General features: G+C 32.0%; 3 protein-coding genes and 3 pseudogenes across 15 annotated transcripts; 3 read left to right on the top strand and 3 right to left on the bottom strand.

Annotated features, from left to right (window-relative positions):
• Nucleotides 1-12,688: 12,688 nt before the first annotated feature.
• LOC114181676 (uncharacterized) lies at nucleotides 12,689-22,720 on the bottom strand. 13 transcript variants are annotated; one of them, XM_085672755.1, is made up of 18 exons: nucleotides 22,495-22,720; nucleotides 20,496-20,519; nucleotides 20,312-20,414; nucleotides 19,103-19,186; nucleotides 18,497-18,580; nucleotides 16,809-17,007; nucleotides 16,571-16,668; nucleotides 15,977-16,063; nucleotides 15,751-15,889; nucleotides 15,273-15,551; nucleotides 14,753-14,892; nucleotides 14,457-14,654; nucleotides 14,210-14,300; nucleotides 13,966-14,113; nucleotides 13,482-13,589; nucleotides 13,288-13,387; nucleotides 13,024-13,084; nucleotides 12,689-12,931 (listed from the first exon to the last, which is right to left on the bottom strand). In XM_085672755.1, exons 5-17 carry the CDS (start codon nucleotides 18,550-18,552, stop codon nucleotides 13,048-13,050), a joined length of 1,680 nt encoding a protein of 559 aa, XP_085528881.1. In that variant the 5' UTR covers nucleotides 18,553-18,580; nucleotides 19,103-19,186; nucleotides 20,312-20,414; nucleotides 20,496-20,519; nucleotides 22,495-22,720; the 3' UTR covers nucleotides 12,689-12,931; nucleotides 13,024-13,047. The 13 variants fall into 13 exon arrangements, with proteins under 13 accessions (XP_085528881.1, XP_027923994.1, XP_085528879.1 ...); XM_028068193.2 differs by adding an exon at nucleotides 18,745-18,821 and having other exon boundaries at nucleotides 19,920-22,720; XM_085672753.1 differs by adding an exon at nucleotides 18,745-18,821 and having other exon boundaries at nucleotides 20,312-22,720.
• Nucleotides 22,721-32,683: 9,963 nt separating this feature from the next.
• LOC114182262 (somatic embryogenesis receptor kinase 2-like) lies at nucleotides 32,684-41,134 on the top strand. Its single transcript, XM_028069091.2, has 12 exons — nucleotides 32,684-32,699; nucleotides 32,791-33,072; nucleotides 33,741-33,873; nucleotides 33,992-34,063; nucleotides 35,476-35,619; nucleotides 37,049-37,120; nucleotides 37,216-37,287; nucleotides 37,370-37,482; nucleotides 38,003-38,134; nucleotides 38,217-38,558; nucleotides 39,502-39,896; nucleotides 40,536-41,134. Exons 2-12 carry the CDS (start codon nucleotides 32,988-32,990, stop codon nucleotides 40,848-40,850), a joined length of 1,875 nt encoding a protein of 624 aa, XP_027924892.1. The 5' UTR covers nucleotides 32,684-32,699; nucleotides 32,791-32,987; the 3' UTR covers nucleotides 40,851-41,134.
• A 4,534-nt stretch (nucleotides 41,135-45,668) lies between these two features.
• AAK6 (P-loop containing nucleoside triphosphate hydrolases superfamily protein) lies at nucleotides 45,669-48,405 on the bottom strand. The gene is made up of 4 exons (XM_028067558.2): nucleotides 48,253-48,405; nucleotides 47,229-47,438; nucleotides 46,191-46,336; nucleotides 45,669-46,105 (listed from the first exon to the last, which is right to left on the bottom strand). The coding sequence occupies exons 2-4, from the start codon at nucleotides 47,427-47,429 to the stop codon at nucleotides 45,913-45,915; spliced, it is 540 nt and encodes a 179-aa protein (XP_027923359.1). The 5' UTR covers nucleotides 47,430-47,438; nucleotides 48,253-48,405; the 3' UTR covers nucleotides 45,669-45,912.
• Nucleotides 48,406-49,754: 1,349 nt separating this feature from the next.
• On the bottom strand, nucleotides 49,755-51,352 carry LOC114180729 (uncharacterized; annotated as a pseudogene).
• A 5,632-nt stretch (nucleotides 51,353-56,984) lies between these two features.
• Nucleotides 56,985-58,661, top strand: LOC114180728 (serine/threonine-protein phosphatase 7 long form homolog; annotated as a pseudogene).
• A 5,698-nt stretch (nucleotides 58,662-64,359) lies between these two features.
• Nucleotides 64,360-65,905, top strand: LOC146887114 (uncharacterized; annotated as a pseudogene).
• Nucleotides 65,906-72,089: the final 6,184 nt, after the last annotated feature.

Genomic DNA, 72,089 nt, shown 5'->3' with positions numbered 1-72,089 from the left:
GCAATATTTGATTATCCTAGTTGCACAATAAGGTTTGCATTTACATCTAATGGACGATGTTACAGCTTATTTGTACGGTTCTCTTGAGAATCTTATTTATATAAAAATACCTAAAGGATTTTATTTACCCAACAAAGAAAATTCTAAAGAGGGTATTCAATAAAATTGAACAAGACCTTTTATTGATTAAAACAATCAGGACGTGTGTGGTATAACCGTTTTATTGAGTACTTGTTAAAAGAAGGATTTAGAAATGATTTTTTTGTCCTTGTATTTATATGAAAATATTAGAAAATCAATTTGCCATAATTATTGTTTGTGTAGATGACATAAACATCGTTGGAACTCTTGATGAGCTCACAAGGCAATTGATTGCTCAAAGAAAGAATTTGAGATGAATGATCTTTGAAGGGCAAAGTCTTGTTTGAAATTAGAAATTGAGTATTTAAATAAAATTGTTTTTATACATCAAGAGGCTTATATGATTAAGGTGCTTAAAATGTTCTAAATGGACAAGACATGTCCATTATGCACTCCAATAGTTGTGAGGTCGTTAGATGTTGATAAATACTCTTTTTAGACCTCAATAAAATGATGAAGATCTTTTTGGTCCAGAAGTACTATATCTTAGTGTCATAGAAACACTAATGTATCTTGCTAATTATACTCGACCTGATATTGCATTTGCTGTAAATTTGTTAAACAAGATATAGTTCTTCAACTACAAGAAGAAAATGATTTGGAGTAAAACATATGTTTTGTTACCTTAAAGGTACTACGAATATAAGATTATTTCATCCAAATGATTCAGAATCAGACCTAATGGGTTATGTATATGCATGTTATTTTACATATTCTCACAATGGTTGATCACAAACAAGATGTTTGTTCACATGTGGCAGCACAATGGTTTCATGATGGTATATGAAACAAACCATAGTAACAATATCGTCTAATCATATAGAATTATGAGGAAAGTTGTGAATATGTTTGGTTAAGATCTATTATTCAACATGTGCAAGAAACTTGTGGCTATCCCCAACAAAAATGACTATATATGAAGACAATAGTATATTGAAAGGATGATATAAATATCCAAAAGATTCATTCATGTGAAAATCTGGCAGGTTTAATTATAAAGTTTTTGCCAAGAAGAATTGTTGAGCAATTGGTCCACAAGATTAGACTTCGTCATCTTAATGATGTAAGTTTACATGAGGGGGAGAAATAGAAGATGTAAAGAACATTATTATGTAGAATGATGTACTTCTTTTCCTTCACTGGGTTTTTATCCCAAAGGATTTTTTCTAGAAAGGTTTTAACGAGGCACATTCTCTTATCAATGGACACCTAAGGGGTGTATTATGAATTAATGGTCGTCCATTGATTTAATACAATTACTCATATGATTGATATGATTGATACTCATATGATTCATTACTCTTTATGTAAATATTTATATTAATTATTTGATTTGTGTCCTTTATGGGTCACCATGTTATATCTATAAATATGACTCTTCCTATCAATAACATGACACACAGAAATTGCTCCCTATTCTCTCATTCTCTATTCTTCATTCTATTGTTTATTCTTCTCTATTCTCTCTATTATGCTTTATTTTATAACAGTTATATATATATTAGCAAATCCCATTTATATTATTCGTTGTTGTCTTAGAACTAATACAATAAAAACATATTTAGAACATGATGGGATTACATCGTTAAACTCTCAAAATATTTTAATTATGAATTAGGTTTAACTCTTACAAATATAAAAGTGAATGGTTAAACCATAAAAAAATAATACTCTAATTGACTTTACAAATTTAAATTACATACATTATTATATGAAAAAAATTTATGAACATATTTATTCACATATTTTATCCAAATGTTGCTCATGTCCAAAACAATACTTAGTAACACTACTTTAAAATCATAAAAATATAAGATAAAATTTAATAAATTTACCCAATTAAAAAAATTGTGAATAAAAAATTATAAAATTAATATATTTTTTATAAATATTAAATATTTGCGCCACACAAGCAATGCATGTTAAAGTATAAAATTTTGACACATGTTATCATAAATTTCTTTAAAATATCATGCTCACACTTACTATCACAAAATATATATATATATATATATATATATATATATATATATGATACATATTCATGTGAACAACTATAAAAAACATAAAAACAAAAACATCCATTCAAACAAGTCAAATTCACTTTCAAATAAAAATCATCATTAATTAAAGATAAAAAATATAATAATTGAAGAATCAAACATCGAAAAAGTGACAACACACTAACACACTAAAATGAAAGGTTTACCAAGTTCATAACAAAAAAATGTAGACTCTACTTATTTATTCTGTAGCAATCAAGATAAAGCAAGTAATTGAAAATTTTTATATATTTGAAGATATAAACACATTTATATTCTATGAATATTGTCTATAAAATGTAAGTAAAGAAAAATTACCGCATGCAGAAATAGAATAACTTTGAAATTTTTTCTTGAACCAAAACCGTGATGAAATGAACCATTTCTTCACGGTTTTCAGACATGAGAGAAATTTTTTTTGACATGGATATGCATGAAAGAAATTGCACTTTATGTGGATATAAATGACAGAGAGCATATAAAAAAGTTGTAAAAAGTAAATGAATACAGTGAGAGATGTCATGCATCAAAGCAAAACTATTTTTCTATCAAACTTTCTTCCACTTGACACTATGCTTTATCAAATTTTCTCAAAGAAAAAGGATGCAAAAAAGAAAAATGAAGAAATAAAGAGAAAAAGAAGACTGAAACATATTATGCAAGTACTAATTAATAAGATAAGTTACCTCTTGAAGAAGAACACAAGCGCTACAACTTCTACTTTTCCTTTCTAACGAGGTTAGAAAATTCTTTTTCTTCCTCTAAAGAAATGAGTTAGTTATCTCAAAGGAAAGAAACAAGACATACTCTCTGAAGAAGAAATGAAATGAGTTAGGTCTTTTACAAGGAACGAAACATTAATTGATTTGGAAGAAAACACAAAGCATCGTTGCCATTACTAATACAAATTCCTGGCTTGGGACTACAAGCTTTAGAAACCAATCTCACGTGAATTATTTTTGTTTTATTTATTATTTTTTATATTGCTTATGTGTTAGGAATCCAAGTGTGAGTCTAAGTCCCACATTGGCTAGAAATGAGAAAGTAGAGCACTATATAAGGATAAAGACCCATAAACCCATTGCCTTACCTTGTGTTTGGATGAAGCATTTCAACAATGCTGAGAAACTGAAATGCATTGTATTCAAATTCCCTTCATTTTCTAAATAACTTGTTTGGATAAAGAAATTAAAATATCTTACATTTCAATTTCTTGTTTAAACAAAATAATTGAATTTCTTGTGTGATAAAGTTTTATTTTATCAATATTTATTTTAGGCTTAATTATGTTTTGAGTTCATGATAAATTTGGAAACAGGTCGGTCATGCTTGTCGGGTCAACGAGTCGATCGGGTCATTGGGCCTGCCCGACACATTTGGGTCGTCAGGCCCGCCCGACACATTTGGGTCGTTAGGCCCGCCCGACACCTCTAGGTCGTTTGGCTCACCAAACCCGTATGGGTCACCAGGCTCGCCCGTCTTGCTTGAGCCATCGAACTCACTAACCCGTCTTGGTTATGGGTTGTCAGGTTTGACCAACCTATTTGAGTTGTCAAACCCGCCCTACCCATATGTGTCATCAAGTCATCCCGTCCGTCTGGGTCGTTAGGCCTGTCTGACCCGTTTGGGTCGTTGGGTCTGCCTAACCCGTCTGGGTCGTCGAGCCCGCCTAATCTGTCTGGGTCGTCAGGCCCGCCTGATCCGTCTGGGTCGTCGGGCATGCTCGACCCGTTTGTGTCATCAGGTCGATCTAATCCGTCTGGATCATCTGGCCAGCCTAACCTGTCATGGTTGTCGCGTTTGTCGGGTCTGTTTGGGTTGAGTCCAGAGTGTGAGGTTGAGTGAGAAGAATTTCAAACTCCACATTTTTTTAGGGTATTTGAATTTCTTCTAATTTAACTAATTGAAATACTTTAAAAAAATACATGCCTTTTAAATGCTTTTTAATTTCTCTATCCAAACAAAGCATTTCATTGCAAAGAATTTCAAATTCTCCAAATAAATGAATCACCCACCTAAATTTCCTCATCCAAACACAACATTAAGGTTTTGGGTTAAGAGTGGTCTCAATCCCTTATATGTGGGTTAGGCTCATGCTCATTGGTGTTGTATCTCCCCGGTGATCCTTTCTCGAAAGACCCAACAAGTGGGATTAGAGCCGATGGTTAAAATCGACTCAGACGAGTGCAGTGTGGTCCCCTCACAAAAACAAAAATATTCCCCTCAGGATGAGAATCATACTTTTGAATTGGTGAAGTTGCCTCAAGGTAAAAGACACTGAAAAGGTTTTGCAGCCAAAGGAAAAGAAAATTTTGTTTGAAAAGGTTTTGGAGTCAAAGGAAAAGAAAATTTTGTTTGCAGATTGAGAAAGAGCTTGTATGGGCTTAAACAAGCTCTAAGGCAATGGTATAGAAAATTTGATTCCTTCATGATGGATCACGGGTATGATAAAACTTCTTTTGATCATTATGTTTTTGTAAAGAAATTTCCTAATGAAAAATATATTATTCTCTTGCTCTATATGTTGATGACATGTTGATTGTTGGTCATGATAAAAATGACATTCAAAGTCTTAAAAGAGAGTTGTGAAAGTCCTTTGCAATGAAGGATTTGGGTCCTACAAAACAAATCTTTGGCATGAAAATTGTTCGTGACAGGAAGAATGGAAAATTGTGGTTATCCCAACAAAAATATATTTAAAAGGTATTAGAGAGATTTAATGTGAAAATTCAAAGCCTGTTAGCACTCTACTCGCAGGTCACTTTAAGTTGAGCTCAAAGGATTGTCCTACAAATGAGTATCAGAAAGAAGAAATGTAGAAGATTACATATTCATCTGCAGTTGGTAGCATGATGCATGCCATGGTGTGTACAAGGCCAGACATTGCTCATGTTGTTGGTGTTGTGAGTCATTTCCCTGCTAGTCCTGGAAAAGAGCATTGGCAAGTTGTGAAATGGATACTTAGGTATCTCAAAGGTACTTCTAGAGTTTGTTTATGCTTTGGAAGTGGTAAGCCTGTGTTGAATAGTTACACAGATGCAGACATGGCTGGTGATGTGGATTTTAGAAATCTACCTCTAGCTCTTTGATGACTTTTGCAGGGGGAGCAGTGTCATGGCAAATCAGGTTACAAAAATGAGTTGCTCTATCTTCTATAAAGGCGAAATATATTGTTGTTACATAAGTTGTTAAAGAGCTCTTGTGGATGCAGAAATTCCTACAAGAGTTAGGATTATCACAAGAAAAATATGTTTTATATTGTGATAGTCAAAGTGCAATTCATCTTAGCAAGAACTCAACTTTTCATTCAGGGTCAAAGCAAGTCTGATATCACTGGATACAAGATGCATTAGAGATGAAGTAATTGTCATTAGAGAAAATCCATACTGATGAGAATGGGTAAGATATGATGACAAAGATCTTACCTACAGGAAAATATGTTATATGCAAGGAGAAAGTCAGTTTGGTTGATTATGGCCCCAATTAATTGTTGAGGGGGAGATTTGTCAGGTGGGTCACCAATTTATTGGGTCCACATTGATTTAATTAAGAAAAATAAAAGGAGGTTTTTTTTATGGGCTCCCGACCCATTATGCAATTTAAATATGCAACACTTACAACAAGATTGATATGAGAGAAAAAATAGAGTGAGACAGAGAGAAAGAAGTTATGAGTGCCTCTAGTGAGAAGCCATCAAAGAGAGTGAAGGAGAAGAAAAGAGCAACCAGTTTATCTTGTGCAAGTATGTGTAGAGAAACTACCTTGGAGAAAAGGTTTTATTCCTCTTCTCATATTTTGGGGTTCACTCTATTGTTTATTTAAAGTACACATTGGGGGTTTGTTATCCACCTTGTTGGTAAAGAAAATAATGTTTTATTGATCCTTGGGATCTCGAAGAGAACTTGTGGTGTATTCATCATTAATTTTTATTAGTGAAAGTTTTTACTGGAAAGGTCCAATGAATTTTTCCTCCATATTGAGGTTGTCCCAGGTTAAAAGTTGTGGTGTTTGTTGGTTTTTTCGTTTTCTATTTTATGCATTTTTTTATTTTGCATATTATTTATTTAGAGAAGATTTGATTTGGATTTTGCTTCCGCGCTTGGTTATATGTTATTTTTGACATCTTCCCAACATTACGTTATCATTGAATTTTAAAATTAAGATTTTTTTTTAGAAAATTATTCTTTGACTCTTATCCTTTATTTTATGAACTTAGTGTTCACCATTAATTTTTCTAAAAGAAAAAAAGATAATAATACATTAATCAATAATCAATCCTAAATCATGTCAAAATAAATAAAGGATAATAAAGGATAGAAGTCGACAAATAAGAATTATGGTATCAGTCTTGTTTTTCATCATATCATTTTTTTTTCATTCTTTACTGAATCATTAGTTTACTACTTCTAGGTACCCAGTAAAGTATAAAAAAATTGTATGTTTTAATTTGTTTTAGTTTTTTTTATATATATTTTACTGTTTGTAGAAAAAGTTTATGAACAAATATCTTATATTTTATTTTCTTCTACAATTAATTAATTTATTTTATTTTATTTTTATCTAGCTAATAAATTGAATTTAATTTCTTTCTAATGTTTTAGATTTTCTTTTTAAAAGTCACTACTAAAAGAATTCATATATCTTGTCAATTTTGTTTTGAATTTTTTGTGTGAAATACTTATAAATTGTTATAAAAAAAAATTCAGGAAATTGCTGCAATTTTTCTATAAAATATTTTGTATAAAACACTTTTCGCAACAAATTTCGTAAGAAATACTTGAGAATTTTATAATTTTGTAGAAAATAATTACCCACGAAGGAATTACCTGCTAATTAAAATTCTTAGAAAAAATAGCAGGAAAAGATCTTTTCTTGCAAATTTTTTTAACAAATTTGCAAGAAAATTCTCATATAATATGAGAATTTTTAGTAGTGAGTCATGTAATAGATAAATTCTAATATAATTAAAAATACAATATATATTATAAGACTTTATTTTTAAAATCCTTCAAATATCAAAATTTGCTAACTATGAACATTTTACTAAAAACAATATATGAGTCTTATAGTGTAATTTTTCTAATTTATAATAATATGTCCAAATATAATATTGAAAATAAATATAAATGGATAGAGAGTAAAACTTGTAATTTTTACTATTTTGAAAACATTTAAGTTAAATTTTAAATATGAATTTTCTAAATGTGAAATCATACAACACGATATTTTGTTTTTGTTACATTTTTTATCATCTTTGTATACAAGAGAGTCTGAATGAAATTTATGAATTTGTGATCTTAAAATGATACTCCCTAAAAAAACTAAATATTGAACTGCATCAAAGACCATTTTTGTTTCAAAACTGCAAAAATATTATAACTAGGAAAACTAAAACAAATATATATATATATATATATATATATATATATATATATATATATATATATATATTATGTTAAGAGTATTTTTAATTAAAAAATAAATTTACTTAATTTTTATGTCTTATTATATGTAACATTTTTTTAATACACGATAATATTATTAAAATTACCTGAGTTAAATATTTTTATTTTAGTTCTTTATATATACAAATTTTGTAACCCTATAGCTATTAATTTGTTGAAGACATAATGACTATATTAAATAACAGTAAAGATGAAATGTAAATAAACATTTTTATAGAGATGAAAATAGTAAAAGTTATAATCCAGTATTAATTTAAAATAAAAAGATTTCATATTAGAAGGATGTATTGAATTATAAAATTTTGTAATGACCGATCTTTAAATGGCAAGTGAATCCTTCTATTAATGAATTTAATTAAGAAGTGTTATGAGAGGAATTTTCATTTGTAACAAATGTTTGTTTTGACCTAAAAAGAAACAGACAAATTTGAAAGGATTTAGATGAGTTTATTAAAAAAAATTCTTTTTTAATTTGAATGGATTTAGATGAGTTTAGATTAACATATCGATAATTTACCCATGTCCATGTACTTCTCTCCAATATTATATTTTGGAGGTGTGCAAGAGAGGATTAAGATCATACTGCATATGATTGTAGACATCATTTCAAATTATGGTTGTTATTATCATAATAAGAGGGTTAACATGGATATTAGCACATTCTAATCATTCTCTTACTAAGCCTAGCCTACTTGGCATAAGCACATTCAAGTAAAAGTCCAAAAATAAAATGGACACTATTGATACAAGTTGAAATGGATCGTAAGCTATCAAATATGATTCAAAATTACATTGTTCAATTCGATTAAGACTCTCAAGTGAACTAGATATACATAAATTAAAAACAATGCACTGTTATTACTGTTCATACAAATGTTTGCATCACAGGTTTTAAAGACGCTCACGTGAATTACTTTTGTTTTATTTATTATTTTTTTATATTTTATGTTACTGTTGAATTTTAAAATTCTGTTTTTCTTTTCTCATTATTTTATTTTCATTCTTTTCTAAATTGCATGTTTTAGTTTTGTTTTATATTTTACTGATTGTAGAGAAAGTTTATGAACAAATATCTTATATTTTATTTTCTTATATAATCAATTAATTTAATTTAAATTATTTTTATCTAGCTGTTAAATTTAATTTAATTTCTTTCTAATGTTGTTGGAAGGTTATTTGGGTCGATGGGAGTATTAATGGTTTTCGTGGATTCCTAGGAGTATTAGGATAGTACAGTTGAAACAGTGTATTTGGTCGATAAGTTATACCTTAACCGGGTATCAACACTAATTTAAACAAATCATTATTATCATACCATGTTCTGAACTGAATTTCTCGGTTTCTCCTAATTTCTACATTTCTTTTTACCAAAATTTAAATTTCACTTTACATATCACTACTCTCCAAAATGCAACATGAAAGAAAAGTTACGAATTAAAAAAAAAATATTTGCTGGCATAATATTTTCCCTAATTTGAATTCTATATATAGGAATTTGAAAGATTTTATTTCATGTCACCTATTACAAGTTCTTCTGTGTTTTAATCTAGATCACAAGATAATCCAACATCTATGTTGAATTAAGAGATTGTTACAAGAATAAAGTATAATTAAGGATTAAAAACACATACAAACACCACATACTTTTTGGTTGATTTAAATTAACCTTTTTTTCTCATGCAACGATGAGGTTTGTAGTAAAAAAAAAAAATTGCAAAAATAATTTAATATTTTATAGTTTGATATATGGCTAATGGACTCGCATACCTATGATAATAATATATTAAATATTTTTAACAATCTCTGAATACATTCGATCTAAATTTAGATTTTTAATCAATGTTACTTCAAAAATTGTAGTAGTGCAAAAAGTTATTGACAAAATATTTTTTCTAAAAAATATTCGAATCTAATTTACTGAATATTAAAGACAATTACAGAAGACCTAAAAAATGTACTATATCGTATTTTAATTAAGGAGGTGAAATCAAAACAAATTAATTATATCTTATTCTTTTAATCTCTAAGACGTTTTCTACAAAATACCAAATTTCAAACTTGGACAATATCTATTTTATGATTCTTTAAATGAATTAAACTATGTAGTATAAATAATTTTTAGAAATGACTTTACATATTACTAATAATGGAATTATATGCTTAAACAGTATGTGCAAAAATATATGTGCATCGACACATATCTTTTATAAATGTAATGAGTAAATTTTATAAAAATACAAAAATTAGAATACGTGCAAAAACATAGAATATGTGTATATCTAGATTTGTCTAATTAGTGCATCATTGTCTAATTAATATACAGACATACTCATCTAATGTGTATTGTTAAACTTGTCCAATCATTATGTTGAGAGACTCATTTAATGTGTATCACAAGACTCATCTAATTAGATCATGGATAGTGTAGTCTAATGTATATTAATAGACTCGTCCAATATATATATAAATAGACTTGTTTAATGTATATTGTTACACTCATCTAATTAGTGACAAACTCATATAATATATTTTGTTATACTCATTTATTCAGTGTATTCTTAGACTCGTGTAATCAACGTATGAAATGACTTGTCTAATATTTTTTTTTGAAATTTACGGTAAATATAAAATAATTTTACTTAAACCCTTGTTAAATCAATAAAGAATTTATTAAAAAAGCTTAGAAACATACCTTGAAATATATTTTAAAAATGATTTATTTATATTCGTTTATAAATATTATGGATAACAATAATAAGATATAATCAAGGTGACGCATATGAAATGTAAAAAAATACTTTTTATTACTAAAACAATAGTATTTATAGTAGAAATGAAGGCATTTCTTTGTTTGTGATGTAATTTGTGATGAATAGATAAGATGCTATTAAGTTAAGGTTCAAAAACTATGCATTTCTTCCTCTCTTTTACATTGGAGAAGAAGGAAACAATTTTAATGTGCACATTCAATTATTTACTATAAACAGTTAGATACAAAGACAGTACACGGTTTTCAGCAGGTTTGTCCTATACATTCACGTGAATGATGACTAATTTGTTTATAGAAGAATCTGCGCATTCAATTTTTGCTATGACAGAGCACAGACTAATGTTTGGTTGTTTCACAGTTGAGATCATTGGTTGAGAGAAGCGGCAAAAGAAAAGGGTTTTCGATCAAAACAACATTCATTGAAAAACTAAACCTGCTGCGTCATTTCTATGGTTCAGAAAAGAGGCAAAGAAAAACGTTTTTCAAAGAAAACGATGTTCATTGAAAACCTAATCCTGCTGCATCAGAGACCTTAGAAGATATGGCAGAGATCTTTGTTTCTTCTTCTCTACTTTGTTTCTTCTTTCTAAATCAAATTTGTCTTCCTAGATCTTTATTATTCTTTCATGATAAGTTTTCTAAAACATATAATAAAAGTAACGTAAATAGATTAATATGAACGTCTTAATTTTTTGTTTTTGTTTTAAACTGATACAGATTAAATTTGAACGTAAGTATATAAACATCTTATGGATTATATTTTATAATTACTTTAGAATCTAATCAAAAAGCATGGTAAAAAACTAAATCAAAACTAACTATCTTAAGGGTGATCACGGATCAAGATTTAAATGCATACCCAAATTTTTGGATTAAGTTCAAAATTCAAAATAATTTTTTTACAAAATAAATTTAAATTCTATTTTTCAAATATGGTGTCTTCGAAGTCGACTCATTTGAATTCGTCTGAATTTCGGACAAAACTGACTCAATCGAATTTTGACAATATTCGGTCCAATTTTGACCAGGTAGACTAGGCTAAATTTCTGCTAGGACTGACTCAACTAAATTTTTCGGTCGAGGCGAATCAACAGGAATTAGGTCGAGCCTTCTCAATCGAACTTCAACTATGTCTGACTAAACCAAAGTCAGCTTAATTGCTGTCACGGTTGACTCAATAAAATTCGGCCAAATTGTGGGGCTGACTCGACCGAATACAGCAATATTTCTTTCGGGGCCAACTTGGTCAAATTTTGTTTGGGGTCGACTCAACTGAAATCGGTCAAATTTCAGTCGGAGCTGACTCAACCGAATTCAACCAAATTTCTGTAAAAGATAATTCGGCCGAATTTCTACCAAGGTTGACTCGATAGGATTCAGTCAAAGTTTGGTCAGGGATAATTCAATTGAATATGATAGTTTTCGTTGAGAAAGACTCAGTAGAATTGAGCCAAATTTCAGTAGAGGTCGTCTCGACCAAATTTCTACCTAGGCTAAATTTCGGTCAGGATCGACTTGACAGAATTTCAGTTGGTGCCAAATTTCAGTTGACCTTCAGACAGTGCTGACCCATCTTAACCTTGAACCCAAACTATCCAATATCAACCTTCGATCTGAACCAATCTATCTCGACCTTCAATCCAAACCAGCTGAAAATTTGGATTAAAAATCTAGATTGCATATTTTAAATTTTTCATATTTGAAAATCTAGATTCAAATAATAAATATCCAATAAAAGAAAGTTATAAAACGTAGATATGAAATTTTATAAAAATAAATTTTAAATGAATTGAATTTTAATAAGATGCACTTTAAATGGATTAAATTAGAGTATAAGTAAATGGGATCAAGAAAATTAAAATATTTTGCCCATTCTTAATCCAAGTAAACAAAATTTAATTTAAACTATTTTAAGAAAATAAAATAAAGGCTACCGTTCAAAAACTCTTTTGAAACAGAATATTATAAACTTTTAAAGGCTGTAACAATTTTTTTTTTCAGGAACAATTTTAGTTAAAAAATAGAAATGTGTATCATTTACCTTTTCAGTTTCATGGATACTTTTTTTAACAGTGACTTCTAAATTAAATATTTTAATTTTAAGTTTTTTTTTTATCTTGCATCAGTATTCATAATATTTATTATTATTATTATTATTTTAATGATATTTGATTATACGTAAAACAGTGATGAAAAATGAATAATCATAAAATTATATATATATATATATATATATATATATATATTTGCTAATATTTGGTCAAGAGAAAAGATCTAAAATTCTTCTCAAATCGTAACTATTAGAAATATTCAGAATACATACATCACTTTTCAATGGATATATCACTGTACATCTAACTACATCTAACTAGTTAAATAAATAAATAAATACAACCATAATAGTAATTAAATTAAAAAAATAATTTCATTTCGTATTCCACTAAAATAAAATACAAAAAATTTATACAATGACTTGTATTCAAAAACAAATGAGGAACGGCCATCATCAAAATCTACAAAAACAAGAAATGTATATCATGTTAAAAATAATGTTCGCAACAAATTATTGTAAGATAAATTTACAAGAGTCTCATAGATACAATACCATGATGCAGTGTTTTGGCCAGCGTCATGCTATTATTTGAGAGTTCTTACGTCTTTTAGCCCTGCAACCAAGGTAGAAAGGAAAAATGCAATTCAATGGCTGTGGCTTAGTCTACAAATATAATGTACCAAAATGTAACATCCGACATTAAAAATTCACCATCATGTTCATTGACATAATATAAAGAATGCAAACTTTCAAATATCATTTAAAGTATTTGAAACCACAATAACAATCCACTTAACTTTTAAGAAAATAACTCACCTTGAAGAAATATATTTATCAACCTCATCCTTCTCCTTAGGACTATAAACGAACCAGCTTTCTTCAGGTGATGTAACAGCTTCATCTTGTACTTTTAGATCTGTGTGTTGCTTTCTTTTAGAAAATTTACTAAACCCCAAATAAAATTGGTATCATCAATCAGAAAAATTGAACTCATGAATTTTGAGAATTACCTTGCCGCAAAACAACAGACTCCTCATTGTAACTTCGTAAGTTCCAAAAGGTCATCCCATTGTTGTCCACGAACTCTGGATTAATTCTCGTGGCATCACTTCCACTTTCTTTAACATTAGAAAAACAAATGTCAACCCTCACAATAGCAGAAACATTAAAGCTAGCAAGATATAAAGAACCAATATGTACCCAAACTTTCCAATTTGGCCTCGTTAAGAGCGTTACTCTATTTAAGAAACAAAATTACCTACACATACTCTATTTTCTGTTTTGACCACATAAAGAACATTTATTACTTTACCAACATTTTATTCTGCTTTCAGAATCTTGTGCTAATAACTACTTGTTTACAAGTTGGATAACTTTGAACCATGAAATTTTGTACTACACCAAAATATTTTGACCTAAACCGATGAGAGTGGAGAACTTTAGCCAGGATAACATGAATGATGCATAACTCATAATCCATTAATCATAACATACCTTTTTGATTTGTGCTCTTTAAGCTGAGCATATCAGTGTGTGCTTCATCAACTTGGGTTCTTATGTCTATAAGAGCATCACACTCCTCCATCGGACATGGGGACACTTTGGCCTTCTCATTACGCAACCTCTGCCTAAGACACTTTACCTGTATATATCATGCACACAAATTTGTTATGAACACACTGCACCAGCAAGGATAATCCATATATAAAAAGCATCATAACAACTTGCTGTATATTACCTTTTCTTTAGCTGCAGCAATCTTAAGTTTCGCTTCTTTTACTCTTTTTGTTTGTTTCGTATTTTCGTCTTGAATATATCTTCTCAGTTTCCTAGACATATTAAGCAAGTTTCCAACCACTTTAAATTATATTAAGACAACAAAAGTAAGAAAAAAAAACAAACGAAAGATAAAATAGTTAAAGTAATAAAACAAAAGAAGAATACACAAGAAAATAATATTTTCTAACTTGACTTGAAATACTTACTCTGTGTTCAAGACTTCGTCACAGAGAAAAGTCATTAGTCTAAACTTTTTAGACAAATCCAACTTAAAATATCCACTTATGCCCTCTTGAAACCAATTCACAGGAAAATCATTTAGAATATGATGCGATTGCATCATTAAACCCTCCAAATGTTTTATCCATGAATTAGTTTCACTCTTCGTAAGTAAGGACTGAGACCTACACCAAAATCATTCATATCAAAACTTTAATTCAAGTATCTAAAAAAAATTAATTGCCGAAAAAACTTCAAAGAAGAGTTGTAAGGGATAACTTACTCTTTTTCCGAATCACTTAGGATCAATGCCAAAAGTTTAATGTGAAATTGAATCAGTGAAGAGTTATGTTCATCCATACTTTCTTCACTTATCAATTCTTCAAAAATGGCTTTAGCTTCTTCTTCCTTGAGATCAAGAGCCTGATTAAAATTGCACACGGGAAATAACAAACAGTGAAGAAACAATTGATAAATATATTATGAATAGCTGTGACACCGTAAGTGTAAAGCAAGAATTACGCTTGAACAATAATACCATTTTCTCCAGAGTATATAATTTAATGTAACACAAGGAAATCATTCATGGTTAAAACATTCAATTAAATGACCAACTGCAAAATCATCTAAAATTTTATTTTTAAGTTGCATCATATTGATAGAAATAATTAGTTCCAATTTTGTAACATCACTCGAAGCATTAAAGGAATTTGCCGGTTATGGTTATTGAATCAAAATGCAACAATGAATTGCAATTAATAAAAACAAAAACATCAGAAAAAATTGTTAACATGAAACCATACCTTTCCAAACACTCTACAAAATTCCAGAAACTGCAATGCATTCCCAACATCTTTCGGTTGTAACTCCATGCCATATATTTCTTTTAACTCGATGCCACGTGGTAAAAGAACCTCCTCTTCAATTATTTTGCATTCTAGGTTCATACCAACATTTGGGAACCTTTGAAGGATGGTACCAACATTATCACCACCATGATCTCTGTTGCAAACGTCAGTGAGATCATTTGCATCTGAGCAACTTGCCTTTCCAAGTTCCCCCGAAAAAAATACTTCACGCTCCTGCAAGAAATAACAAAAAAGAACACGAACCACGAACCATAAGGTTATCTCATGAAAAGTTTATCATAAATTGAAATATAAACATAATTTCGCTCATATTAACTTATCATGAATTTGCACAGTCAAACAAGAGATCCCTTTTAACCAAATCTGTCAACCACGAGATTTTGGAAAGGGGATAGGTAGAAAAATAGCTTACCTCTTTCAGACTACCATCGCTTGATGGATTTAATGCCTTTGAAGCCTTCTTAAACGCTAACATCTCTGCAACTGACTTAAAGCCAGATTCTTTGGCACTGCGATACATTTGACCAGTAGGCACTTCACCTCGTCGCTTTCTACAAACACAACTCCTTTATTAGAATGAATTCATGGATACATTACTAACTCAAAAAAGAAATAGAAAAAAACGAAAAGAAACCCACTGGCAAAGACTGCAGTTGCAAACACCTCGACACTTTGGACATATCCAATCAGCCAACGCTGCGACCTCTTCAGCATTCTCCCCGTACCTAATTCAGCACAGGAAAATCCTCATTGGAGAAAACATATACATATATACAAGTATTGTATTGTTATACTCTGTGATTCTTTCATTTTGTACCAAGGATATCTCAGCTGGCGATCAAAGCCTAATTCCTTCAAAATATATAGCATGTTTGGACCCCATATTTAGAACATTTCACAATTTACAAAAACAATTTTAGTCATAGTTTTTAGAAAATTTTAAGTTGTTCCTTGCATTGGAAGTGTGTCCAAAATTCCATTGCTTTGCAACTATAGTTGAAACACACAAAAACCACCAAAATGTGTTGTCTTTTTTCTGTACAAGGCCACAGGTATCCAGCATAATAAACAATCTTACTCAATCTATGCAGAACCACTATAGACAACAACAGTATTATCCATGGTCCTACCCTGTTCACACAAGATATAATATCTCATGAGGGATACCGGTGACCTGGTACAAGACATCTAAAATAAAAAGAAAATCCGAGATTTATAAAACTGAACATTACCTAGCCGAGAGGCACTTGTGGCAGAACTTAACAGGGCAATTCTTCCCTTTTTTTAAATTCTTGCAGATTGCAAGAAAGTTTTCCTTCTTTTGCCGGCACTTCACGGTGGAAAACCAACAAAACAAAAGTGTTATCATCAAAATCAAGAAATAAACTGAACAAAGAATAATCACAGAATCACCACAAGCAAAATGAAAAATTAGACATCACAAAAGTAGAAAAAAAAATAATACAGTACCTGATGACAAGATTTTCCCCCAATTTGAATTGGAGGACTGGCCACAACATTCTCCTGGGAGTTCTTAGTCTGAGCGGAAGAAAATCTCACGTCCATTTGGAGTAGGAGAAAGGAATTATCTCTTTGAATGGTGTGAGTTGAGGGGAGCAGCAAAGGCAAGACGGCTGGTTTGCAATATTGGGAGGGTCCTCCCGTCTCTCTATATATAAGTAAAAAAGCTTTATTAATTACAGTAATAAATGTATGATTTTTTTTTTTATCAATCTATAAATGTATTAAAGCTAAATCTGAACAATTTTCAGAAGATGTTATTCTAATTTACTAAAAGTAGTCTACTAAGCCAAGCGGATTACAATGGAAGTTTAAAGGTCAATCTAAATGCAACTGGTAATAATTAAACAAGAAATTAGCCGTAGCTTTAGATTCCAAAACCAACACATATATTGTGATAAATACCCAAATAGGCCTGAGACAATACAAAAGCATTTAGTTGAATCTCAAATGCTGAGACAATACAAAAAGAAGCTTGAAAAAGAGTACTCATAAATACTAGGGATAAGGATAGAAGTTATAAGCTTAAGATGAGAACAAAGTTCATGATATACCTCCAAATGAACATAAATGTAGTTTTAAATTAAATAAATAGTAGTAAATGAGTAAAAAAAGACCAGGGAACATAACGCGGTAAAAAACGGCTCATAATACCGAGAGAGAGAGAGAGAGATGATAGTGTGCGCACGAGGGAAGAGATGAACCAGCAACACAAATTTGCGCATCCTATTCTACTAATTTACATATTTTTGGTTTAAATTAAAATAAGATAAATTACACTATTTTCTTTTCACTAATCTCCAGATCATAAAATAAGTAATGAAAAAAATAGTTAGTTATGAAATGAGTAATAGTACTATTGATTGGTTAACTAATGCTAAATTGACAAGCATACTTCTACAAGAATCAATTGTAGAACAGGAGAACTATTGGTATTCCTCATCATTGAAGCAAGACAGATAAAATGATGGCTCAGAACTGAAGAACATAACACGGGCTACTTTAGAAGAATACTTAAATTCCATAATCAACAAGTGCATGTAGTGGCAATCTAATTGTTTAGCTAATGCTGTCAGTGAGGATGAAGATTGTTAAGAATATTTGTAGTATGAAAAAAGATCCACATGCATTCCCCTAATAGTTTAAGTTTATGTTATGGCTCATCATTGAAGCAAGACAGATAAAATGATGGCTCAGAACTGAAGAACATAACACGGGCTACTTTAGAAGAATACTTAAATTCCATAATCAACAAGTGCATGTAGTGGCAATCTAATTGTTTAGCTAATGCTGTCAGTGAGGATGAAGATTGTTAAGAATATTTGTAGTATGAAAAAAGATCCACATGCATTCCCCTAATAGTTTAAGTTTATGTTATGGTTGGTTAATAACAAATATATCATTATGTATTAAGAAGGATTCAGTTTTGCCCATGTTCAGAACCAAGTCACCCCAAATTTAAGTTCGAAATTGGTTCAAGTACCGTGTTGTGTTTCATTTCATACACAAGTAGAGAACAGAGAAAAAGAAATGTTACTTTTATGTTTCATGTAATTCCTAGAAGTATGAAAATGGAGTAATAATATACAAAAAATAAAAAGCATCTAATCGACTATTCACTAATTCAAATAACATACATGGTCATATAAGAATGTTTGTATCCATGTCTCATCCAAATGCTTCTCACCTCCATACCAATATCTGGTAAAATCACTCTTCACCTGTAAAAGCACAGGACAACACATGATAGATTTAATGTTCAAAGCCACATAGATTAGACACACAAACAGTGGGTAGAATGGAGTGATTAGAGGGAAAACTTGAACTAATGTTAATAGAAAATTGAAAAGTATGGATGGACTTCATATTGAATGCATAAAATGACCATTTATAGGAATGAACTGTTTGCCTGGTAGATGTACAACCATATGTCATTGACAATTTTGGCATGATCCATGGACACTACACAAAATGAACTCTGTATAAGGTTTGTTTAACCAATATATCAGTTCAGAATAAAAAAGGTAATGTGACAGAAACAGTTAACAAATGAGTTTAATCTTGTTAAATTCCTGCAACTAAGGTTTATCGAGATTTCATATCGGTTTGACTCGTGCATAGCAGCCAATTCAACTGCTGAGCTTTCTAGACTATACATCCAAATGACCATTTTAGAAAACACCTTATGAGTAATTTAAATTGAAACCAACAATGACGGTAAGAATTAATCTACCATGAGATACCTGTTTAAGAATTGGAGTTGCACATGTTTACCTCAAGCTTTGAGCATTTGAATAAATGACGCATGCTGGCATGAGTTTTGCATACTGCAGAAAACATGGCACAATGACAGAATATTAACAATACAAAGAGTACTTGACCCACAGGACCATTCAATTAAACATCAATGCACAAAGAGAAACATGAAACACCTGTTAAGACTCAAATAGTCTAGTCTCACACTGTTTAAACATACTAGATGACATTTACACTACGTTTTGATAATAACATTCAAGATTAAGTTTTGAAGTAACAACAGAGTTAAACCACATATCCTCTTGTTTGAACATATACTTTGGAACTAGCTAAATCAATTAAAAAGCTTAATGAATTTATATTATCTAACCTTCTATAAGACAAAAACAGCATTGTCATCTAGCGTATATAATTTGTTTATATCAATAAGTATTATCCAGCATCCAACAGTCCGTTTTCGGAAAGGATTTACTTTCTGGTAAGATCTTATTAAAAAAAGATGAATATTTTTACTTGCTTCAATTTAAAATTGTAAACGACAATAATATAACACAAAAAGAAAAGTATTACAATTTATCCCTAAGACGCGTACATTTAATTTCCTTTTTGATGTGTCCAGCACATATCAACAAACCAGAGATACACATAAGCAGTCTAACATGAAAGAATAAAAGCTATTTGGAGTAACAATCAAAGATTTGTTTCAGTACCCATTATCAAATGTCTTACCATGAACACATTCTTGAAGCCTAAAAAATAAGAACAACATCTAAACAACAAATACACAATTCTTATAACCAATACCTGGTGTCAAAGAAAGCCAAAAGCAGCTTAGTGTCATATAATACTTGGTCTTCTTAGTCTCAAGGAGAGATAAGGAGGGTTTGTCAACAGTGACATTATGTCCACATATAAATCAAAAGTGATGAAACGAGATTTCGCCGCTCTTCTATTATACTTGTAAACTGTATATATGTCGATAAATCTTTACACTTTAGTTTTGTGGAAATCATTTTATCAAAAGTCTTTTAAAAGCATAAAGTCCATACATCAGACTGTCTACTGTCAACCCACCCCTTCTAGTGTTGACCTATTTTTTAGCAATAATATTAACATTAGAAAGGGCCCAAACATGACTATGATGCCCAATTTTGTCATGATGATTGTCTATCTAGTAAATTTTGTTTACTTTGCACCTTGAGTGGTATTCCAATAATTGCAAAAGGGAAGTCATATATTAACATAACTCGCCATTCAGATCCATGGAGAAGATTAAACCTTACAGCCAAAAAACTGCAGCTGTACGGAACAAAAACATCAGCGCTTAATGTATTACATAAAGTCAATGAATAATAAAAAATTGAGGTGAGATTCCAATACCTAACCAACCACACCAAATAAATCCTGCAACCATTAACAATATTCTGAGAATAATAACCCATCAACCAGTTACAAAATTGTATGTAGTGAGGCCAAGGACAATCATGTAAAGCGGTGAATTTACGAACTGAGACGAGGGATATAGACCAAAACTTGCAACAATATATAATAGTTCCCTCAAAGAGTAGGGACATGTTACAAACAATCACCAATGCACCACCAAATTTCATTTGTGCCGAGACAGATTGGGAGAAATCACATTTACAATAAATCTATTCACTTATAGTTCAATATTTCTTTTCTTAAATACTTCACAAAATACTAATATAAACAGTATTGAAATCCAAAATTGTCGAATAACCCAATACCATTACATGTACTCTCAGAAAAAACTAATGATCTTGATCCTCTGCTATTGTTAAAATAACAAGTGAAGTTTACTAGAAAAAGTGCATGGTAACTTTCAAAGTACTTACTGGAGCCATAATCTTTTCTATGAAGGTAAATATTAAGGCTGTTTGTTCTGAGAAAAAAAGGAAAGGAAGTAAAAATACACAGTACTTTCATAATTATTTGTGGTAACAAGAACTGAAAGAAACTTCTCAAATTTGGCATTTTTGCCAAGTGTATGTTGTTTTTTTTTTTTTTTTTCTGTGGAAAACTAGACTTCAATGTCCCAGAACTATACTAGCTACCTCAAAATAAACTAATGCCAACAGTATTTGCTGATAAAGCTAACCAAAGAAGATCTGGTAAAAAAATTGAAAGAAATTTTCATATTCAAACCACATTTAGACAACACATCAGGTATTCCATTGGCTTCCCTTAAATGTGTGAATTCCTTTAAACTACTGCTTCCTTTGAATCAGACTTTCAACCACAATATTTAGCTGGTTTTTGAAACTATGTCTTAAGGAGGACTATCAAAGGTAAGCGTGAATTCTTTTCTTTTAAACTACTGTTTTCTTTGAACCACAATATTTAGCTGGTTTTGAAACCTATGTTTTAAGGAGGACTATCAAAGGTAGACAGACAATATGGGACTTCACCATACATGCCACAGAGGAATGTGTCTGGTAAACTGGGCAATCCTACTATAGGGTAAGTAATATTCCATCTTAAAACAAATAGGTATTAATCAAAGAAGCTGCCCCACATGGATATAAGTTGCACTCAAAGACTTGATGTATGCAATGTGGGACTTCCAAACATTTCTCCTGTAACTAGTGCGGTTATCTTTTACAGAAGTCTTTTGATTTAACTTTGTCAAGAAGTGAAATTTACAAGTAGACAAGTAGACTTTATTGAAGAAACTCAATTCATTTTAACAGCTTTTTCCCATTATAAATATTTAAGAGTGAAATTTATTCAAACACCACCAAAGTGCTTATAAGTGTTTATGATGCAAGTATTGGCGCATAAGCTGTTTCTATTATTGAAAATAAATTAAAAATAGTGTTGCACTTGGGATGTAAGTTTAAGTGTAAGTTGTTTTCATGATTTATTACCAGGAGATAAACAGAAAATAGTTTATTAACCTACTTATAAATGGTTTCAAACATTTACACAAATGCAAACACTCTCATTGCCAAAAAAATAATATTTGTACCAGAAATGAAAACACCCTTGTATAAGTTGTTTTTACAGATTCAAATTTAGCTCATTTAAATTGTAAACTATTTTCATAAGTTACAAATAACAGCTATTAAGTTAGACCAATAGACCTTCAATTATTACTACTACTATTATTATTAAACTATAACACTTATGTGCAAGCATGTTCAAGATGTAGGGAAAAATACTACAATTTCTTACAAATTTTATGAACTATTCTGAGTTGAGAAAGACAACCATGATCTTATGAACTTGACTGAGTTAATATAAACCCTAAAAGTAAATTACTTCTTCCAAACTCATCCTAGGGTATGGTCTGATGATCCAGTTACATGTAGAGAAAAGAGGAACAAAAATCTGGTTTCCAATGAGAGAAAACAAATACCATAGGAACCAAGCTGAACCGATTGCCACCACCATTCGCCACAATATACGAACTCCAGGTGAACAAGCAGTGACCGAGTTCAGCGCTGAGTGGAGAGCGAGTTGAATGGTGAAGAATAAAAAACCGGTGGTGACCGGAGGAGACAGTGGTTTCATCGGACATTGCAGAGATGTTGCTCTGTTAATAGCTTTAAATTTCCTTGTTTCTTCTTTTAAAGAGTTGTTATCATACAGAACTTTATATTATTTATTCTTGGTAACAGGTTTCCATAGATATACCGAAAGTACTAGAATCAGTACAAATGAATATGTTATTGTTTTAGATTAATTTTGTAAAATTAAAAAAAATATATACCAGTTTTTTAATTGAAAACTGTGTTATATAGAGTTAACTCTTTTTAAAAATAAAAGTCATACTTTTTTCTTCTATCCATTTTTTAATTCTTGTGTGTTCTTTCATGACAGTATTTAATTGTATTATAAATGAGAGAACTTTATAATAAAGAGGCTGATGAAATGTATTAAATTTTTCCATAAAAAAATATAATACCTTCAAGTGATAATTTTCTTATTTTCTATTTATCGGGTGTGCATTTACCATCCTAGTAAAAATATATACCAGTTTTTTAATTGAAAACTGTGTTATATATATATTTAACTTTTAAAAAAAATAAAAGTCATACTTTTTTCTTCTATCCATTTTTTTATTTTTTTTCTTTCATGACTGTATTTAATTATATTATAAATGAGATAACTTTATAATAAAGGGACAGATGAAATATATTAAATTTTGCACTAAAAATTGTAATACCTTCAATTCAAGTGATAATTTTCTTATTTTCTATTTCTCAGGTGTGCATTTATCATAATAGTAAAACTGTTTCTAATACTTAAAAAATAAAATAAAAATAGTATCTTAAAAAAATATTGGTTATATTTTATAATTGATTTACAATCTATCTATCTATTTCATATATTTTTTTAAAATGTATCCAAAAACATTAAAACAATTAAACCCAAAATAACCCTCCAGATAAATAAAATATAATTTAAATTCATTTATTGTATAGGAAAAAAAAAGTTAAAATCAAGTTTCCGATGCTTCCTCTCAAATACAAAATATTAAAAAATTAAAGGCCGAAACAAAATCTTTTATGTTAAAAATATTTATTATTTAAAAATATGTTTAAATAATTTATTGTTACAAAATATGTACTTTCTAAATCAAATACATTATAAATTAAATATAAGAATGGTCATCCAAATATATTGGAATGAAGATACTAGGACACATAATAAAGTCATAAAAATGTCTTGAAATGTAAAATAGGTTTAGCAAAAGATTGCTTACAGAACAAGGAATTATAAAGAAAACAGTTCTTCAAAATAAGCTCACCATTAAGCAAGATCCAACATGTCTAAACTAAACAACAGCATCTTTATCAACTCGGAGGTCACCAGCAGTCTCCATATCAGCTCACACCAACATCGGTTATCATTACAAAAAGGAAAACCAAACAAGAAACAAACATACAAAAGAAAAGGTAAGCTAGAGAAAAATGATTTTTAACAGGTAAATAAGTACGCAAATTTTTATAAACACAAGCAACATGCGACAACAAACATGGCATACCCTCTGACTTAATTATCCGAATATGTGTAATGACATTGGATTCACTGGTTGCTTGCACTTGTAGTGACCTCTATTACTTTGTATAGTCATTGCCAATGGATTTCACCCTACCATACACAAGGTTAGTCCATGATCATCTAGGATCATTATCCTGCAAAAGATTAGGACCTTTTGCTACTCTCATCACATGAACTAGTCTACTCTATGTGAGCCTAACTGATTCATTAGATTGTCATGATGCGGCCTTATTTGAATCCTTAAGTCATCACACCCACTACTTTATCATTAAAAGGGATTTTTCCATGAAATTCCTACACATACTCCACATATTATCTCAAAACATTATCATCTCATGTCAAACATATGAAATACATTCTCAAATACCCCACCATACATGCACAACATCATACATCATGCCCTCAAGGAGTAAAACAGTCGATCATAGAAGAGAGCAAATAACGGAACACGTCCCTGCACCAGTCTCACTTAAGCTAAAAGCCTTCGCTTAAGTGATAGAAGTTCTCTCGCTTAAGCTAGGCATTCTTGCCTGGGCGAGAGCTCGAACAGTGGATACTGTGAGGTTCTGCGAGTTCTCGCTTAAGCGAGACTTCCTCGGCTGAACAAGATTGTTCTTCACTTAAAACTAGAGCTTCTTGCGTGAGCGACAATTCGAGTAGAAACCTGGGTGAGTTTTTTTTGCTATTCTCGCTTAGGCGATGGTTGTTTGCTAGGGCAAAAATTCTCCCCTGCTCACGCATGCAAACCAGAAATCCATATCAAACCATAGACATTTCATTCTCATACAAATACAAACATCATCCAAACATTTTAAACATGAAATTGAACCAAAAACATGCAAGATACATCAAAAATGTGAAAAACCCTAGCTTCCCTTACCTTGAAACTAATCGTGAGCACCCCAGTATGACTACAACTTAAGAAGTTAATAAACAAGTACAAAGGGAGATGAAAATGAGACCATTATCAGGAAATAACATGAAACCAAAGTTTCAGAACTGAAAAACAGAAATGGAATAGAGGTTGGGGATTGACTTATGAAAGAAAGGAACATTCGATTTGTTTCTATGAGAACTCCGCAAAGGTCCAGTTTTACTCTTTGCTTCAAGAAGTGTAGAAAGTAAGTTAAAAACGAGGAAACTGGTAGAAGAGTGACCGAGAAGGGGTGAGTTTAAGAGAAAATGGAGAGGGAACTAAATGGAAAAAGTAGAATGAGAAAGTAGAGTGAGAGATGCTGAAAAATTCCTTTTCTGAAAGTGGAAAAACATGTAAAGTGACTTAAACCTCTTTAATGAAACTGAACCCATTAATATGAAATAAAAGTAAGCTTTATAGTAACTTTGCAATTAACTTTTATAATAGATTTTGATTTCTTCGAGAAACTCAATTCATTCTTAATACTTTTTTTTCTTACAAATATTTATAGTAAAATTTATTTATTCACTCAATTTGAAATTTTACATTAGATATTTCCTGTTGTTGGTTTTGAAACCACATAAAGATTCATTGTAGGATAAATTAACATTTGTGGAATTGACCAATATATATATATATATATATATAAAAGTTGTATAACAGTACTTTGTTACTTGAGTCAGGTGAAATGGGACTTCTCATCATTTTTATTAACTTATGCTTATCATGTAAACGTTCTACTATACGTTATTTCTATTTCTGAATTTAGATAAAATGAAAGTGTTTCATTTGCAATGTAAATTTAAGCTATCGCATGATATATGAAGAAAAGTTGAACTAAAAGTAGTTTATGGACTTGTTTATAAGTTATTTCAAACATTTACGTTAAGTTATAATGAAAAGATAAATTACTATTAGCTCAATATGATTCTTGAAGTTTTAGAGTACAACTTATACATCTATTGGTTAATGTCATAAATATTAATTAGTTTTAAGGAGAAATCATACATTATATCGGATACTATAGTGGGACTTGACATTACTTTCTTCTTAGGTATAATTTTAGGACATTAACATATAATAGAAATTTATCATGAGAATTAAACGTGGCATAAATGCTTAAAATAACTTATAAACAATTCCTAGAACTAATCGCCTTTTCTTCATATATCATACGATAACTTAAAATTACATTACAAATGAAACACTTTAATCTTATTTGTATGTTAATAATATAATTAACTTATGCACAAGTGTTTACATATCTTATTTTCTAAATCTACCTCCATATAAAAACAAACTTATCCTCCACCATGTTTTCTTGAAAAAGGAAAATACTCCTTTCATTCTATATTTTTTTTTTCAAATCTTGTTTTAAAATTTAATTTATAGTTTTATAAAAAAAGTTATATTTTAATACACAACTCTTTTATCAAAATAAGAAATTAACAACGTACATCCACAACAATAATATCTTAAAGTTTTATAAATTTTAATAATAATTTTATTGAACTTTATACGTATAAAAATAAAACTAACTTATTAGAGTTTGTAAAACGTACTGGTCCTTAATTAATATATATTTTCTTAAAAAAATTGATTTATTAAAAAATTGCAGACTACACATGAATTGGAAGACTCCAAGCATAACCTAAATCTATCTTCAAAGCAAAATACCGAGGTGGTTTTGCTATTCCCACACCCCTTTATTGTAAGTTCAGCATCACCTATTTAAAAATTGAAATTTCATAAATCACGCTTATATTCCATTTTCTTTGGTATCTATCATCAACCAAGTCGAAATGGGTCATTTCTTTTGTATGTCCTTTTTCTGCACCCTATGGCATAATAACGCAAAATTACGTAAAATTAGTTAGAATTGATTATCGTATAATTAGTTAGAACTTTTTTAAAGTAGAATTAGTTAAAATTAATTTTTGAACTCAGAATATAATTAGGTTTAAATCGTTAACCCTTTCCCTCTTAGCCCCTCCATTTTTCTCCGTGCACCTCCACATTCATAATTGTAGACACTCCACATTCATGTTTTTTCTTTCCCTTCTCACATTCAATTTGTCATTCTTTCACCGATTGAGGGGATGCGTTCGGTGTTTTACCATTGAAGGAGGTTTTATACAGTTTTTTTATTAGTGTTATTATATTTTTATTAGTATTATTATTTCTTATAATAATAATAATAATAAAATATGAATATATATTTTTTGTTTGTTATCAAAATTCACTGTATTTATTGATAATAAAATCCTTAATATTATTAAGAGTAATTTAAATATTTTAATAACAACATCATAATTTGTTAATTGAACATATATTAATGTCAATTTTCTAATTATTATTAAATATACTAATTTAGTATTATTAAGAGTGATTTAAATATAATGTACTTTTTAAAATATTTTCCGAAATGCATAATCAATTATGTGTTTTTGGATTTAGAGATATGTTTTAGAAGGTTAAATATATTTTTGTGTCAGTGTAAACAATTCAAAAAATATTATTATAAAATATATTTAAAATATTAAATTAACTTAACAAAATTTAATTAAAATAATTAAATTCACATATTTATAAAGATGAGGGACCAAATTAGTCTAACATTTCAAAAATAGACTAATTCTAATTTTTACTCAAAATTAGAGAACACAAGTATATTTAACTCTATTTTGAATTATAAAATTTAAAATACAATAAAAAATCACGCTCCTAATTACATAATATGAAATATCTTTCTACATCTGAAAATATATTCTAGGTCGTATAATCTGGAAGATATATTTTATTATTTTGTTACAAGATATATTTTTTAGGTCTGAAAGTATATTCCAAATCGTGAAATCTATAAAGAATCACTGAGGAGTAATTTCGGATTATAATATTTTATGGGGTTTCAGGATGAAGAAAAAAAGTCCGGGAAGGAAGAAATTGTCGTGAAAATGATGTAAGGACATGCCATGGGCCAATAAAGTCTTTATTTACTTTTATGAATAAATTTATCAAAAATTCGATATAAGTTTTTGAATTTTAAATATTTTAATTTTAATAGTAGAGAAACTTAGAAAGTATTTTAGTTTCTATGCAAATATCTACAACAAGAAATCAATATCAAGTATGTGTTTGTTTCCAATACAAGAAACTAATTGAGTGACAAATGTTAAAAAAAACCCAAAAAAACGATGACAAATTCTACCTTAAAATTTTCATCCTAATATATAGGCTAAAAAAGTTATTTTCTTGTAAATACTTTGTTAAATTTTATTTTACTTCTAAACAAAACCCATAACCATAATTGATTAAACAAATGTAATCGATTAAAACTAAATAACATATAATAAAGATTTATTCTTTTGATCTAAAATATATAAATATAAATAATAATTAAATATTTATAAATATATTTTATTATTATTATGAAATGAAAAATAGAAAACATTAAAATAATTAATAAAATAAAATAAATTTAATATCCTTCTAATATATTTTTTATCAAAATAAAATAAAAATAAAATTATTTACATTTTGGTATAATTTATTTTAATATATTTTTATACTCAGATATAATTTTTTATTTGCTAAAATTTTATAATAATTTTTTGTCTTAATTTAAAATTTATTTTATCTTTAATTTATATTTTACAATAAATTATTTTAAAAATATATGTATAAATAACCAAATTTATTTTATACAATCATTCACTTTACTACAAATTTTCCTAAAAGTTTCCACTCACTTTACCTTATTGATATGCATGTAGATTTATTTAAAAACATCAATTAAAACATTTAAAGATATATTTGTCCCCAATTATCTTTATTTTAAAAATTATTGAATTACCTAAGTCCTTTACGTGGATAAAAATAGATAAAACTGTAAATAGATAAAACTGTAAAGGTTCAATTTTTGTTACTTGTTTTCTCTTTTTCTTTTTTTAGCCAAATTTAGTTTGGCTTAGCTAAATTGTTTTTTCAACCATCATCATTTCTTCACTTTTTTATCCACTATTCGACTTGATCTCTTGTAGCTTAATCAATCCATGAGCTTAAACTTAACTTTGACTGCATTAAAAAACCACTTAGAATATTCAAATAATATTTATACAACTAAAAAACTATTTTTAATCTATTTTTATATCTCAATGTCACTGAGCTATCTTGTAATATATCCTAATTTAAACATCATTTTAAGCACAAAAAATAACAAAGAAATTAAGATTAAAGGTTTAGTGAGGCATAAATATGCATTTATTAGTGGACCTTTGATCGGGCCGACTCGACCGACATTTGACAGGAGCCGCTATAATTGAGGCACGTTCAACTAAATTTTTTCCGTCCTCGGCTCGACATAATTTTTAATGAGGGTCAACTCCGCCTAGGTCGATTGGGTTTAATTTCGGCTTGGACTAACTTAGTCAAATTTAGACTAAGGACAATTTGGCTGAATTTCGCTCAATTTTGGTTGAGTTTGACGCCAAATTTTGACTAGGTTCGATTTGACCAAATTTCGCTTTGGATCAACTCAATCAAATTTTGGTTGTATTTAGTTTCATCGAATTTTGGCTAAGCCTAACTCGGTCGAATTTCGATCGAGACTGACTCAACCAAATTTTTCCCGAGACCTTCTTAGCCAAATATCGACTAGTGATGACTCATATCGACCTTCAGGTTGAGAAGACTAGAGTCAACCTTTGACCGAAAACAATTAAGACTAACTCTTAACTACATAGCTTAGACCCACTTTGATTTTGGATTTTTTAAATCCAAAAAATATCCGATCCAAATCTAATTAAATGAATTAAGATTTAGATTTTCAAAATCCAAAAAATTATTCAACCCAAATCCATTGTTAAATGGATTTGTTAGGTTTTACAGAGAGGGTTTCATTGGGGAGAACAACACCAATGAGATCTGAGCCTAACCACATAAGACACTGACACCACTCTCAACCCAAAACCTTAAGGCGATGGGTTTATGGGTCTTTATTCTTATATAGTGCTCTACTTTCTCATTTCTGGTTAATGTGGGACTTAGACTTACACTTGGATTCCTAACCACATTGGTACACTCCCCCTCCAACGGCGCTTTACCTGGAACCCTTACTTGGGACCTTTGCCAGGAAGACTTCGATACTAGGACCATACTGCACTCGTATGAGCCGATATTAACCATCGGCTCTGATACCACTTGTCAGGTTTTATAGAGGGGGATTCATTAGCCTAACCACATAAGGCATTGACACCACTATCAACCCAAAACCTTAAGGCTATGGGTTTATGAGTCTTTATTCTTATATAGTGCTCTACTTTCTCATTTTTGGTCAATGTGAGACTTAGACTCACACTTGGATTTCTAACAAGTGGTATCAGAGCCGATGGTTAAAACTGGCTCAGACGAGTGCAGTATGGTCCTAGTATCGAAAGTCTTCCTGACAAAAGTCCCAGGTAAGGGTTCCAGGTAAAATGTGTCCGTTAAGAATAACGGCGGTACAGAAAAGGACAGAAAAGGAGTACTCATGGTTGGGATGCTTCCGCTGGAGGGGGAGTGTACCAATGTGGTTGAAGGGACTCACCCTTGAGAGGGAGATTGTTAAGAATCTAAGTGTGAGTCTAAGTTCCACATTGACTAAAAATGAAAAAGTAGAATACTATATAAGAATCAAGACCCTTGTTCCTATCAGAATTGAATTTAAAATCCATATATATTTGAATCATTATGAATTGAACGTGGATAATTTGTCCACCTTACCTGAATCAATCTTAATCAAGTTTGAGTTAAATTTCCTGAAGAAGAGATTTTGGATGCGGTCATTTTAAAGGTTACACACCCCAAAATATTGAACAAAAACACAACCAAAGGATGAAAACTAGTTGCAATAGAATTTGTAACGTTACCCCACTTTTCATTTTCTTACCTCTTTATAAAACCTTTTCCTTCTTTCTCTATACTTTCTCTTTTCTTTAATTTTCTTCATATCACACCTTGCAGTAACTAAAGGAGCAAAAGAGCATTTTTATTTGATTAAATTTTCAAATAAAATAAGTTTACGATTTCTTCTCTATTTATATATATATATATATATATATATATATATATATATATATATATATAATATCAAATCAAGGAGATGCTTTTTTTTCTCTTGCAAAATATATAAACAATTCTACAATTCTCAATTTTTTTATATCATTAGTTTAATTGAATGATACATGTACTCATATATTTATTTTGAAAGTGATGTATTTATTTGTTCATTAATTATTTGAGTCACTTTGAAAAATTCATTGAATTATAAAATAGTATCATTAAAGGTAACTACAACTTAAAGTATTTAATTTTGTGATAGTAAAATTTAAATTTATAACATTGTTATTAATTAGAATGGATCAATTTAATTACTTTGATTAGTCTTCATATCTGTTTCTTACATAAATATTTAATTTTATGTTTATCTTTTAATTAAAATTTAATTTTATAACATTATTATTAATTAAAATCAATCAATTTAATTACTTTGATTAATATTCATAAACTAAACATTTGTTTCTTATATAGAACCTAAGATAATATTATTTTTTCAATAAATTGAACATGTATGAAAAATATTTATAAATAATTTGGATTTGTTTTATTAAATTGATGATAATGAATAAATCATTTTTTACGTAATATTTTAATGGACATAAATAAATCAATAATTCAATCCAATCTATTATAGTTTGAATTAAAACTGATACAATCCATTTGCTTTATCACCTACTAACATATTGGTTAAATAATTGAAAAAAATGATTTTGTTTATTATAAATTATATGAAAACACAGTGGAAAAAGTATTGAATACACATTTTTCACATTTCAATTAAAAAAATGCTCTCTTTTTTGGTTAAATTGTGTAATAAATATTAAATGATAAAAAATATTTCCAATTACAGTATTATTATAATTCTCATAAGAAATGATATTAACAACCAATTTAATTCAAGATAAACTCAAAACCATCTTTTACTCTTTTCCACAAGTAAAAACTAATAATTTCCAGTAAATAAATAAATACATCGTACCATAAATAATCTTTTTTAAACTGGAATACACAAATTTTACCTGTGGTTCATAATATAATTATGAAAGTAACGTCAATTTCCATCAAAAACTTGTTCAATGATTTTTCAAATCACGTAACAGTAAACTAAATTCTCATCACCAATAGTCATAGAAGAGTCACTGTAATCAATCATCACATATACCATAATAATATATTAATATATATTATAATATGAAGAATAATAATATTAATATAGTATAGTAATAATAAGATGTTACAAAAGCATAATAAAAGCGAGAGGTGTGGGACCCACAGAAATCACACGCTTATTGACCCCAGAACGGAGGGGTTCTGCCTCAAGTTGCTTTCCGCAATATAGCGCGAAGCTGTTTTAATTGGATTCGGGCAGCGGGCACCACCGTTCGGGCAGCCTCACTCACTCATACTCACCACGCTTCACTCAAATACACTCACCACTCTTCACCCATAAATAAATACGCAGAGAGAGAGAGAGAAATCAATTAAAATAAAAAATAAAGTGTGCTCTTTCTTTCATAAGCAAGAGAGAAAAAGTTAAAAGCAAAGTTTGTTATTATTTTTATTTATTTTTGTTTATGTTTTGGAAAAGAAGAATGTGGGAAAATGTTATGATTTCTGAGTTTTGATCCTTTTCAGGGTGGTTTTGGAAAATGTTGGTTTTGATGGGATCGGGTTCTGGGTGTGGTGGTGGTTGGTAATGGTGGTTTGCATGTGAGATTTTTTTGGGGGGTTAGGGTTTTTGTGGCATTTTGGGTTGTTGGTGTTTTGTGATGGTGTTTTGGGGGGTGAGGTACCATTTGGATCTGAGGTTTGTTCTGGTGACTTAGTTTTCAATGGAGAGAGAGGTGTGGGGGTTTGTTTTCTTCTGGTGGGTGCTCTTAGCTCGCCCATTGTGCTTGGTTTCTGCTAACATGGAAGGTTTGTATTTTTTATTTTTATTTTTTGAGTGTTGAAGCTCTTTACTTTGTGGCTCATTTAGTGAGGAGTTCAAGCTTTGGTTGTGTATGGGTTGGATAACTGGGTTGAACTTTTGGCTGGTGTTTCATTGTCTGTGTTATGGTTTTTGTGTAGTGGTCTTGCAATGTTAAGTGCTGGATTGGTTTTGATGGATCATAGTTTGGTTTTGGGGTACAAACGAGATATTGTATCTACGTTTTTGTCCCAATGGCCTTATGGGTTTTGTGTTGGAGAACATCTGATGACAATGCCTTTGCTCTGTATCGATAAGATTCTAACAAAATGGGCTACGCTCTTATGGTTAGAGTAAGAAATATAAACAGAGTGTGAAGTCATTACTCATAGGGAATAGGAACAGTGTTCATTAGGCTTATCTTTTTCCTCAATTGTTTGTACTTGTTTGTCTAGTAGGGACATGATTCTAATGTTCTGATTCACATGCTTCAACAACTGCTGAACTTTTTTTTTGTTTTATTTATTTATTTGTCTCTCTCGGTGTGTATGTGTGTTGGGGGTCGGGGGTGTATTGCTCAGTAGGGTGTTGTTTTGTTAGATGCAGTGTGTAACAAATATATTTCAAGATGATAGTCTTTACAGCACCTGATCTTTGTCCTTGTATTACGAAACAGGTGACGCCTTACATAACCTGAGGACAAATTTACAGGATCCTAACAATGTTTTGCAAAGTTGGGACCCTACATTGGTGAATCCATGCACGTGGTTTCATGTAACATGCAACAATGATAATAGTGTCATTAGAGTGTAAGCTGTTTGCCCCCTGATATCTGTCGTATTTATGTTTGTTCTGTATTTTTTGCAGCCTAATTTCATCTTTTTACTTTTTAACGTGTTATTATCGCTTCCTTTGGTTTAATATCAGTGATCTGGGAAATGCTGCTTTGTCTGGTCAACTTGTTCCACAGCTTGGCCAGCTCAAAAACTTACAGTATTTGTATGTTATACTCTCATCCTTTGGTGTTTCAATATTTTAGTTCTCCTTTTATAATATTTCTATGAACTTGGTTAGTGGATGACCATATTTGTTCCTGTTTGTGTTAATATTTTATGTGCCAGTCTATTTTTCTGTTTCAATATTCATAGGGATGGTTTTCCAATAATGTAGAGTAAAACAGTACAGTATTTAGGACTGTCATGCGCAAATTTGGTACTCAGATCTCTAATTTTATGAATGCATAATTTATTGTCATTTTCTGAAATGTCCTATCTATAACATTTCATTCAGTTTTTTCAATGCAGATTTTAGGTGGTAAGGTTTTTGTAAGATACTGAACTTGATAAGTGCATGTTATTATTGTTATTTAGTTTATTATTCAGAATAATTATAATATTTTCTGTAACTGGTGAATTTATCTAAGGTATCCGAGCCCGATATTTGTACCATTAAAGATAAAATGAAAGGCCTTTGTATTGATCATCATACAAGTAATGAACTTTTGTTTACAGAAATCTGACTCTGATAACAGAAGAAAAATAGAGAAAAGAAAACTGTGTATTGATGACCTTAGTTTGAACAAGTAAATGAGCTTCTGTTCGCAGCTACTATATTTAGTCTAGAGAAGCTCATCTAACTGACTAAGTTATATCAACCGGACAATGACAGTTGTAACTAAGTGATTAACAGAAATCAACAACAGTTATAACACTAATTTATACGAGATTCTCTCTGGGTGACCTTTACTCCTTTTTGCTTTTTTCTTTTGATTCTGAACATGACAATTTGGTTCTTCATACTTTAAGGAGGGAAGGGTGTGGGAAGGAGAGAGAGTGGGAGGGGAATTGATGGTTGATCCTGACTTTTGAGAGTGTTCTACCATATATTTGTCTATACACTCTTGGCTTTGGATTATTGATAAGCTATCTAAATTGAAAATGGCTTCGGCTAAGGATGGTTTGACTAGCATTACAATTGTGCATTGGTTCTCTTTGGTTATGCTATTGAGTTTGTGCGATACAGCAGTTGCATTTGACTTAGTCAGAAGTTTCTTGAGGAGGTAATCCAAGGCCTCTTGTGTTTTGGGATTGTGCGGATCTTGTTCTAAATGTTCTGACATATTTGAGAAGAAGCCTATTAAGAGTTCGCCCACAAGAGAAATTTCCCATACTTGTATCTGCATTTGTTGTAATCCTGAAGAAAACAGACAATCTGCATTAAGTACTTTTCAAATGAAACTTTTAGCTTTGGAAGCTGTATGACTCTAAAGGGATGATATCAATTGCCTAGCAGTCAGTGATAAAATTTTAATGAAATATTAAAGTGATTTAGCTAGATTCTAATTTACGAAATATTAATTTGGAGGTCTGATATGTTCATATTTTTTCATGCTATTTCTTTTTTCATATCAGGGAACTTTACAGCAATAACATTAGTGGACCAATTCCAAGTGATCTGGGAAATCTTACTAATTTGGTGAGCTTGGATTTGTATCTAAACCGCTTCAGTGGACCTATCCCAGAGTCATTGGGCAAGTTGTCAAAATTGCGTTTCCTGTGAGTATACTTATTGTTGGGATGAATTGTTTTAAGTACATATATTTTGTGGAATTTTCTAAGAATATCTTTTTCTGAATTGCATTATTTATCATCAGTACATTTGGTTTGCATTATGATTTATGAATGACTCACGTTAGTGTAAATGAAAAGATAAATGTGCTAAAGCGCCTTGACAATAAAACAAATTCTTATGGGCTACTATACCATCATGTTCCACACCTTTTTATAACTACTTTTGGCTTAACCTTTTAAGGAGACAATTTTATGCTTTAGTAAATAAAAATAATATTATTTATTTAATAAAATATGTAATTGCACAATCTCCCTTCTCAATAGTAACTATATAACTTCTCCAGTTAAAAATAAGCACCACAGATTTTTTTAAACCATTATTAGAAATTATATATATATATATATATATATATATATATATATATATATTTTTTAAAATTTTATTCCTTTGATACAATAGAAATGCGGATATACAAGTTCATGCATTCCTGCTATTAATAAATATTTTAGTTTCATACATTGATACTGTTAGGATTTTTACACAGTATATATATTTTAAAATTTTATTCCTTTGATATAATAGAAATGCGGATATACAAGTTCATGCATTCCTGCTATTAATAAATATTTTAGTTTCATACATTGATACTGTTAGGAATTTTACACAGTTAACCAATTAGGAACCATTACAGATTTGATTTTCAAAGTAATTTATCATAAAAAGCCTAGTATTGAATTACATTATTATAAACGAACCACCAATTAGTTTTCGGTTCCATTTAGATCTTACCATGCATGGAAATCATGATTATATGATAGTGTAAAAATCTTTTACACTTTTGGTAGATACTAGTTAAATTCTACGGTGAATCTAAAAAATTAGATAACTTACATTCAACTATGGTTTTGTTGCTACTAATTCTGTGTGTCAAGTAGAGTTGACAGTTTAAGCAAATGAATAGTAAACTAATCACTAATTAAACCAAAGGAGTCATTCTTGGTTCAAAATGCTCACTGAAATACTAGGTTAGAATTTAGATATGTTACTCATTCAGGGAACTTGCATTCCTATTTACCCAAGATTGTTCCTTCATCCCTCCCCGGCCCATAGCATTTGATTATCGTTAATCAAATCATGTGCACTTGACTCTCTCTTTGTGAATACATTTTTTTTTTTAATTTTTCGTGCTTGTTTCTTTGAAGAAATTTAAAAGGTATTGTAAGAGTGAACCAGAAATGAAAATTAAAGCTATATTGCTTTGGTGTAAATTGCTATTATTTTTCTGTCATAGACTAGGACTTTAAAAGCTGAATATGGTGCCTTGTGCTTGTTGATCTATGTGTCTTGTTTTTTGAACCACTATGGAATATTAATATCTAATACCGTTTTTGTGGTATGTTTGTCTAAGGATAGCCGTCTTAACAACAACAGCCTTACTGGTCCTATTCCCATGTCACTGACTAATGTCACTGCTCTGCAAGTGCTGTGAGCCAGTTTCCCTCAACATGTGGTTTATTTATCTTAGCAATGTTTTTATGCAAAGCTAATGTTTTGTTCTCAATATTTACTCTGAAATGTAGGGATTTTTCAAATAACCGTCTCTCAGGTGTGGTTCCTGTTAATGGCTCCTTCTCACTATTCACTCCCATAAGGTATTTTGCTCAGCTTTGAGATATTCTTGCTTTCAGTGATCTGGCCTGCAAACGATTTCTGAATGGATTGCCCTTCCTGTAGTTTTACCAACAACTTGGATTTATGTGGCCCAGTCACTGGGCACCCTTGTCCTGGGTCACCTCCATTTTCTCCTCCCCCTCCTTTTGTTCCACCATCCCCAATTTCAGCTCCAGGTATTCTTTATTGTGCTTTTGAAACTTTAAAATTTGGACTACACTGTTATCTGCAAATTTGTCATAATTTCTATAGTTGTTGCTTAGTTTTTCTTAACCTGGGTTTTAACTTGAAGTTCATGCTATACCCATCGTGGTGGCTATTTCAACTTTTTATAATGTGGTTATGATGACTGGGCAATATTCCATGTCCTGATTTTTCTATTTTTGGTTTATTGAAATTTAATTATTGGTGTTAATATTTTCTTCTAATTTCCATTGAACGTCAGGATTCTTATTGTGTCATGCTAGTGAGTTGGTGTAGATTTACATAGACTTATTGTTCGTTCTCCATTGCTGCTGTTTATTGTCTTGTGAAGTTTTGAAGATTAAAATCTTTTCTTATCTAGTCGTTGGTCAGTCATACATTTTAATAGGTTCAGTCAATGCCTATTTATGCTCCCTGTCAGTTATTGCGTTCTTGGAAACCTCAGTATAAAGGAAGCACTTATATTTTGTGATTTCCTCTGTCTAATTGCAGGAGGAAATAGTGCCACTGGTGCAATAGCTGGAGGAGTAGCTGCAGGTGCTGCTCTTTTATTTGCTGCTCCAGCAATTGCATTTGCATGGTGGCGTCGAAGGAAACCACAAGAATTTTTCTTTGATGTGCCTGGTGAACTTTCCCTTCCTATTTGAGTTAGTAGTGCATTGGTGGAACAATTGGAGGGAGTTTGACTCCTTACATCTAATTGCAGCTGAAGAAGATCCAGAAGTACACCTTGGGCAGCTCAAGAGGTTCTCACTCCGGGAACTGCAAGTTGCAACAGATACCTTTAGTAATAAAAACATTCTTGGAAGGGGAGGATTTGGTAAGGTGTACAAAGGACGCTTGGCAGATGGTTCACTGGTTGCTGTGAAAAGATTGAAAGAGGAGCGCACGCCTGGTGGGGAGCTTCAGTTTCAGACAGAAGTAGAGATGATCAGCATGGCTGTGCACCGAAATCTCCTCCGTCTACGTGGGTTCTGTATGACACCAACGGAAAGGCTACTTGTATATCCTTACATGGCTAATGGAAGCGTTGCATCATGCTTAAGAGGTATGGCCTTTCCTTTTTCCTCCAGTCTTTGGCCTAGCAACAAAATAGAACATGGCTTATGTTAAAAGCCCTTCATTTTTGCTGTGTAGTGACTTTGAGTTTAGTTTTTCAGGACATGTTAATAAGTTACATATGATATCAGTTTGACTTTTCAGTTTTTTAACTGTCGTGCACTCTACTTTCTTGATTACCTATCATTGCCAGTTATTCCTCTCAATTTTCAAATTCTATAAATCCTTGCTACTGGCAATTAAAGCACATATATAGTTTTAGTGTCCTCTAGCTCTGGTACGTATAAAGAATACTAATAAAAATGATAATTAGGGTTTAAATTTATAAAGACATGTTTGGCAAAAGTTTACTAGTGTCATCTGTGGTTTAAAAGAGACTTCTAGTTTCAAAGTCCCTAGAGTTATTTCTCTAATATGATGTTAAGAAAAGTAAAAAGCCCACTCTACCTTTTACTCCTTTTTTCTTATTCATGTCTACATATACATCAAAACAAGGAATTTTGGGCCACCATTTTTGGATTAAGTGTTAACTACCATTGACTTCACTTATAGATTTTGTTATCCTCTGGCTTGGAAAGTGATTCTGCACTGATGTACAATTTCGTGCTGAAAGTATGTTTGAAGTATAGACTCAAACTAAAGAAGAGAAGATAAAGCACCATTATAAGATAAAGGCACCATTATAAGATAAAGACACTGCGCGATTTATGCAATTTGAGTTTGTTAACACTACAGTCACTGGAAATCCCATGATGTTTAGTACTGTACTGTAATGTTCTATGCTACAGTGAGATGAATTTGGTTAAACCACAAGTCAACAAAACTTATGTTACTGACTCAGTTCTTTATTTTATTTATGTCAAACATGAGTCTTCTACCTTATCTTTCCCAATTTTCTGTTGCCTCATGATCTCGTATTTGCATTATTCCAGAGCGTCCGGCACACCAACAACCCCTTGATTGGCCAACAAGAAAAAGAATAGCATTGGGTTCATCAAGGGGTCTTTCATATTTGCATGATCACTGTGATCCAAAGATTATCCACCGTGATGTAAAAGCTGCAAACATATTGTTGGATGAGGAGTTTGAGGCTGTTGTTGGGGATTTTGGGTTGGCTAAACTGATGGACTACAAGGATACCCATGTTACAACTGCTGTACGAGGCACAATTGGGCACATAGCCCCAGAGTACCTATCTACTGGTAAATCTTCAGAGAAAACTGATGTATTTGGGTATGGTATAATGCTTCTGGAGCTGATCACTGGACAAAGGGCTTTTGACTTAGCTCGTCTTGCTAATGATGATGATGTTATGTTGCTGGATTGGGTATGAACTGCAAATGCATACCGTTGTGTATTTGTTAATTTCATTTATGTTTACAGTTGAGTTTCATTCAATCCTTAAAGTAGTTTTCTCCTTCCTTCAATTCTTCAGACAAGGATGACACAGGAGTAGTAATCATGCCCGCAGATAGTAGAATGCAGAACATTTTCAAATTTTCCATTTTTTACATTTTCTTTGTCACCACTGTGCTAATTTCAATGCTATTTTTGTGCTTCTAAATACTTTCACTGTTTTATTATTGAAAATGGTATCTATGACATCAAATGTGTCCTGTTAGGTCTTGCAGGAGAAAACAAGTTCTAACTGATAATACTTTTTGACTGCAGGCTAGGAAAATTAGGTCAACGTTAATGTTACTAATGCTATTAGCACTGAAATGTACTAACTGCCAATATAATTTATCATGATCTGATTTAGGAAAGAAAAAACAGGCTATGCCTCTAATTGGAAAAGAAGGATTAGCATGATGTTGAACATTGACTTGTAGTCTTTTGAACTGTGCATTCATGATCTTTCATGAAACAATAACATGTTAAATTACAGTCCATGTTACTTGTCGACAAGAATCACAAGTGAATTCATAATATTTTATAGTAATCTAACGGCTGAGTATGTTCTTAGGTTAAAGGACTTCTGAAGGAAAAGAAGCTAGAAATGCTTGTGGACCCTGATCTCCATAGCAATTACATAGATGCTGAGGTAGAACAATTGATTCAGGTTGCACTGCTTTGCACACAAGGTTTCCCTATGGACCGGCCTAAGATGTCAGAAGTAGTGCGAATGCTTGAAGGTGATGGTTTGGCAGAAAGATGGGACGAGTGGCAAAAGGTGGAGGTTCTGCGCCAGGAAGTGGAGCTCACCCCTCATTCCAGTTCTGATTGGATTGTTGACTCAACTGAAAATCTACATGCAGTTGAGTTATCTGGTCCAAGGTAACTCTGGCACAATAGTAAGTTAAAAGGAGAAAATAGAATTGTTTGACATTTTTTTCAGCTATAGAAGTTCTCTTTCACTCTTGTTCCTTCCTGTAAGTCTAGTCCACTGCATTGTATTCATTTACGTTTGTGCATAGCTTTCTTGAGTTACAATGTGTATCACCTGCTTCTGCTGTGGTTTGATGAAGTGAAAATTTACTTAGATTAAAGAATTGCAGTAGAATTATGCACACTATCTTTTATACTTTTCTATAATCTGCAATTTTGATGATGATGTTCTGTAAAGTTGTGTGGTAGGAGACTATCCCTGCACCCTCATGGGCAAGGTGGCCAATTTGCATGGATCCTTTGTCCTTACAAGTGCTTGCTATCATTCAAATCTGGGTTTGTTTGTCATGATTATTACTTCATTTTCCATGCATCAAGTTTTTCATTTTTTAAAACGTAGTGCTTGACTCATTGTATAAATTTATTAGTTTTTCTGCACCACCCTTTTATTTTTCTTTTTTACTTTGCTCAATTCTTTCTTTTACCTTGCTTGCTTATATGTTTAATACTTTATGTGCTTGTATATTGATCAATTATTTTATATTTGCTTCAAGTTTATGGCGATATTTTTTATTCAATGATCCTGATTGATTTTGCTGGCAGTGTGTTATGTTTTTCTGTATCATTTGTAGGTTGATGATTAATTATATCTTATTAGTTTCAATTTAATTAGAATATACTAATGAATGAAGTTTTTTTTTTACTTATAATATAATACTTTTGTAATAATTATTTGAGTGATTTCTACTTGTTTGTAGTTAATCTTTATATTTGGCATCTAAATTAAATTTATTTGTCTTTAAATATAACATCAATAGTTCATTCATATCCATTAAACTATTTAATTTAGGTAATGTACCACTTTATATTTTTATGAAATTGTATGTTTTTTTTCAAAATTATTAAATAAATAATGTATACAAGGAGCTCAAATTTTTCTTTAAAAGCTCTTCAACTTTTGAAAGAGAAAAAGATAAACTCATAATATATATTGTTTATGAACTACAATAATTAAATATAGTTTGATTCAAAAGGTAATTACTGTGAGGAACAATTAGAAGATGGGTTCATATGGATTCAGTGATTTCTTTTCAAAAAAATTACTTAACTTTAGTGTATTATTATTATTATTATTATTATTATTATTATTATTATGTATGGAATGACCAACCTTAATTTAAAAAAAATATATAAAGGAAATCAGTGAAAAATATGTGAAGTTATGGAACTTATTTTGAGCAGAATTCACTTAATCCGTCCTGTCCTGTCCTGGTTCATATATTTATAAGAAAATTTTAAAATACTTTTTATTTATAATTTAGGACAGGAAGAGAACATTTTCTCTGGAGTCTTAAAAAGTGAACTAAGTCGCCTTGCCGGAATAATTTTGAATCACTAATCAAACCTCTTTCTAATTTAATCACTAATCATTAATCAATTTCTTCAAAAATGAAAAAAATTTCTTAATCCTTTTTCTGAAACCGTTCTTATATTTAGTAATTACTATAGTTTTATAAGCTTTACAAGTTTGAAGTAACTTTTTCGTTAGAGTTCTCACTGACATTCGAAGTTGCTTAAAATGTATTGTTTTTCCGGCCAACTCAACTTAATAAAAAAATGTCTATTAAAGCAATAAATGTTATGTATGATAATTAAATTTAAATATAAAAAATGTAAAATTGTGAGTTGTTTTAAATTTCTTTGACTTTCTTCCATTAATGCAAGTTTTTAGTTTTATATTTAATTGTAATACTTTACATATGAATAATTTGAATCACAATTTGAAGTTTTTAGTAAAAATATTTCACTTATTTGTTAAACTAAAACTAATAGATATTAAAATTTAAGAAATTTAAACTATAGGTTTGATATGTAAAAATGGAGTAAAATTTCTAGCATGATTTTTTTTTTGTTTTAAATTTCTTTTTATTTGGTTTTGATCGTCTATATAAACTCCAAAATAAATTTAGCATTAAATTTTAAAAGTCATACATTAGGTAAAATGTAACATCCCAATTTTAGCAGCTTGAAACTAAAAAAAAAAAATAGGGAGTTTTATTGTAGTTCTAAACCAGATAATCCAATGTACACAATATATTAATACAGTCTTACAAAAGATATGACTAAAAAAATATATCAATTATACACTTAAACTAAACTAGTAAACACTATGCTTAAATTGACCCCTACTAAAGCTTCAACTGGAAAGCTCTTCCACAACCTAAAACGATGAATCCTCATCCTTTATAAGTGCCCTTGACACTGCAATCACATCTGCTCCCACCGAAAAGGTGATCATCGCAAAAGAAAAACATACAATACGAGACAGAAACACAAAAAGCAAGGGTAAGTTAATAATGATTTAAAGAAGGTTACATTAGAGAAAGAGTATAATAACAATCAATTATCACAAATTCACATAGGAACATTCCAATACTCACACGTCATTCAACTCTAGACTCAATTATCCGGATATATGCAATTAACATTGGACCTCTTGGTGGCTTGCACCGTGTATGATTCTCAAACTCTGCAGAGTTTGGCCTCAAGGGGTTATCACCCAATCATCACACCAGGTAAATCTCCTTCGCGCCAAAGACTTGATCGAGCCCAGTGGCTAAGACCTCCTGCTACTCCTCACGGCATAACCCATTATACTCTATATGAGCCTTAATGGTTATTGGAGCGTCAGGATACCAACCAAAACTGAGTCCTTATGTCTTTGCATAACCTATCTCATCCACACTTAGAATTTCTCCACGAAATTCCTCCATAATTCACATACAACAGACATATTCACCCAATCTCACTCAAAGCATACAAAGACAGTCAAAATAATCCATTTCAGATCAGTTAATGCAATGAAACACATCAAAACAACAAACACATGAAATATGGCAGCTTAGCGCTCAGCCTCATATTCCAACGCTCAGCCTCAACATTAGAGTTTTGTTCCAGACCTGCAGGGGTCTCAACGCTGGGGCACCACTCGGCTGGCGCTCAACCTCATTCTTCTCGCATTTTTCAATGCTAGGCACCGTTGGGCTGGCACTCAGCGCGGATTCTGTCGGATTTTTCAAGGCTCAACCTCACACCAGAAAACAGCACAGATTCTGGTTTTCATTGGGAGATGTTTCACTTGAATTCATGACCAAATTGGCACCTCCATGACAGAGTTGTCTAGTTTTCAAAATGGTTTTCAAGCAAAGTGAGATGATATCAATTAGAGCCATGATTCAAGTGTTCATTTTCTAATTCAACCTCAATTCACACAATGCAATCACAATTTCACTTATACCAAACATAAAACATTTCGCAATCTCATAGCAATCAAACAGGCAGTCCTAATTACATATAATTACATCCACTGAATTCTTTTAAGTACAATCAATTATTAGCTTCCCTTACCTGACAAAGCGACTCTACAAACCCAAATCGCTCAAAGAACACCAAAACATATCTAACTCCACAGGATGCTCTATCTACACATAGAAACACCACAAGAACGATCAGGACCTACCATCATCATCACTGATCAACAAAGACTCATCTCATACTGATGATTAAAACAAGGCATGCAAGCAAAAGATGACTCACATGCGAGAGAAAACAGAATTAGACCAAAACGAGGGCATAAATTCAACTTACGCGAACGGAGAAACTGATCGGTCCAATTTGAAGAGCTCGCCGAGAGGATCAATCCTACGGTCTCAATTCTTCAATCAGACGACCAGAAAGACAAAATCTCTAGAGAGAAGTCAGAGAACTCTAGAAAAGTGGTTTCTAGAGAGATGATGTGTTTTAAAATAATGAAACTCGTTTATAACAATTTTATTTATACTAAAACCTTTTAATATTAAAATAATCGAGTCTCACTATTTTTAAACCACTATCACTTTTTAAATACCAAACAAAATAGAAACGAATACTTGTATAAAAGACCAATAATATAAGAAGGAAACAAAAAAACTTGTTATGATAAGATCTCTGATGGGAATTTTTTACTAGAATTCTGTATCAATATTATTTATATATGGGTTTTTTAAACCTTATTTTTTTAAATTGAAAAAAAAAACTTTGGGTAACCTTATTTAATTTTAAGCAACTTGTGTTGGTGAAGTTTCACATTAACGTAATATTCTCTTGTCCATGTTTATAAGAACCTTTCAACTAATTTACACCCTGTAAAGAAAATTAATTAAAAATAAATTAATGCATCATTAAATTACAAAGAGATCTTGTAAAAATGATCATTTTTTTGAAAAGGGTGTCAACAAAGAACAAAAAGAGTATTTCTGTTGACAAAAAAACTCCCATCAAATATACTCTAAGTAAACACTTCGTTTGTTGTGACAACACTTTTTATTAGTATCCTCGAACCCGGCAGAAAGATAAAACAAACTAGAGGGAGAAAGTGTATCAGCAAAAACAGTAAGTAAATATTCATTGGCTAAATGGGTAAAAAAATTGTAAGAACTATCATGATCTCCCTTGGACAAACATGATCTGCACCAATTTTTCTTGAGATGAAATGCAAAGGATGATTAAATGAAGGAAAATGGTGGAGATTAGATTGTGGAATCTAGACATGGAGAAGGGGTGAAAAGTTAAAATGAATGGATCTAATCCACAATCCTTATTGAGTAATCCACCCCAACTTCCTGGTGCTTGGTTTATATGACATTGAACTATGCAGTGACAGTAGTGTTTGACAAAATGTTGAGGGTGTGTGTGTACCATGTTCTATCAACCCATTGGATTTTGCATCAACTTCTGGATATAAATTGCATCTAGTTTAATTAAACATCGCTGCACTAATTGAAACCCAGGATCACAAAACTCGGCAAAAGTTATCCTTTCAATTGTCAAATTTAAAGCCCATAACTTAAATGCCTCCGATAAACGCCACACCAAAATTTGTAAGAGAATTCAGCCACACTGCAGATCTGCTTCCGGTTCATCATGACATTTCACCACACTCATGGTATATACAAACTACTACTGCTATAATTTTGTTAAGATTGTGAGGGTAAAGACCAATTTCTGACCCAATCTGTCAGAGTTGCAACATTTCTACTAATGTCTTCGATATTGTCACTCTTCAATGCAACCACTTTCTCCTCCGAGTAGCTTTCTTTAGCCTCCTCAAGCAGAACTTGGAAGATTTCACATTCAATGTTGTTTGAAAGCTTTGAATCCGTGTACCCCCTATTACATGTACGGAGATAGTTTAATGAAACCAATAACAGTAGCAAAATCAACGTGATAAAAACAGAAACAAGTGCTTTCATACCTCCTACTCAAACGGTCATACAAAATGGTGTTATCAGTTTGAAGTACAACTACACAATCGAACCATCGCTCTGGAAAGAAATCACAGCCATGGTAATCCACAATGTTTCCGCCCTCTTCCATAACATCCTCAAGTTCATCACACACCTACAGAAACCATGTAAAATTGTAAAACCTATAAATCAAGCAACATACACAAGATGACAAGAAACGTGTAAATGAAGAAAATATTAAAACTGTTTCATGTGATCCAACGTAACATAAACCAAATCCAGGCCTCGTCAAACTAAAGTATCTCCACACCATTATTCTTAATAACATTTTCTTTTGGCATGAAGAGCCCCGAGAAATTACATATAAATGTACACAATCAATAGTATAAATAAATAACTAAACTCAAGGAAAATTCAGAAGAAAAATTAGATTCAGTTTGTACCACTGGAAGTTCAGCACATTTATGCACTGCAGTAATGATTTCGAGAGTTGTTATGAAGGAGAGAAAGGTATAAGGACAGCTAAAGGGATTAGACATTAGGGGAGTAAGAATAGATGACGAGAATGTTGCTCCGCACATGAGGTCTACAAAGTGTAGGATCTGGAACACTCCCACTTCAGGATGTTACTTTCACTAAATAGTTGAGTAGACGAGTCTTAACTTTTCTCAGGATGTTATCAGTAATCTCCAAGAGATATTAGAAACAGATGCAGGAATATTGTACCATTAAGTAGCATGAACCTTTGCTAATTGCTACAATGGAACCATGACTTACGGAGAGATAGTCTTTAATTCAATGTTCAATATATCTACTACCTCAAGTTTTGACGAGGATCATTATTTAGTAATAATTTAGAATCAATTGACCTACTATTAACATTTCAAAATTGAAATGAGTAAAAAGATTGTATCTGCCAATTTAAATCAATGTTGAGAGAGTTATTTTCTTATCTTTGCACTTACATGTTTCCTCCCTTTAGAGGAGCTAAATGGCAAACAAAAAGCATAAATAAATGGCTGTCAATACATAAATTGGCAGCTTACCAAGTCTTCATTAAGAACATAACAATCAAGCTCATCATCCCAGCCATCATGCAAGTTCTTTTCCTTGACTAATTCTCCAATATTGATGTGGCGGAGTTGGGTGGCTTCTGCTAGAGTAGTGCACATGGTTGTCTTTCCAGTCCCCGGAGTTCCAGTCACCAGAATGTTTGGATTCTTCCTCTTACCATTTTCTAGCACCATGACTGCAACCTACATCAAAAAATAGGCAGTCTCAATGTTTCACACAACAAAATATAAATATCATCATCAAGGCTATTTTCAAATTTATTCTTCAATTCAATCTCTACTGCAAGGCTATTGTGTTTTTCCTAATCCGTGGTAGTTTTGTTTCTGCCTCTCCGCATGCTAGGGCAACGCGGTATACATCTAACCCTCACCAGATTGGAACCTCACACACTACGTCATACATTTGTTCTATTTCAGTTTCTCTAGTCATTTTAAAGCAATTTAGAGTCTACCCACTGAACACATAAGAGTACTAGTTGTTTGATCCTTTAAAAGCCTCAAATCTTAAAAAAGGTGACAACAATTTATACTGTGTTCTATAACCAAGCAATAGACTAACCAATAAACTAATAGATTAATTCCAGGTTACTTCTCCTCGCCAACACCGAATAATTGACAAATAAAACAGTCCTTAAAGGCACATAAAGGAAGTAAAACCAATATACCTGCAAAAATCACTTTGCCCATAACTATAACTAAAATGCATTAGGCTCAAGAAAATTGAAAAATAAAAATTGGATCTACACGTAGTTACATAATTATCTCAATAACCCATACACCGAAATCTCCAATGTACCATAGCCGCATAACATTTCACAATGTGATTTTTTTTTTCACACAAACTTACTGAACCACTGTCCGATACCCACCATAACTTTGATGCATACAAGAATTCGTAAAAAAAAAAAAGACATGGTTTTAAACAATTCTACTCTAGCAAGACGCATCATCAATCAGTCGTGAATTGTTCGTAAAGTGTGAACGAGGATGAACATACGAAAGTGTTAGGACTGAATCGAAACGGCGTCGCAGCGGCAGCTTCTGTCGGGTACTTTTCTCTGCTCTGCTAGGTTAGGGTTGATCGGATTGAGGAAGCATTACTCGTTCTTGTTTTTATTGTTGTTACTCTGAAAATAGGCGAGTTAAATTTTAACTACTAAAATATTTAAAATGATACGATTGCACCAAAGCATCTTTTATGTAGGTTAACAAACTTTACAAACGGTAAGGATGCGTTTGAGAAAATCTTTCCTTTTTTTTTTTTTTAAATTTTGAGTACATTTGTCAATTTATTTGATTTGTATTTGTTTTGTTTGCCATCTGTTCTAGATTTGCAATCTCTATTTTGTATGATTATATGTTTGTTTTGTTTAGTTTTTATTTTCTTTGTAAAAAAGTATGTTTTTTTTCCTGATCTTTTTTGTCAGCTTTTTTTCAAGGTTCAATCTTTCAATATTTTTTCTACATGCGTGAATGTAATAATCATGATATATATATATATATATATATATATATATATATATATATATATATATATATATATATATATATATATATATATATATATATATATATATATATTTGTTTTACGTTTGGTTTAATTGTTTTTCTTTGATCTCTATGTTATTTTTTTTCTGACCATTTTAACTTTTATTCCTTTTCAAGCAGATTTTTTTTTTCAAAAAGCACGGTTGACTACTTTTTTTTTACTTTAGCATACTGTAGTTTAAATTTATCGGGATGACACGGTTTTTATTTTTAGTTGAGAATTCGGTCCTCTGACGCCGAATTCCAACTTATGATGTTTTTTTTTTCTTTTTATTCCAAGTCAGAATTCAGTTCTCAGGAATCCGAATTCTGAACTTGTTTTTTTTATAAATAAATTAGAATTAATTTTTTAAAAATTTTGTAATAAAATAGATATAAGATTTATTTTTTATCTTTTATCTTTTGTAAAAATTTTACATTAAAGGTTAAATATATATTTTTTAGAAATAGATATAGTATTGTATTTTTAGTTATTTTAGGTATTATTTGAAAGAAAAAATAAATACATAGTATTTTTTTCTTTTCAAATTTGATGATTTAAAAATAGATTTTATATTGTGTAGTAAGTTATTTTATGTGCAATTTGAAAATATAAAAGTCAATTTAATTTAATTTAATTTTTTTTATAATTTGTGTAATATTAATTATTTTTAATAGATGTTTATAAATATCAAAATTACAGTTATCTTTTAATTTTTGATAATTTTAAAAAATTGTATATTATAAACATTGAAAATTTGTTAAAAATATTTTAAAAATGATGGAAATAACTAAAATAATTTAAAAGCATTTCATTATTGTATTTTAAATAATTTTGTTATTTGTTTTTGGTTTATGTAAAATAAGTAACAATAAAAGATAATAAGAAAAGATGTACCATTGAATTGAATCAAGTACAAGTTTATTGAACACAATTAAAAGTACAACATAAACTAAGTGGTTTGATGTGAATCATCTAAGTGCAGGATTATTAGGACAATGATTTCTTGTGTGTCCTTCAGTTCTACAAAAGGAACACTTTTTTGATTGTGTTCCTTCCTTAATGTCCATCTCAGTCCTAATTCTACTTGATTTAGGACGACCCCTCTCGCTCCTTTTTATGGTAGGATGAGGCCAAACCTGTGGCCCTTGGTATGGTAGCCAATATTCTTCATGTCTTAACTCGTCAAATAAATTGTCATATACTTTCATGATGACATCCAGTCTATAATGGGGACTTATGTACATGCTGAAGTTGTGATGTGCATGCTTGCAAGCTGCAATAACATGTGAACATGGTAGATGTATTTTTTGAATCTTTCCACAATCGCACCACCTTTCATCTAATCTAACCCCAAATTTTCCTGCAGGACGTACTTCTCTGGGATTGACCATCTCTTCCACTCTGAATCTTGTGGTATTTCTATCAAATTCAACGATATGGTGCGTGTTTGACTTGGAGTCCGCATCTTGTAGGAAGTTGGTCGCGTATTCAGAGTACACATGACCAGCACTGGCCATTGCAGTTATTTGCCTACCTCTTTTTGTGAAGTATGTGTTGCACCTGGTGTACGTGGCCAATACTATGGATGAAATGGGCAAATTCCTTGTCTTCTTCAGGACAGAATTTATTGCTTCAGCTAGATTCGTTGTTACGTGACCCCACCTTCTTCCTTGATCATATGCAAGACACCACTGCTCCCTTAGAATTTGGTCTACCTAAGTTGCTGGTTCTGGGTTGTCTTCTCTAATGATGTTGTAGTAGTAGTTACATCGTGGCTCCGTCAATGCGTACGCTACAAATATAATTATAAGAAGAATTTATTTTTTAATAATGGGTGTGAAAAATTAACAGCCAAAAAAATGAAAAAGACAAATTTACATATAATAACTTACCCATGTTGACGAGGTCCTTTTTCAAAGTTGTATTCTTGAATCTTTTTGTAAAATTTTGTGCAATGTGTCGAATACAAAACACCTGCACACAGTTCCCTTCAGTCCAGCTACTATTGGGCCTGTTGAATGCTGCACTGATTCAATTGTGGCGGTCTGGCATTAAGCACAAATTTTGTTGAGGCGTAACGTGTGTCCTTAGGTTTTTAAGGAAAAAAAAACCAAGCTTCGACGGTTTCACCCTCTACTATAGCAAATGCAATGGGAAAAATGTTATTTCTCCCATCTTGTGCAACAGCTACTAGAAGGGTACCCCTATACCTTCCGTAAAGGAAGGTTCCATCCACTTGCACTATTGGTTTGCAAAATGGGAAGCCATCAATGCATGGTTTGAATGTCCAGAACACTCTTCGAAAGTGTTGTTGGTTTTCTACGACCTCCTCCCCGTTTGTAATTGGACTGGTTTTCAACTTGTATACAAACTCAGGCAAATATGTTTGCATGGCTTGTAGTAGGCACGACAATCGGTTGTAAGATTGTTCCCAGTTTCCGTACACATCTTCAATTGCTTGTTGTTTTGCTAACCATGCCTTTCTGTAGGTTGTGTTATATCCCATAGAGGTTTGGATGAAAGAAATTATTGTTGCAATTGGTGTGGATGAGTCTGACTCCACCATTTGCCTTACATGTTGAGATATTATTCTTGAGCCCAGGTACCTGTGGTCTTGCGTTATGAGTTGTGTTGCACATGTGTGCACACCTTCAACCTTTCTAATTTCCCACACTTGGTCCCTTGTACGTAATATTGCCTGACATTTCCAAGGACACACGTGTTGCACACATTACACCCTCAACCTTGTTGTGTTTGAGTGTGTGGTTTTTTAGGTGCAATGGTTTGTTATGTGGTACCTATTTAAAGCATATAGAAGTTGTTCCTTTGTTTGAAACCTCATTCCTTGGGTCAGTGTACCATCATCGTGCTCAAAGTTGTCATGCAACATTGTGTGGTGGTCATAAGCGTTTGGGAATTCCTGGTGTGGGGTTTGGTTGTATTCTTCATATAATTGGAAGTGTTGTGGTGGGTTATAGGGGACATGTGTTTGAGGGTGAGGGTGAGGGTGTTGTTGTTGTATGGGGTGGACATCTAGGGTTTGGTCATGGTCATCATGTTGATCAAAAGGTATATTGTCCTCATCTTCGCTAAACGCGTCTAAGGATGCTGTAGGTAGACCTAGGTTTTCAACTTCTATGATAGCTGGAGGAGAGGACCTTTGGGTGTTGTGATGTGCGGGAGTTTGAAAAATATTTGAGGTAGACGGACCGGTTAGTAGTTCGGTATATGACTTTATATCATTTCCCCAATCCCCTAGGTAGGTAGTGTTAAGGTCAAATAGTTCTTGTTGCGGTTCGGTGTTTGGATGTGGATGATGTGCATCAAAATGTGTTAAAGAAATATTTTCAGAAGGTCTCGTACTTGAGTTGTAGGTGGTGCAGAGTTCAATAGATGTAACAGTTGGGGTGGCCTGTATCATGTCGAAAACGCCGTCTAAGTCGTCGTCATCTTGGATCTGAGTAGGGGTGGCAATTAGGGCCTGGCCCGCGGGCCCGGCCCGCAGGCCCGCAGAAAAAATGCGGGGCGGGCCAGGATATTGAGCCCGCAAGCCCGCGCGGGCTCGGCCCGCATAGGCCCGCGGCCCGCACGGGCTAGCCCGCGGCCCGCGCGGGCCGGCCCGCAAGCCCGCATAAAATTAAAAAAAAAAAAAAACTTGTACTTGTATATATTAATTACTTCTTTTATGGACTCTTGCATTAACATTTCAAATTCTTGTATAATTGGAAAAAACAAGTATTGTGTAATTTTTAATGTGCTAAAATTTAAAGAATACATTGTGTATGTCATAGTATGAATATGATGAAAATGTTGAATTATCAATTTATCATCTAATTCCCCAAAGTCTTTACTTAATTTTGTGAACTTCTTAAAGTTTCCCAATTTTTAAACATTGAAAGTTTTATTATAAAAAAAATAAATAAATAAAAAAATTAAAAAAAAAAAAAGCGGGTCGGCCCGCAGGCCCGCGGGCCAATGTATATGCGGGGCGGGCCAGAGTATGCGGCCCACATAAAATGTGCGGGGCGGGGCGGGCCGGCCCGCGATGTGCGGGCCTTATGCGGGGCGGGCCTAAACGGGGCGGGCCGGCCCGCATTGCCACCCCTAGATCTGAGTGGTTGTGTATGTCACATGTTGGCCACAAACTTTAGTCGGAAATTTGAAGTGAATAAGTGGAACTTCATCCCTTGGATCTCTATTTGCCTTGTCCATTATTATGCGAATAAGTTTGAACAAGCCGAAACCTCTATGAATGCGGATCATGATTGTCTTTGCAGATGCAAAGTAGACACCAGTTTGAGCGTCACTGGCGATTTCTCCATCGTCGTATACACAGACAAACATTGACCCTTCCATCTGAGGTTGTGGTTGAATCTGACTTTTGATGATTTTTCAGAGCGAAGAGAAATTGCAAGATTAAGATTATGAGTTTAAAAAGTGAGGGTATTCTTTTATACCAAAATTAAAGTTATCATGTCACTTTCTATTATGTGAACATGTGACTTGCACGATAGTTAATGTTATCATGTAAGTGGCACGAGCTTTTATGTACTCATGTGATTGACACGACTTCTTATGTACCCATGTGAGGGGCACAAATTATTATGAACCTATGTGACTGGCACGACCTCTAATGTTAGCATGTGACTTAACTACATTTTATAAGAGATTAGCATTTCATTACCGCCATTTTGTAAGTTCAAATTCATTGAAATTAAAAGCTGCATAAACATTTGATGAAGAAGAACATCATAAATAAAAATACATACTTCAAATAAGAAAATATAAACCTCAATCTAAATTGAGGGACATGTTGAAGTTATTAGAAAAATCAAAATAAACTTCATCAGGAATTGCGTTGTTTTGCCTTGCTGTAATAAATGCCATTATCTAAACTGGAAGATGACATGCTTTTGCCATTCCCATGTAAAAAATGGACTCAACATCGTCATCTCCACACATCGTACAAGATCGGTAGTGTGTAATGTCGCCCGATATGGATATCGGTAACCTGTAACGTAAGTCTACTTCATAGTCATCCAATGTTGCACAATTGAATTCCTTGAGGATTGCCTGCTTAAGTTGGGACAGCGTCATGGTATTTGTTATGGTCACCCATGCCGTGTTGGAGCTAATGAATTTATCAGAATAGTTATCTTCAACATAGATGCTGCCATTGAAGTACACCAACACAGTGAATGTTGTAGATGTCACTGGGGGGTAGGAGTTTGCACTGACTTGATTAAAAATTGATGAATGAATTGATGAAGGACATTATTTATAGCCTGAATGGGTCAGTGTGGGTTACAACAATGACAATTTTTGTTTGTTTATGCTATTGGTTTAGATTCAAAGTAGACTAATCCAACACATAAGATTTAGATCCACTTTGTAGAACAACCTTGGATTTTTTCATAGTGGTTCGTGATGTAGTGATTTTCCCTATGTGTTGCAGCTTTAATTATTTGGCATGTGATATGTCAGGTTAAAATTAAAAGCACTGGACCTGATGAGTGGTAGGCTTTAGTCAATGTCATCACGTGATACCAACATCACATGCATAGTTAATATACACATTGCACGATGAATGTCAATCAGGCTTTATCCCACTTTACTTTGTCACGTGAACCCACTTTAATGCAGGGGTCAAGATTTTTTTTTTGACTATCAAGTAACCAATGCGCTTATAAATTATTAGGTTGTTCAGTTCATAACCATAGCTGCTTATTACCAAAACAAGGATGGTGATGCATCACGAGAATAACATTCACAATAGTTTTCTTGTTGTTGTTAACTATGAAGGTCGTATTAATTGTGCTTTTTATGTGTCTACTACTATGAATTTACAAATGTTGAAAGAAGAAATTGCAAGCTATCGTTGCTGCAGTCAGGGAAGAAGGGTCAAAGATGTATGGTTTCACAAGCCCGTGTTAGGAGAAGAGGACCAGTATGAAACAATTAAGCTCCTCACGGATGATGATGTTCGCGACATGGTTGCCTTCTTCCTTCCACTCCCACATGATCTCCCAATGAAGCTTTCAGTGACCTTACATCCTTCTGAAAGTGACAACATGGATGCAATAAACTCAACTGCAGGCAATACTATCGATGACTAAAGCTTAGTTCTTTATGTGTTTAGGGAAGTCTGAATAGTCTGTTTAGTAATATTTATGATTAGTAGTTAATTTCAATTAACGACTTTAATGTGTGCAATGTAACGAAGTATTTGTGTTTACTTGAACTTTTTTTTAAGTACTTAGTACCTATTTTTCGATGACATTATGTATGGATTAATATTTGTTGTCGTATCTGAAACTTATGTCATTGGTTTAATAGCGTCTTCTTTGCATGGTGTACATGAAAAAAAGTCTCCTAAGTTAATTATGACTTATGTGGGGAGTTGTGATGGTAGAAATGGGGAGTTATGTTGGATATTTTGGTCATCAATTGCAGTATTTTAAAAAAAGAAAAAATTAAATGTCACCACCAAAAGTTCACCCTATTTTATTTTTTTTTTTAAATATGCACCTTTAATGGTGGATATTCAGTGTTTAGGTTAGGAAAATTGTATCAAGGAAAATGTGTGTCAGTGACTACATTGTGTGATCACAAAACGATATTTTAATTTTTTTAACCACCTGCAAGTGTAATTCATAATTTGGAACACTACTCCCCACATATTAATTCTTGGCTCCCCACTTACGGATGACTTGAGGATTTAGACAATTGTTAAGTAAGATAAGCACCCACGACAGATAACAAAAATTATATGATGGAAATTTTGTTTAAGAGACTAAATTGTGTGATCACAATACCATATTTAAATTTTTTTAAATATGCACGTCCAGTCCAGAATTTACAATGGTACTTCCCACATATTAATTCTTTACTCCCCACTTACGGATAAGTTGAAGATATTTACAATTTTGAAGCACCAGAAACACATTTGATGGTGGATATATATATTTACAATACGATATTTTAAATTTTTAAAAAGATGCAGTCCAGAATCTACAACACTATTCCCCACATATTAATGCTTGAATCCCCATGTATGGATGAGTTGAGGATTTTGACAATTTTTAAGTAAGACAAGAACCCCTGTTAGTGAATGGAAATTGTAGGATGAAAAATTTATGTAACTAACTGAATTGTGTGATCGTAATACCATTTTTATTTATTTTTAAAAATCTCCAACCTCAGAACATAATTTCGAACTTCACTCCCCACATATTAATGGTTGACTCCCCACTTACGGATGACTTGCAAATTTTGATAATTTTAAATAGCCACAAAGATCCACGATGGTCAATATTCAATGTTTTGGTCATGGAATTTGGAAGACAAAATTTGATTAATTGACTATATTGCGTGATCACAATTCGATTATTGAATTTTTTAAAAAGCTACAACCTTGGAACATAATTTTCAACTTCACTCCCCACATATTAATGGTTGAATCCCCACTTATGGATGACTCCCCACATAATTTTCAACCTTTATGTTCAATGTCATCCAAATAAAACTTTTGCATGTTCAAATTTTGGGTCCTCTATTCCAAAAAATTAAACAGAAAAAAGTATTTATCCCATCATTAAGACCACAAATAAAATTGTCGAAGACATTCATTTTACTTCATTCTCCACCCTTTTTTACAACTGAGGAACTATTGTTTGGTTAATTTATCTTCTCATGAATAAAATTTATTGGTATTCACGATTTTTTTGATCTTTGAGCCCGAATTCTGAAAAGGTGTGTGCACCGTATAGTCACCTTCATACAAGCTTTAGTCGCCATCATGTTGTGCAAATAACATGTAAGATTAAGTATGAAAAGGTCTTTGCACATGACAACTTGTCAAATTCACATTAATGACCATTGACATGACAATGCACCAACCTCAATCTAAGGGATGTCATTCGTTTGAGTAATCCAACGGCTATGTTTTCACTCATGAAGTCTTGCATTGTCTATAAATGTTTAATGTTATTGTTTTTAATTCTTGCTATCGACAGAAACCTACAAAGACTGAAAAAAATGTTACTATGGAGACAACAAGAGCATAGGGCTGCATACATTTCTTCTCGGGTATGTCAACTTCATTTCTTATTAACACACCTAAGTTTTTATGTAATCACATATTTTACTTCTTTGTTTAGGACACGGAAGGGAGCATTGTGTCGTCTTACTGTCACTCCATGCCTGAACCTCATCCAAGTATTGTGCCTATAATACAAGAAGCACAGTTTAGTGGTGTGGATAAATTGCGACATTTAAAGGTTGACCATAGTTTAGTCACTGCCTTGGTAGAAAAGTGAAGGCCTGAAACACACACATTTCATTTTCCAATTGGAGAATGCACCATAACCTTGCAAGATGTCTCACTTCAATTGGGGCTTCCTGTCGATGGACCCCCTGTCATTGGTCCAACTATGTTGGATTGGGACGAGATGTGTGAAACCTTATTAGGTATAATACCGGTTAAGGGAGAATCGATTGTCGGTTCTATGATCAAACTAAAATGGTTAAGGGATAATTTGTTTCCTATAGATGAAAATTCCAGTATTGAGGTTATTCATGCACATGCTAGAGCTTATATATTAAGACTTATTGGAGGGGTTTTAATGCCTGATAAGACTGGGAATAAAGTACATTTAATGTACTTGAACTATTTGACTAATCTTCGAAGAACCAGAAGATATAGTTGGGGTTCGACATGTTTGGCTGTGTTGTATAGGGAGATGTGCAGAGTAACGGATGGACGTGCGAGGACTATGGGTGGATGTGCTTCGTTGTTACAATCATGGGCATGGTTTCGGATGCCCTTTATTGCACCCATTTCAAGAGTTCCACCAACTTTCCCGCTAGTTTGCCAATGGAGCAGCAGTCGAGTACTGAACTACAAAAATGTCCCCCACAATGATTTAGTCGGATACCGGGCAAGGATAGATCACATGCAACAAAATCAGGTAACATTTAGCATTTCTATATTGATAAATGGTTGTAAATGAATGACTAACATTTTCAATTTTTGTTGTAGTTTATTTGGGTTCCTTATGAAGGTTTGGGCTCTATTATTGATGTTGAAGCATATCGGGACCAAGCAATATGGACGTCATGCACTACTATAATTTGTTTTGCCATTGTGGAGTGGCACCAGTCAGACAGGGTGAAGTTATAATTTCGGCTATCACAAGAGATCCCTGAAGAACCCAACAACCTTGATCATCTACATAAATTAGACATGAGGGGAAGACAAGATGAGAACTGGGTTACTAGACATGCGCAATGGATAGAGGTTTGGAATAACCGGCATGACCTAACATTAAATGGATTACCGATGCTTGGGCCACTTCAACACACAATTGAGTACATGTCATGGTACATTTCAAACTCATTTTTTGTATTTGTCAGTTCCACAAATGTTAAATGATCCTAGAATGCATCGTGCATCGACATCAACAAATGTCCCTCCACCACAACAAACTAGGCATGACTTCAACACTCCACCTCCACCATCAGGTATGGAGGGAAGAAGGAATTCAATTTCTTCAAACACAAAACTAGGCATATGAAGTATGTTTGCAACTTATGATGAAACATCACCTTCTGCACAACCGTGGTTGCGTACATATCCTCAAAGTCCAAATTTCTTAGAAGGATTGGATCAGCCTCAAGAAAACTCAGTTTACTACGTCCACAATCCATATGCAGAAGCATCATCATCTGTTGCGCATGATGATCATCAACCTCAGGAGGAACATGAACCACAACCTTCACACGTAGAAGAACGTAGACCTGAAGTGCGTAGGAGGAACCCCACTAGAAACAGGCGTCGACCACGGTGTGGAACTGGACACCACTATGGTGATTAAAAGGACAAAGATTTAGTTTAATATTTTATTACATATGAAATAGGTTGTGTTTATGTGTTTGTAAGAGTTTACCGTGTTTAACACAATTTAGAAGATCAGCAATGGAAAAATTTAATAATTACAAATGCTTTAATGCTAAATAACGAACAACTATTTCTTTAGATAAACTCAACAAGTTCAATGATCTTAAAGACCAATGTTACAACATACAAAAAAAAAAAAACTAAATAGGTACAAAGTTGTCACACTTCTCAACTTTCATGAAGTTGACATAAAAAGATATTGTCACCGTAGGGACCATCATTGAGTGCCACTGAATGGGATGTTGAAGATCTTCGTCATTCCTTACAAAAAGGAACTCATCAATGCCTTCCGCAACAAATTCAGGAGGGACATGGTACCACAAATGGCTTAGTGGGGGCTTAGATGGTCCCATCAAATGACTTCTTATGATGATGCGCATATGGTTAAGAGTAACCCCATTTGGAAGTCTACATAGGGAGAACCTTCCATCTTCAAAATCAATAGCAGCATTAAAGGAATTATATGCATTCAACTCTTCAAATAAAACCATTTTTACTTATTATACTAGAGCACTCCACAACTTGCAAACTAAGGAACCACAACCTTAAATAGAACTGATTATCTTCACCTGGATAGCGTGCCAAGAAACATATTTACTCTCACCACTGTAAAAGCTGGCACATCTTTTAAATAAAGGGCCTCAATTGCACCTTCTAATTATGACAAGACCTATCAACTTTATTGGGAGGTGCCAAAGCTAATTTATTATATTACTCTTCTAAAAGGTAATAGATACTTCAATTGGGATAACGTGCCAATTCAAAAATTTACTCTCACCACTGTAAAAGCTGGCGCATCTTTGAAATAAAAGGCCTCACTTGCACCTTCTAATTATGACAAGACTTATCAATTTTATTGGGAGGTGCCAAAGCTGATTTATTATATTACTCTTCTAAAAGGTAATAGATACTTCAATTGGGATAACGTGCCAATTCAGAAATTTACTTTGACCACTGTAGAAGCTGACGCATATTTCAAATAATTGGTCTCACTTGCACCTTCTAATTATGACAAGACTTATCAACTTTATTGGGAGGTGCCAAAGCTGATTTATTATATTACTCTTCTAAAAGGTAATAGATACTTCAATTGGGATAACGTGCCAACTCAGAAATTTACTCTCACCACTGTAAAAGCTGGCGCATCTTTGAAATAAAAGGCCTCAGTTGCACCTTCTAATTATGACAAGACCTATCAATTTTATTGGGAGGTGCCAAAGATGATTTATTATATCACTCTTGTAAAAGGTGAAAGATACTCCAATTGGGATAACATGCCCATTCAAAAATTTACTTTGACCACTGTTAAAGCTTACGCATATTTCAAATAATTGGCCTCACTTACACCTTCTAATTATGACAAGACTTGTCAACTTTATTGGGAGGTGCCAAGGCTGATATTTAGTTCAGAAATTTACTCTTACCTTGCAATTTGGACAAGACTTGTCAACGCTATTGGGATAGTGTGTGTATAAAGATACATAATTTTACTACTTCATAAAGGGTTATGTGGACGGTGGACCTTTTTGAAATTGTGCTAATACTGATATTGTTTGTAAGTGGGGAGTACAGAGGTAGTAAGTGGGGAGTTGTGATGACTATTTTGGTCTTCATTACCCAATTTTTATATAAAAATCAAATTTCATTGTGAACATAATATCCTCACACTAACCTTAACATAGTACAAATTCATTTCCATGACCATGACATTAAATGTTAGGTAATGTGACCACGGGGTTTTTTAGAATTTTCGAGTCACACTATCTTCGAAATTGAGGAGTGAAGAACAATGAAGTGGGAAGTTATGTTGGATATTTTGGTCATTAGTACCAGTTTTTGTTTCATATTTTCAGTTACTGCAACCGATAATAAAAAAATTTACAATAACTCCCCATTTAATCCGACACGGCTCCCCACATACCATTTACGTTACTTATGGAATAATTTGTAATGTTCACCATCCAAATAAGCTACTATTCAATTTGGTCGTCATGGAAATAATTTACTTTTGTTGTTCATAACTCAATATCAAAATGTCCATCGTAACTCCCCACTTAATCCATCATTAGTCCCTACCTACCTCATTCATTAGTTATGAGACCTTTTTCCATTATCCCCATCCAATTAACATTTAGTAGTCTTAGAAATATTACCGTGTTATCATATGATTACAATGAACATTTTTCTCTTGACTCTCAAGTTTTATATTTTCCATTTTTATTCTTTCCATTGAATTACTGCAACTGATGTTTAAAATAATAAGAATAACTCACAACTTAATCCAACAAGACTCCTCACATACCTCATACATACTTTAAGGGACATCTTTTCATTACACCATCCAAAAAAGCTGCTTTTCAATTTCGTGGTAATGAAAATAGTTTTTTTCTATGATACAATGACAACGAACATTTTGTCTTAACACTCAAGTTTCATATTTTACATTAACAAAACTGTTAGCGATGTTCATAATATTAAGAAAAACTCCCCACTTATTCCAGCATTACTCCCCACATACAGAACCCACAATGAAATGAAAGTCCACGAAGGAAAGATTCCAAACACAACACCCAATTACTCCTATTAAAAAAAATTAATACTACACAAATTATTAAAAAAATTAAATTAAATTGACGTTTATATTTTCAAATTACACATAAAATAACTTACTACACAATATAAAATCTATTTTTAAATCAACAAATTTAAAAAGAAAAAAAATATTATTTATTATTATTTTTCTTTCAAATAATACCTAAAATGACTAAAAATACAATACTATATCTATTTCTAAAAAATATATATTTAACCTTTAATGTAAAATTTTTACAAAACATAAAAGATAAAAAATAAATCTTATATCTATTTTATTACAAAAATTTTAAAAAATTAATTCTAATTTATTTAAAAAAAAAACCAAGTTCAGAATTCGGATCCCTGGGGACCGAATTCTGACTCGGAATAAAAAGAAAAAAAAAAGCATCATAAGTTGGAATTCGGCTGCCAGAGGACCAAATTCTCAACTGAAAATAAAAACCGTGCCATCCATGTAAATTTAAACTACAGTATGCTATTTAAGTAAAAAAAGTGGTCAACCGTGCTTTTTGGGAAAAAAAAATCTTTTCAAGCACTTTACTTCATTTTAACAATTTTTTAGTTTTATTTATTGATATTTTTTTATCTGTTCTTGTATGGTAGGAACCAAGAGATCTCAAGAGCTTCAATTTTCTTAATCCTCGTCTCCTCTCCTTACAGCTGATTCTGGTCCACCGTCGGGAATGGGGTACCTGCAAACACTCTGATGCCTAAGTCAGAAATAACTCGATATTCTCTCTGCACTATATGAGTTTTAGATAGCATACCCCCTGTATGTCAGTGAATTGTCCCTTATACTACCTAGCATTATTCCCAACTTTATTACCCATAGGGCGGTTTCCTTCTCCCATTAAGCACTAAGGAATCTAATCAATATGGTAACTGCCCCCAGACCTTAACGGTAACCTTTCTAAATTCTCATTAATGTTGAACTCCTGAGCCCTTGGATGTGTGTTATCTTTGCCATCACCTGAAAAGGTCTACCTCTCTACGCTGCTGGCCCATTACATATCAGGACCCTTGGGCCAAGATGTATCGGGCACCTAAGGCCGACATGTACTCGGCCCCCATCTTAGACGCGCTTGCTATCCTGTCAGGTCACACAACGCGCCTTGACTCTAGTGGCCGAGATGTACCTGGCTATTGAGCCGTGGTGTTCACGGAAATTGGGCTGGGATATATGCATATGTCCGCACCACCCTAAGCCCATCATACTTTCTCCCCATCTTCTTCTAATGACTGTGCCTTATCTCGAATAACACCCTTTCCTGTCATGCCCCTGTCCGAGTACATCCCTCCCAAGCTTCCCTACCCATTATTGATATATAAATATTTCAAACAATATTTAAATAAAATTCAATGCGGAATATACATTTAAATAAACTTAATTTTGTTAAAAATATCAATTATAATAAAAATACCATTGTAAAATTTATATAAAAATTAAATTTGATACAGAGATGAAATTGATTCAATTTTAAAAAATTTGGGACCAAATTGAGACAAAATAACAAATATAGGGACTTCATTGAGATTTTTCACATCCAATAGTGACACGTGGCATTGTCACATCACATTGTCTCTGCCACATGGCACAATGTCAGATTGACACGTGGCAATTTTAATTTTTCTTTAAAAAAATTATAAAAAAATTAAAAAACAATCAAAAAAATCATGTGCTGACACGTGGCACCTAATTAACACTGTTACTGTACAACTAATGGAAAAGAACTGATTGCAAATTTTTAAAAATAGGGACTCAATGAAGTCAAATAAAAATGGGAGAACCTACTTGAAATTTCGTTACAAAAATGGAACCTCTAAAATGATTTAACCTTTTAATTTAAATTTGTACGTCTTTTAATTGTTTGATCTAAAATTTGTACGCATTTAAACTACTTTTGATATATATATATATATATATATATATATATATATATATATATATGTTATATTTTAAATACGATGTCATATGATTTTGTTTAAATAGTAAAAGTTAAATATGATTTTTTTGTACTTGTAGTTAGATTTTTTTTAGGGACACGTTGATGGTCATTGCGTACCCGTGTTAAGGATGAGTCTGACATTTACAAGTCTTAATATGCTCAGAATTCGGAGCTTACCATAAATTCTGAATTCAGGCTGAAAATTTGAAACAGAATTGATCTCATTCGATCTTTCATCAATTCATATACTGGTTTTTATATTATTATCTCTATTATCATTCATTATACTAACAACCCAGTATTAATATTAACAAATCAATCTAATCACCTAACAATATATTTAAATAAATTCAGTAATTATGTTTCTGTTAATTTGAATTATTAAAAAAAAATTATTTATCCTTTTAAATACTTCTTTCTTTAATATTAACCAGTAGAATAAAAATATATTTCGGTGCTTTTTTACATTTAATATTTCTTTAAATTAATTTTTTAAATAAAGATTAAAAAAAAAAATAAGATACAAGTTCTATTTTAAATATTAATAACAAAATGTCTACAACTAAAAAATATTTCAGTAGTTTAAAAATATAAACTATAAAATTAAATATTTAAATGTAAAACAATAATTAAAAAACACAATAACTTAACTAGATGTAACACTACAATAGTTAAAAAAATTCGTTACCCATATAATTTTAAAATAAAAATGTATAACTATATTGTTTTAAGTTTATAATTTCTTATTTTGTTTAGATAATAGGAAAATTAATAATAACAACAAACCATGAATAATAACAATCTATATATTTATACATGTGATGTGTTAGTAAAGGAGTACGAAGAAAGTTATTTGAAGTGATATTCAATTATTCTATTCTTGTTATTTTGGAGGTATTTGATGGATGCATTTTATAACTTCTTTTATCGACTTTCTAAGGTATTTTTCTTTTTAAATTATTATTTTTTCTTTTAAAGATTGTTTTTTTTTTCACTATTGTTTGCTTTGTATTAATTGATTTACTTCTAAAGCAAATGTAATATTTTATTTATGGCTAGGCGAGTAGAAAAAAAATGTCAACACCATTATCAAATTCTTCTAGGTCTAACTTGAAAATTTCAAGTAATTTTATTTCAAAAGATGTTCAACAAGTTGATTATGCGCCTTTATGGACATATGTCACTTTATTAGACAAAAGAGCAGAAGGAGGGGGAACAAGAGATGGGCTTGCAATTTTTGTCAAAAAACTTTTAAAAGTTCTTATTCTAGAGTAAAAGCTCATTTACTGAGAAATCATGGGTCTGGAATTAGTGTGTGCTCAAAGGTCAATGAAGAATATTTAGTTGAATTGAAATCAGTTGTTGAATTGGCAGAAAATAGAGTAAAACCTAAGCATGTTCCCTTGCCCATTAAAAATAGACATGAAAATAGTTCATTAAAAAGAAGGAATAATGGTCCCTTAGAGAGGGCATTCAACATGGAGGATAAAGACAATCTCAATGCTCTCATAGCTAGAATGTTTTATTCTTCTAGATTGCCTTTTAACCTTGCAAGAAATCCATATTACGTCAATTCATATTTGTTTGTTGCAAATCATAATATTAGTGGTTTTGTTCCTCCTAGATACAATGCATTAAGGACAACCTTATTACAACAAGAGAGAGCCCATGTTGAGAGGTTACTCAACCCAATTTAATCAATTTGGAACAAAAAAGGGGTTAGCATAGTCTCTGATGGATGGACGGATTCCCAAAGGAGACCTTTAATTAATTTTATGGCCACAAGTGAGGGGGCTCCTATTTTTTTAAAAGCGGTTGATGTTTCTGATGAAATAAAGAATAAGCAGTACATAACAGACAAGATGGTCGATGTTATTAAAGAAGTAGGGGAAGAAAATGTTGTGCAAATTATAACAGATAATGCTCCTGTATGCAAAGCTGTTGGAATGATCATTGAAGGTTTATTTCCTAAACTTTTTTGGACACCTTGTGTTGTGCATACATTAAATCTTGCCTTGAAGAACATATGTGCAACAAAGAATGTTGAAGGGAATGGTGTTGTTTATGGTGAGTGTAGTTGGATTATAAAATTTATCGATGATGTTTCTTTTATTAGGAATTTTATCATGAATCACTCCATGAGTTGACAATTTTCAATCGTTTCTCACATTTGAAGTTACTTACTGTTGCAGATACACGCTTTACATATGCTATAGTGATGATGAAAAGGTTTAAATTTTTGAAACCTTCATTGCAATCCATGGTCATTAGCGAAGAATGGAGTTCTTATAGAGCGAATGATATGGGCAAAACCCAAGCTATTAAAGAATTTGTTTTGAATGATGTATGGTGGGACAAAATTACGTATATTTTGGCTTTCACTCAACCTATATATAACATGCTTAGAGCTTGTGATACAGATAGTCCCACTCTTCATTTGGTTTATGAGTGGTGGGATACCATGATAGAAAAGGTGAAGATAGTTATATATAGGCAAGGAGAAAAAGAAGTAAATGATACATCAACATTTTATCAAGTTGTTTACAATATACTAATAGCAAGATGGACTAAAAATTGCACTCCTCTCCATTGCACGGCTTATTCTCTAAATCCTAGGTAAATGTATTTTAGCGATATTTTTTTAATAATTTATACCTAAATAATTGGAAAGTTACTAATTTTTATAATATATTTCTTTCTCGATTTATATTTGTAGGTCTAATAGTGAAGAATGGCTTCAAGAAAGCTCAAATAGGATCCCTCCACATGAGAATGAAGAGATTTTTATGGAGAGGAATAAGTGTCTGAAAAAGTTTTTCACAACTAGTGAGGATAAACAAAGGGCTGCACTTGAATATGCTGATTTCTCATCAAAATCAAATTTTTTTTCTTCTTTTGACACAATTGAAGATATGTGGATATTAGATCCTAAATCTTAGTGGGTGATGCATGGTTCTTCTGCCCCTCTCCTTCAAAAGCTAGCATTGAAACTTCTTGTGCAACCTTGCTCATCATCTTGTTGTGAAAGAAATTGGAGTACATATTCATTTATTCATTCATTAAAAAGAAATAAGTTGGATCCTAAAAGAGTAGAAGGCTTGGTTTATATGCATACTAATTTGCGACTTTTGGCTAGGAAGAATGAAGAGTACAACCAAGTGAGCAGTAAGATTGTGACATTTGCGGAGATACATGGGATGGCTTCGATGACGTTGGAAATCTTAGAGTGACAACATTATCTTTTGATGAACCAAATATGGAAGCTGCCTTATTTACAAATGATACTCAAGGAGAAGATGAAATTGACACCATTCCTATTTCTAGACAATAAATAATAAATTGTGATTTACAATTTTTATTTGTTAAATTATTTAAAACTATGGTTTGTATTTTTAATTCATATATTGAGTTTAATAAATTTAGCATATTTAATTTAGATAATATTTATTAATAAAATTTACATTTGTGGTATGATTTAAAAATAAATTACAGTAATATAATATATTTTTTTTAATATAAAATAATCATCGTATCGAAAACGTGTTGTATCCTATATATTTTAAGATAAGACGAATTGCCGTATCAGATACGCGTCGTATCCGATACTCGTATCGTATTCGTGCATTCCAGATTTTTTTAATTGTTTGTTGATTTGTGTCATTTAAACTTTTTCATATATATTTTTTAAAATATATGTCATATGATTTTTTAAATAGTAGAAGTTAAATATAATTTTTGTTGTACTTGTAGTTAGTATTTATAATTGTTGGTTGATTTGTGTTTGTTTATACCAAATAGTTGTGATTAGAAATGAGTAAGAGTTTAATCAGGTTGTAGTTTCATGTCAAAATTAACGTGTACTAAGATCTTTCCTTTACTTCTATTTCTTTTATCTTATAACACATATGGATTGTTATGTTGTTTCTATGGAAGGGATAAACACAAAGAGAGAAGCAAGAGAGAAATATACGATTATGGTCATCTAGCAAGAAAGCTGACATTCCGCTGCTCCTCTCAACACTACATCATGTAACATTTTTTTGTTGCTAATATTTTAGTATTGTCAATTTATTAAACCTTTTGTAGTTTGATAATTGTTTGTCATGTTTTTTTTTCTCGTGGCTTTTTAAGAAAATATGAAGAGATTTATGCTCCTCGAGTGGAAGAATTTTACTGCATCACAAATAATACTTATGATAAAGTAGAGATATGACATTTGGTAGTATTGTTGGAACCTTCATATTTTCAAATTGTTTTCATTATGATTGATAGTGACATAAAACACATAATCGTTTGTACTTGCACTAACACAAAAAAGCCTTTTAACGTAACCCCAATAACGTTTGCCTAAAAAAAGCCCAACGTTAAAAATGACCGGTGGCATTTTTGTAAATAACGGGACCTTTTTAACGTCTGACATGGAGCGGGCAGACGTCACTTAATGTCTGTTAAAAGATACCCTGACGTCACTCAAAAAAGGACGTCGACCCCCAACACGACAGACGTCCCTTGACGTCGGACCAGCACGTGCCAGACGTCCCTTACGTCGGCCCCTCCCACCCCCGACGTCACTTAACGTCGGATACCACACCCCCGACGTTAAGTGTTAGTTTATCTCTGCGCGAAACGCAGAAACCCTCGCGCTGTTCATCGTTTGCGCGAGAGTTCCCGCCGACAACGCCATTTCTGACCCCCTCCAGGTGAGTTTCGAAAGGTTTTCGCCATCAAACTTGTTGGGGTTTGATTATGGGTTGATTTTACGCATTTTGAACTGATTATTTTCCGTTTTCATCCCCATTTGCAGTGTTTTGAGATTCGTCCCACTTGCTCTTCGTTCCCATTTGGCCAGCAGTGTGCGGAGACCCTAGAATTACTTGTATGTATAGAATTACTTGTATTTTTTTTATAAATCTCATTATAGTTTTAGTCTTAGATTATTTTTTTGTTAATTTTTTTGGCCTATTTTTTTTTATTTAAAATTTTATAATAATATTTGTAAAATTACGAAATAAAATTATATTTATTATTAGATATATGCATGTTTAAATAATTCTCATTGCATTTTATTTTTGAATATTATTGTTGTAGTGTTATTTTATATATGTAAATTTATTATACTTATAGTATACAGTGCGCGAAACTTAGTTCCCGTTTGAGATTTAGTACAAATGATTAAATTTTTAATCGTTTGTATTAAATCTTGAATTGTCCGATTAGACAGTTTGAAAAAATTATTTTTCATAATTTGCTACAATGTGTACATTGAGGTTTACGCATAAATTTCATAAAATTTCGATTGAGGCTAATTTGTGTTGTTCTCTAGATGCATACTTGATTGTGATCATGATTAATCACTTTCATTTCGTGTACTTCAGAGACCAATGCGAAATGTTGTCGAAATTTTGTGAATGCAATTTCGTGCATGGAGAGAGTTTGGAGACTGGCAAGTTTGTTTGTTAAATTTTTTTATGGTGACACTAGTCATATATTTGTGTATTAAGACTATTAAATAATGTTATGTGTGACAGAAAAAAGGGCAGCAGCCCAACAAAGACAAAGGCTTAATGATACACCACACGTACTCTCTCGAGGTGGTCATGCATTATTGGAGAAAAAATTGAAAAAGTCTCGTGCACAGTCTCTGGGACTTGAGTCCCCTGACCTAGTGGATGCAATTCCTAGGTACGAGATGTGGAAGGCTGCTTGGACTAAGTCCGATGGGTAAATGACATCACAATCAGCTCAAATCATATCTCAAAAAATAGTAAGTACAAACCTTATTTGACTATCATAGTTCATATGTTTCTCCTTTTGATTAAACTTTCTTTTGTGGTGTAGGATGAATTAATTGAGCAAGAGACTTAGGGTTCGTTTGTTGGCCATGGTCGGGACGATATACTCACAACGGCAATTGGAAGGCCAGAGCACCTAGGATGTGTGCGTGGTGTTGGAGGTGCCATTGGTCTTCGAGATTACTTTGGTCCTCCACAAAGAAGTAATGAATCGTTGAGTCAAGAGGCCTTGAGGAAGATGGAGCAACAAATGGAGGAAAGATTCAACCAACGCATGGGAATTATGGAGCAACGTTTTATGGAACAACTTCAACAACAACAACAAATACAAAGAAACTTGAAGAAAAGCTTCAGTCCATGCAACAACAGAACATGGAATTACCCACTCAAGCTCCAACAGGACAACGTGTGAGTACAAAATGCTCATGCTCTGGTGTAGATCATACTGACTACACAAGTCAGTATGAGCTATTGGTTGATGAAGACCCCCCGCGCGTAGTGGCCATAGGACGACAACTTCAGGGTGGGGAGACTATCCATGGTGTTCCTCTATTGCCCCAGTATGCGCGTGTGATGATTGATGAAGTTCGAGATCACCATGCTCAAGTGCTTGTGCCAACTTCAGAAATCCAATTTGTTGGGGAAGCTTTAGGCACATTTATTGTTTGGCCTAAAGCATTGATCATGCCATACTTTAGCCCGCCAAAGGTATTATGACATCATGTTTTTAGTAGTTCAATCTTACAATTTATAAAACTTTTAATGTCAAACCTTTCTAAATCTTTATTTCAGTCCACTTGTCCTGAAAAACAGCCGATCCGACGTCCACGTGTTATACGTGAAGATGATGAAATGGCAGAAGCAGAAGATGATCCTCTAGGAAATCTGCTTCTGAAATTACACAAGTTGAAAAGAGGACCATTAGAGCTAGAGTGGGAGTTAAGAGTATTTGGCCTCCATTGTCATGTCCCATTGTACATAAACCTGAATGATGCACTAGAGATCATTACAGGAGACAAGATGTTAAATATTTCAGTCATACAACTATGGTGCATGTAAGATTTTTTTTATTGTATTTCATATTTAAAGCAAGGAATTGGTACCTTTTAATATTATACCTAACTATCTTCTTGTAGGTACATGGACAAAGTCATTGTGGACCAAGGTCGATCTTCCGTCTATGGATTCATTGAACCTCAAACAATTCAACCTTCGGGAAACTCACCTGACCACATCAAACTTTATTTGCAAACATGGATGGTTGAGTCAAATAGAGAGATCTACTTTGCACCATACATTAATTCGTAAGTGTTTTTGCTAATAATATTTTGTGAAGTATTATTAATTATTTTGGCTAAGTACCCTTGATTGATGGTAGGTATCATTGGCAACTTTGTCTCATCATTCCAAGACAATGCCTAGTTGTATGGTTTTGTTCATGTCATAGGAAGATTCCACCAGCTTTTAAAAACATGTTACAAGAGTAAGTATTATTTTTTTTCAATCCTAACCTATGTATCTACTTAGTTATAAAAACTTACATATGTTTTATGTTTCCAAAATTTCATTAGAATTATGGGTAAGCCTAGAGGCCAACAACTTAAAGTCATATATCCAAAGGTTAGAACTCATTCATTTTAAAGTTATTAATTTCTGTATGTCAACTTATGACTTTGATGTGTTTATTTTATTTGTAATGTTCAGTGTAACAAGCAAGAAGATTCATGGGAATGTGGATATTATGTCATGTCTTGGATAAGAACAATCATTCGAGCTGCAATTAAAGATGAATGGATAGAGGTAATTATATATATCTTTCACATATTATAAATCATATCAAACTTTAAAGAATGATATTTATACATAATGAAATTGTATTACTTTTTCAGCGATTCAAGAATCCATCACCTCTGCCAGATGACATTATCCACACACTAAGACAGGAATGGGCAGCATATCTATTGGAGAGATGGAGTTGATACCATATGAATTAGAACTCCTTTTAAAAACTTTATTGTACAAGAATTTCATGTTGAAACTTTTAGTTTGTTGTTATTTATATTAGTTTAGAATATATGTTGAAACTTAAGTTCTATTATATATAATTGTAACTACAGAATTGTGCTGAAAGTATTATGAAATTGTTTTGGGAATTTTCTGATTTTCAAGTGTATGGATGTTGTAAAAACAGTCAATTTTTTTTTAAAAATGGAGCAGTTTGACGTCTGGTGTGCCCTGACAGACGTTATTTAACGTCTGACCGTACCAGGGCCGACGTTATTTAATGTCTGACGGGCTCTGACAGACGTTTAATTGCTTAGGTTTTTCCCTCATTTCAGCGTGAAAATTGACGTTATCTGTTACTGGCCTCGACGTTGGATAACGTCAGACTTTTAAAGGACCGACGTCAAGTGACGTCTGCTATTTTTCTGACGTTATTTTGACGTCACCCGGTACGACGTCAGTGTTTGGGCAGACGTCAAAGGTCAAAAATGTCAGACGTTAAAAGACTTTTTTGTAGACCTTTTTGTGTTAGTATTGATAGGTATTGAAATGAGAGTGAGGTTCTAAATCTGTTGCATTTTCAATTATTTGTTCCTATCGCTAAAACATTTATTAGGTGTCTATTTTATGTGCAGTTTCAATTCTAATGTTCACTAAGATTATCAAATGCTTACTAAGCATATCCCAAAAACTTGAAACATTTCTCTTGAAGAAGTTTTGTGAGCCAAATTTCTATTTTTTTGTTTAGTACTCGTATTTCCATGTTTAATTGTTTGTATTTTTTTCGGTTCTTTATTGATTATAGCATATTGAATTTCAGCCAGAATATTTGGTGTAGTTTGATAATCCAAATATTAATTAGAATGATCCAACTCCACTTTGGGATGCACTTGAGAAGATGAAACCATTCTTGATGGCATGAGGGGATCCAAAGTCAAGAAGAGTGAGAGGTATATTTTTGTTGTTAATCTTATCCATTATCCATGACTTAGGATTCTAACGATAACA

The sequence above is a fragment of the Vigna unguiculata genome, chromosome 4 (assembly GCF_037176805.1).
Source record: "Vigna unguiculata cultivar grain cowpea cultivar isolate G323 ecotype 2 chromosome 4, ASM3717680v1, whole genome shotgun sequence".
Lineage (NCBI taxonomy): Eukaryota > Viridiplantae > Streptophyta > Magnoliopsida > Fabales > Fabaceae > Vigna > Vigna unguiculata.
The sequence above is the reverse complement of the archived record's forward strand: the minus strand, read 5'-3'. Positions and strand labels throughout refer to the sequence as shown.

Excerpts from the sequence above, each read along its gene's own strand:
- LOC114182262 (XM_028069091.2), top strand. The coding sequence starts at position 32,988 with ATGGAGAGAGAGGTGTGGGGGTTTGTTTTCTTCTGGTGGGTGCTCTTA. Across the intron at positions 37,288-37,369 it reads TCACTATTCACTCCCATAAG|TTTTACCAACAACTTGGATT; the intron begins GTATTTTGCTCA and ends CCCTTCCTGTAG. Across the intron at positions 39,897-40,535 it reads ATGTTATGTTGCTGGATTGG|GTTAAAGGACTTCTGAAGGA; the intron begins GTATGAACTGCA and ends GTATGTTCTTAG.
- LOC114181676 (XM_028068189.2), bottom strand. The coding sequence starts at position 18,552 with ATGGAGGTGAGAAGCATTTGGATGAGACATGGATACAAACATTCTTAT. Across the intron at positions 15,890-15,976 it reads TGCAACTGCAGTCTTTGCCA|AAAGCGACGAGGTGAAGTGC; the intron begins GTGGGTTTCTTT and ends TTGTGTTTGTAG. Across the intron at positions 13,590-13,965 it reads AAAGAGCACAAATCAAAAAG|AAAGTGGAAGTGATGCCACG; the intron begins GTATGTTATGAT and ends CTAATGTTAAAG.
- AAK6 (XM_028067558.2), bottom strand. The coding sequence starts at position 47,429 with ATGGTGCTAGAAAATGGTAAGAGGAAGAATCCAAACATTCTGGTGACT. Across the intron at positions 46,337-47,228 it reads ATGTTCTTAATGAAGACTTG|GTGTGTGATGAACTTGAGGA; the intron begins GTAAGCTGCCAA and ends TGGTTTCTGTAG. Across the intron at positions 46,106-46,190 it reads TATGACCGTTTGAGTAGGAG|GGGGTACACGGATTCAAAGC; the intron begins GTATGAAAGCAC and ends TACATGTAATAG.